This window comes from Panthera onca, chromosome F2 (genome assembly GCF_046562875.1).
Source record: "Panthera onca isolate mPanOnc1 chromosome F2, mPanOnc1 haplotype 2, whole genome shotgun sequence".
In the NCBI taxonomy this organism is placed as follows: Eukaryota; Metazoa; Chordata; class Mammalia; order Carnivora; family Felidae; genus Panthera; species Panthera onca.
The window spans coordinates 2,637,740-2,709,828 of record NC_138356.1 but is presented as its reverse complement, the minus strand read 5'-3'; the positions used below and the strand labels follow the sequence as shown (position 1 = coordinate 2,709,828).

Here is a 72,089-nt window from a genome sequence, read left to right as displayed (position 1 = left end):
AATTAAATTCAGTCTAACATCTGATGCTACAAATGAATACAGGAAGTACAACAAAACCAGGGACAGATACACTGGGAACGATCAAACAAATGTTTTCTTTCTTTATCTTTTTTTAATGTTTATTTATTTTTGAGATACACAGAAGCTGAGTGGGGAAGGCGCAGAGAGAGGGAAGGAGACACAGGATCTGAAGCAGGCTCCAGGCTCTGAGCTGCTAGCACAGAGCCTGACGCCGGGCTTGAACTCCTGAGCTGTGAGGTCATGACCTGAGCCCAAGTCGGAAGTTTAACCAACTGAGCCACCCTGGCGCCCCCAATCAAAGAAATGTTTTAAGAAATGTCATCCTTGTAGCAGATTAAAAAAAAAAAAATTAATCTAAATTTGTATTGTTTTGTTACTATTTTTAAAATGTAAACATAATAAAATGTGAATGTGAAACATCAAAACAGTACAGTATATGAAGCATCACATTCACAAGACAATGTTAATACCCTAGAATGGTTACTTGAATCCTAAGCCAGGTCACTCAATTTCTGTGTTTACAGACTGGGATACAATCCCCACCCAGCCCAGCCCTCACAGCATAGAAATCTTAGAAAATACTACTTTGTGAAACATTTTGGAAACAATTGGAAGTCCTTTGAAGGGGGAGTTTGAAATGCAAAGCAAAACTTTCATGCAATGCGATCCAGAGTAACGATCACTGTATACAAAACTTTGACCTTTGGTATAACTTACACAAGCCTCTGATTTTGAGCCACCTTGACACCATATATAAAATGGTGATAATTCCTGCAAACTGCATTGAATTGTCATAATCAAAAATAAAAGCAATGTGTGTAAAATCTTAATATCTTTGTATGTTTCTATAAAAAGTAGGTGATATTATCTACGGAATAACCCTTGATCACTGTTTCTACATTTCAATTTCAAGACTGGATAGATAACTTGAGGATTCTGGTTTGGTTTTGTTTTTATTAGCATATTTTTCTCGTTTCTGTGTTTCACTTATGTCTCCTGTTTCCAATACCCACATCTGATTCTTTTAATCAAAGGCTTCAGCATCTCTAGCATCATTTTGAGCTGATATTTTCTTTGTTTAAATACAACTAGGTGTTACCTACCTATGGCCAATGATTTCTAATCTGAAAAATGATCCTATTTAAAATTGTTCTTTTTATTTTTTTTTAATGAAATGTTGAGTTTGTGGGAAAAAAATCCCAAAATGTAGAAAGCATTGCTGAAAAGAGTCACTCCAAGTAGAGTCAAGGAGGACCTTGAGAGAGCAGGGCTATGCAGGCCTTCTGTTTCATTCTTGGAATACCATGAACTTTTGTCAATTGCTCTGGATCGCCTCCAGCTAAGGCGTTGTAATTTGCTTTGCTGAGTTATCATCAGGTGAACCTAGAGGACTTTGTGTTTGCTTTTGTATTAGTTAAGCTCAATTGACTTCAGTTACAGGAGTAAGGTGGATGGGATTTCAGAACTCCACTGGCTTCAAAGTAGCTGAAGCACAAAAATCCATCAGTTACCTTTGTTTGATTTTTCTGTTGGGGAAGGTGACTTGTAGAGGTCAGAGAAACTTAGCAAATTGGGCCATGTAAACCACCTGCCCATGTGTAAGTGGTTTCATTGTAGACAATGGCTCCCTGACCACCTACTTATTTATTTATTTTCTTCTTAAAAAAAGACGTTGAGTATGACTTGCTTAAAAAAAAAAAAACGAAGTGTGACATTTGTTACTTGGAGAAGCTACATAACCTTTTTGAGTCTGTGTCTAATGTTTACTTATTTTAAGAGACAGAGACAGAGTGTGAGCAGGGAAGGGGCAGAGAGAGAGGGAGACACAGGATGGAAGCAGGCTCCAGGCTCTGAGCTGTCAGCACAGAACCCGACGCGGGGCTCGAACTCAAAAACCGGGAGATCATGACGTGAGCCAAAGTCTGATGCTTCGTCCACTGAGCGACCCAGGCGCCCCTGCTGCTTCAGTTTAAAATAGAAGGAATGTAACCTGGTTAGTAGGGTTAATGTACAGCACATGGCTCAGGGCCTTGCTCAATATATGACAGACTGATCTGTTTCTAGGACATATCTTCATGCCTGTCTGGCAGAGACAGTGTCTTGGAGAATTTTTCTTGTTCATTAACATCAAGCAGGGAATATTGCTTTATTCAAAACACATCCGTGTGAGTAGCGTTTATATACAAGTAGGTGGAAATTCCACTGCAGGCTTTCAGTACTATGGACATCCTTTCACAGGTCATCAAGTCCTGCCATGGTAGCAAGTTGTTAACCGTTGACAAAAAAGGAAACTATCCTGAAAAGATATACTGCCACTTTAACCTGTATATCATATTAAATGTTTTTCAACTGCCTAGTAATATGCATTTTTTAAATAAGCATCTAGGTACGCTTCACTTACCTCCTTTTAAATATATGTGTATCTGTGTGTGCACATGCATGGGAATGTGCGTGGGTATGTGTTCACATGTTTCTATACACATATAAATAAAATAAAATAAATACTACATTGAAACCTCCAGCCATTACCCAATTATTTATAGAAACGTTTCTTGGAAGTATTTTCTAAAATGGTCTCATGGGTTATTTTATTTTTCTCACCTCTTATTATACTATTTTCTTTCTAGACCCTTTTAATTGGTCGTCTTTGTCAAGGTCACCAATGAGTTTTCTATTTCTGAATCCACTGGCCATTATTCTGGCCTTACATTTGTGAAAATTAATAAAGGAAAACCTTAATTACTAGAGTCTGGAGGCAAGAATGAGGAGTGGTCCACTCCTTGTCAATTACAGGAAGAATTGTTAATTACCTGGCTTCACTAGGGGGGAAATGTACTCTGCATCTCCCATAAGAAATTGTGACTTCCCCTGAAACTCAGCCAGCGAAAGACTGTCCTCACCCTGAACTCCTGCTTGCCTCCAGTGGCCTTTCATTCAAAACAATACCTCCCAAGTTCCTTCTTCTTCTCCATGAAATAACTCCTCTCCTTTGTTTCCTGAACTGGCCTATGGCTTTGCCATAGCTTGCACATCCTAAACTGCAATTCTCTGCTATTCTAAAATAAACCCATTTTTGTGGTAACATAACTTATTTTTTAAAGTTAACACTATATTCAAGATCTTACCTGACTCAAGAGCAGTCTTTGACCCCTTTGATGACTCCCTCTTCCTTCTTGTGGAGTTATTCACATAAATGGCTATTTTTCCTCAGCTTTTCCTGCTGATACAGAACCTGCTCAAGCCCCTTCATGTTGCAATTCCACAGGACTTAACATCTTGGAACCTCTTCTCTTCTTTTTCTGCATTATCTGCTTACGTGATCTCATCTAATCCCAAATCCCATTGCTTTGAATATATCCTTTATATGATATTGATACTTCAGTCCAAAAAAGACTCCATTGTGTCCCAAATAAATGTAGATTCAAGTTGTATATTTGACGTATCTACGTGAATGCTTACTAAACATCTCAACTTAACACGTCTGAAACAACACTCTGGATCATCACCCCAGGGAAACTGTTCCTCTGACCACAGTCTTCATCAAGTAAATTCACCACTACCCACCCAGTTAAAGCTCAAAGCCAAGGAGGCATGTTGGTGTTTATCTTTCCTTACACACCGTGTGCAAATAATCAGCAAGGGAAAACTCTTGCTTTTGGTCGTAAAATATTGCCCATTCTCCCACTTCCTCCAGGATAAGTTTTTCACTCTAGTACGATTGATATATTGGTAGTATGCCAATAATTAATCTCACTGTAGCCAGTTTTTTCCTTGGAATATTTCCTGTGCACAGCAGTAGAAACCAATTCTTTACATCACAAATCATTCCATATCATGCTTGTTCTTAAAACCTGCCAGGGTTTCCTAATGCATCAAGCATAACATCTGGCTTTGCCAGTGTGATATTTATCTCATCGCTCTCTCCTCCCTGATCACCTATATCCCAAGTCTTCCTTTTGGCCGAACTTAGTCCTGCCATAGGGACTTTGCACAGGCCATCCCTCAAACCTGGAGAACCACTCATGCTGCCCATATCTGTACCTGTGTGGTCCCACTGTTCCTTCAAGTCTCAGCTGGAATGTCACATTTGCAAATGTCACATTTCCCTGACCTGCCAATTGAAGTAATCCTTGTGGTCTTTGTGTGTATCCATCAATTTTTTTAAATGTCTTTATAAGAATTATCACCAGGGGAAATTATTAACCGGTGGTTTTCCTTATTGATTGTTCTCTCCCTCTATACTCCAGGCTGTAGGAAAGCAGGGACCCTGTGTGCCTTGTGAACCCCCTTCCTTAGAACAGCGTGCAGCACACAGTGAGTGTTCAGGAAGGGTGGGCATTTGAAGAATTAAAGACAGAAGCACTGAAAAATGCTGAGAGTACACTATTACACAAAGTACTGTCTTTGCTTTTCAAGCCGGGGAAGCATTTGTTATTTACAGGCATAAGAAATAGCTCGAATACTGTGGTACTTCCTACAACAATTGCTTTTTGAAAATACACGCATCGGGCGCGTGGGTGGCTCAGTTGGTTGAGCATCCGACTTCGGCTCACGTCATAATCTTGTGGTGTTATGCCCAGAATTCGTGATCCCCAAAGACCACCAGGGAGCTGAGTCCGATGCAGAAGCAAAAGAGCCTTTATTCGAGCTATGGAGCTCAATCCCCTAACTGCACTGACACAGCAGTAAGATACCAGAGAGAGAGCGAGTTTCAAAAGCACAAAGGTTTTATTGGGGTCTAGGGGCAGTTGGTGAGGTAATGGCTGTGGCCTCGGCCGATTGGCTGGGGAAGGGTCGGAGTCCTGTTACGCAGGTCCAGGTCGCTGGGCGTGTTTTGATCGGGAAGTTTGAATGGGTGAGCTGGAGGTTACTCAAGGGGAGGAGGCTTGGTCTGAGGTTTCTGCGATTTTCCCGGAAAGGGGGCATGTCGGGGACGAAGCCACTCAAGGTGGAGGACACAGAACAAGATGGAGTCGGCCAGCGAAGGTCAGCCCTTTCAGTGGTTCGTGGGTTCGAGCCCCGTGTCAGGTGCTGTGCTGACAGCTCAGAGCCTGGAGCCCGCTTCGGATTCTGTGTGTCCCTCTCTCTCTGCCCCTCCCCCGCTCACGCTCTCACTCTCTCAAAAAAATAAATGTAAAAATATACCCAACCATTCTGAAACCACCAAATGTATACTTTCCATGTTGCAATGAGCATTTCTTTTTAGAGAGTTTCACCTTGTAGGCTTCTATAATTATAGTATTTTAGTATAATTAACTGGATGATATTCATGTTTAAAATTACTAAAATTATTCATAGTCCGGCAAAAACAAAAGCAAGGGCCCTGGCCCAGATTATTTAATCCTATACGGTTCCCTTTATTCTCTTTGATCTGAGTTCATCGCACTTGCCTTATCATCACTTCTGTAGGAAGAAAAGGTATGCGATTGTTTTTATCTATAGATTCATCTTCTGTGACAAAAACCAATACAGTGACTGTAGAAAAATTGGAAAAGAATGAAGAAAATTGTATGGCACATCCTGATGACTTAGTGTATTTTCTCCTAAACATTTTTCAATACCTTGCCCCCCCCCCATTAATTATCACACTATACTTATAATTTTTCCTAATACTTTTAATTGAAAAGAATATGTAAGATTTTTCTGTGTTGTTATAGAGCCTTTATAATGACTTTCAAAAACTGCATATAACTATTATGTGGAGGTAACATAATTGGTCCTGTCTTTAAGACATATAGCATATTTTCTAATTTTTATATTATTTGCATGAGTAGTTTCATGGATATATTGTTTCTATTGTTTGCAATATTTTGGGGTAAGAGTCAAAGAAATGGAAATGCTAGTTAAAGTAGATGTTTTTTCTATGGTTCATAACGTATGGTCCATGTGTGTATGAAAGACAGACAGAAAGAGAGAAAATAGCCTGGTTGACCTTGCTCACTAACCATGAACCACACATACATGATAAATGGATGCTGTTATGGTGTTATTCTCTCCAGGACTTACTATATAGAGTTTCCCATGTTAAAAGGCAGCCTGATTACACATTAATATGTGTAACTTGCCCTTGTGACTCTTTTTGTGGACTTCTATCTGAAATCATTGTTTGTTTCCTCTTTTCACATCTTAATGTGTGTGTGTGTGTGCGTGTGTGTGTATGTGTGTGTATGTGTGTGTGTGTGTGCGTGAATATTACACACCTCTGGTAATACTACATTTTCGGTCTCTCAAGAGGATAACTATGTGCCTTTTAGAGGTATACTACCCAGGTCCCCAAGATTAAAGTCTGTAAATGCCACAAAATTTACATTTTTGTCAAAGCACCTCAAAAATGCCATTTAGCTGTGGTGAAAATACATTCTTAGCCAAGCTTGTCTGGGCGATAACTACTTAATATCTTTGAATTTCTCTACAGGGTCCTCCCTTGAAAATTTCATATAGAATATCTTTTTTTTTTAAATTTTTACATTTATTTATTTTTGAGAGGCGTAAAGAGACAGAGCACAACAGGGGAGGGGCAGAGAGAGAAGGAGACACAGAATCTGAAGCAGGCTCCAGGCTCCGAGCTGACAGCACAGAGCCCGACTCAGGGCTCGAGCTCACAAACCGTGAGATCATAAAATGAGCCGAAGTCAGATGCTCAACCGACTGAGCCACCCAGGTGCCCCTAGAATATCTTCTTTATTTTAAAAAAGATCATGCCTAACATAAACTCATTCAGATTTTTATAAGAGAAAACATTTTTTAAGACAAATAGAAACTTTATTTCTTTACTTTTTAAATTTTATTTATTTATTTATTTCTCAAAAATATTAGAAACAAGTATAATGCCAAAGTTTATACATAAAAGTATAAATTTATGATGGATTCTGATAATTGTGGATTGCATGCAACATAAATGTTGCTTTCTTTTTACACTGTTGTTACCTTGTCATAAACTCCTGAGGTGAAAGAAAAAAGAAAAAGAAAAATAGCGTCTGGCAAAAATGCAACTATGTACTATGTTACACCGTATGTACACATTAGACCCTATAACCGTTTTTGTTCAGATACATACATATGTGTGTAAAGCCCATCTAGCTCTCTAGCTATCTATCATCTATCTATCTAGTGGATTGATTGGATTAACATATTGAATTAATGACCTCATTGTATCCCTACTTTACAATAGACTTCACAGTTTTATAAAGAATCGGGGTCTGTTTCTCCGGTGAATGAAGAGAGTTTTGAAATTTGCTTTTACTAATAGAAGGAACCAGGAGTAATCCTAGATGTGGGCTTCAAGAGCCCTGGAGTTCTCTGGGTCTCTTCTGGACCTTTCCCACCACCACGGTAACCAGAAGAAGCCAGGCAGAAACGATGTGCTGCAGAGCTGAGTGCCCTTGGCTGACATTATCCTAACCTGACCACATCCCATCCTTACCCCCGCCCCCCTCACCACAGATAACATCTGCAAACCCACCTGAGATTAGATGACCGCAGACTCATGACACTAAGTTTGGGGGTAGTTTGTTTCCCAATGTTACATTTGCCATGAATCCTTCTCCAAACAACCCAGTTGAGTTGATTGTATACTCCTCTCTGCTTCGTATTTCATTACTTCTTTTTTTTTAATTTTATTTATTTATTTTGGGGGTGGGGGAGAGACAGGGGAGGGGAAGAGAGGGAGGGAGAGAGAGGGAGAATCCCAAGCAGGCTCCACACCACCAGCATGGAGCCTGACGAGGGGGCGGGACTCGAACTCACAAACTGTGAGATCATGACCTGAGCTCAAACCACGAGTCTGGAGCCCTACTTCATTACTTAACTTTTTTTCTTCTGTACTGAAATCAGTTGTAGCAAGAAAATTTAAAAGCCCAGTATATCATTCTATGCCACTTTTCATATCGAATCATAATTCCTTTGGTTGTTGTTTAGGAGATTTTTTTAAAGCCAAATAGGGGAATATATGGACTCCGACAAATGGGAGGCCCAGAGAAGATCAGGCACGTTCGGGTCCTAGAACTTAAACCTGTGGGGCAGGTGTTGCCGCTTCTCTGTCCAATCCTTTTTCCGCGTGACCAAGTGTTCAAACACTTGATGGAAAAGCTGAACACGGAGAGCTCCGGGTTCCTGTTATCTCGCAAGCCCATTAGGAAAACATTACTTACGTATCTGTGTCACCAGGAAATGAACAACAGAAGGCCATGGGTAACCTCTCAAGTGGTGAACACAGACACCGGTGGCCCAATAGAGGTCTGCGGAGTTCATACACATGACAGTGTGCTGTCAGCCTCCCTGGAAAATTCCCGCGCCTGGTAGCTTTCCACTACCTCAACTAAATCAAAGAAGTGATGGACTTTCAGCCACAGAGACTTCAATGTTGTTCCTGGCTAATCTTGGAATTCTCTCCCCACTGTCCCCCCATTCGGACATGTGAAAACAGCCCATACACTCTGAACACCAAATAAACCCTTCATCCTAGGAGAAAATCGAGCAACTCCCTGAAACAGGCAGTTTCTTGCATTGCAGAACCTCATAAATGAAGCTCAAACTTATGTTTTAATCTTGGAATAAAGTTCATTTAGCAGCGCCTGAGTGGCTCAGTTGGTAAAGCATCCGGATCTTGATTTTGGCTCAGGTCATCATCTCACAGTTCATGGGCTCGAGCCCTGAGTTGGGCTCTGTGCTGACAGTGTGGAGCCTGCTTGGGATCCTCTCTTCTCCCTCTCTCTCTCCCTTCCCTCTCTCTCTCTGTCAAAATAAATAAACTTAAAAAAATTATTTAACAGTGTGTATGTGTGTAATTTAAATATTACTATATATTTATAAGCTATATATATGTCTATATATGTGTATATAGATGTACATGTATATATATATATATATATATATATATATATATATATATACACACACACACACACACACACACACATAACATGGATATACAGTCATGGAGAACTATTTTCATGCAAAATAATTATGCTTCATTTTTTTATTTTTTTTAATTTATTTTTTTTCAAAATAATTATGCGCTCCTTAAATTTTTGTTTTTGTTTTTTGTTTTATTTTTTTTCAACGTTTTTTATTTATTTTTGGGACAGAGAGAGACAGAGCATGAACAGGGGAGGGTCAGAGAGAGAGGGAGACACAGAATCGGAAACAGGCTCCAGGCTCCGAGCCATCAACCCAGAGCCCGACGCGGGGCTCGAACTCACGGACCGCGAGATCGTGACCTGGCTGAAGTCGGACGCTTAACCGACTGCGCCACCCAGGCGCCCCAAATTTTTGTATTTCTATCTTTTTATTAACACTCTCAGCTGAAAACTTTGTACATTTATCACAGTCAAAAGGAAACCAAGTTTCCAATGCTGGCTGAGAACTCTGACAATGTTTACTGACAATCTGTTACATCCAAAGGTTTATTCTTTCATTGGACTCATCTTTTTTCTTTCCTCCTTCACTTCTGCTCCCACTGGCTTCTCCTCCTCTTTCCCTCATTCTTCTGTTATAGGCTTTTTCCTCATTCTTTCTCTCCTCTTCCTGCTCTCCTCACTTTCTCCTCCTTTCCCAATTTATCTTCCATTTAGAAAAATGCAGGAATTATGCAAGACAGATTTCAAAACCAATGAAAATATACAGGTGCAAAGCAACCTTGTTCTGTCTTCTGATGTTCTGATGTTCTCTGATGTGGAAATAGCATGTTCAGATCTCAGACTTTCAGAGATCCTAATAACCAAGTTTTGTCTGTGTGAGGAGTATTCCTCTTGGGTGTGAATGGCCCCGGCGTCTTGCGAGCTTCTAATTGTCTGGAGCACCTCCTTGTGATGTCCGCGCTTCTCGTTCCCTCATGACTTTCTCCAACAACCTGTTAGCCAGTGTGTGGGGGTAACTGCCATCTGGAGAGCGCCCTCCTAGCTACGCACTTCGTTAGGAACTCTAGCAGACCATGGAAAAGACATTGTCCCAAGTTCAGAGAGTTTGTGATCTAGTCACGGCAGGAGCAGAGCTGATCCTGGGGCTTCTGAGCGGCTCAGGCGGCTTGAGTGGCAGAACGATACCACTATAATGAGTCCACGCTGGTGTCAGTTGACCTGGAATACACATAGGAGGGTGAGAGTGGAAATGAATTTGGGGATAAATAGATCAATACGAATTATCTTAGTTCTAGGGGGAGGAAATCAGTCATGTGATAGTTTATGAGATTTCCTCCCAACAAAGAACACGGCCAGTACAAACAACTTAGAAAACCAACTCGGCGTAGCTACGCAGCAGAGTGAGCCTGGTCTCCGCTTCCCCCGGAAGGATGCTGAGAACTCGCCGCCGGCACCAGGGCTCTCCCTTGCCAGAAACGACCTGCAGGTGGGCAAGCCAGGACCCGGAACCTCAAGTGCCCACAGCAGAGCGTCAGGACCCTGTGCCAGAGGGATGCTAGGGACGTACAGACGTCCGGCACAGAGTGGGGCTATTCTCCTCGCTGGTGCGGCTCCTCGGAATGTCGATCTCCACGCAGAAGCTGAAACTTCCAAGGGTCAAGATCACCCTCCCCGGGGTCAGAGTATGTCTGCGCTGGGCTGCAAGACCCTTCTCAGTCCAGACAGAGGCGCAGACCCCGGCCCAGGCGAGTCGGCATCTGACGCTCGAAGCGGATGGCAGCTTTGGCAGTCCCTGGAGGAAAGCTAAGGCCGCTGGTGAGATCAGAGACGCACAGGATTGGGACACGAGTGAAGTGAAGCCTGTGTCGCTTTCCCTAGCAGCGCGGACCTATCCCTCAAGAGACAACCGCATCCAGCCTCCTGAACACGCAAAATGGGCCAGGCGCTGGGATGGGGAGGCCACTTTAGACAACAGGCTTGACCAGTGGAAACCTGATCACAGCCAAAGGGCCCAGAGCAACCACCGGTCTGGATAGAGACGGGACCCTCAGGGGACCCACGTCAAAATATCCATTGACCCTAAGTAACCAATGGGTTACTGATAGCCAGGCACAGTTACCAAAAAAGGCGAAATTCCACGCATCACCACACCTCCGCACCTTCCGCCTTTACAACAGCCTCCGCCCACTGCCTCCTGATAGACAGTCGCTCCTTTGCCCGCTGTCCTGCCCGCCACCCCTTTGTGGTGTATTCAGGCGACGTCCAGCTGCTTTGTTCCGTCTCACGTGAATGCTTTCACCGCCCGGGCCACGGACTGCCACCTGATCATTACCCTGCATTTGGGGGCCCCAATTCGATGTGACACCACATTGGAAAATAAGACTATAGCATAAGTAGTTGAAGTTGGATGTGAGATTACACCCGAAACTTCTTGTTTCTAATAATAAGCAATTGGGCCCTCAGATTACGTTTAAAAAGTGGACAAACAAAATAAAGAAACAGTTCACTTACATCTGAAATGTTTTCAAAAGCGTCTCTCTGCCCCAAATAAGAATTAGGATAGAGATATTTCTCAATGTCTGGAAAATGCAGTAAGAAAATGGTATCTCATTAAAACCTATTAAAATCATCATGTCTGCCATAGCTTTCTATCTCTAATCATACAACTATCAAAGTTTTAGAGAACATTTTGGGACGACTTAGTGGTCTAGTGAAATTTTTAGGACATTAAAAAAAAAAATCTACTTTTAATGAACATGACATGTATCAGCTAATATACTCCTAATAACAAATAAAACCAAAACATTTTACAAGGACGCTGTGCAAGTGCTGAGGGTTTTAACTTTATATACATTTTTTATATTGGAAATATTTAATATATTACATAAGTTATATAAACGTTTGTTCAATGTATTAAATATTTACTTTTTTGCTGGCGTATGTTCTACTTAGAGTAAAATTTTCAAAAGAAATCTTATTGGTGTCTTTAACATCTCCATAAATGTATTTGAAGAATCAAGTGAAAAACCTTAGAATTCATTCACAGAATATGGAATACCCTATTTGATATACACAACTTTAGTTGTTATTTTACATCTAAAGCGTAATTAGTGCTACCTCATTTTTGGAGACAAATATATGCATACGCTTTGTTTCTGAATTTTTCTGAAATAAATAAGTAATGGTAGAGAATGGAAAAGATGGGGCGTGAGCATTTCACTTACTGTAGTGCATCATATTAATTCCCAAACTCTTTTTTCATGCTCATTCCTTTAGATCAGAAGTGATATAGAAATATTCATGAGTATGAGTTTCTGTGTTTACAAATTATAACACAGTATAACATATTGTTGTTATACCATCAGCATTTTATAAGGATTGCTTTGATTCTTTTTTCCTTATCCTCACCCACCTTTGGCTTAAAATAGCATCCAAAGGAAAATATCTTTCATTCTGATAAATGATGGGAGGAATCAGATGTTGAGATGAGGAATTCCTTATGAAGTGTCTACATGTTCTGTGACAGTTTCCATCTTGCCTTAGCCGTTCAAGGATATCTATATAGCACACTGCCTTGGAAGACGGAGATGTTAGAGTGCCCTCTTCCAGGATGAGGGAAGACATTTTTCTGACTAGGAGAATAAAGACAACGTCTCCCTATGGGGCCAAAACTGGAGACGTCCTCAACTCCGTGTTCCTCCACTGTGATGCACACCCACGTTGTGTACAGCATGCACTTTGGCATCATCCCTCGGGGGCTTGATGGACAAGAGAAATCGAAATGAACATGAAGCTCATTCTACTTGCTGTTTCATGTGGGATGAAGTCTTCTGTCTCTGCCTCTTGGGTCTTGTGTCTTTTGCCAGCACACGTCACGCTGTGGCGGGCTAACATGTCAGCTTCTAAGTAGGGTAAAAGCTCAGACCCTTCGTAGTTCTTCATACCACAGAACAGAGAAGTTGGCTGAAGAAGCCCCATAGTGTTACCGGGGGAAATGGGATTTTCCAGATAATTAAGCTAAATCAGCAAGACAGTTAATCTAGTCCTTTAGGTTAACCCCAATGTGTGTGTCGGGGCAGGGGGGCGGGGGAGTAGAGAAGGAATAAAAACATCTAAAGTGCCTTAGAACCCGTACTTGAGAAATGAATTTAGAACTTTAAATTTTAATTCATTATTTTACTCAAATTATTACCGTAAATCTAGAGGCAGTCAGCTGGTAATATTAATTGACGCTAACTTATAGAGTTTTCAAATGTATATACTATATATACTGACCTTAGTACAGTTTCATCTGAAAAATCATTAAAATCTTGACTGAAGTAACTATTGCTAAAGGTTTCTTAAATGTAACAGTGTAATCTTTTTTTTAATTTTTTTTTATTTTTTAAGTTTATTTATGTATTTTGAGAGAGAGAACATGCATGCACACACAAGCAAGGGAAAGGCAGAAAGAGAGGGAGAGAGAGAATCCCAAGCAGGCTCCAAGCTGAGCACAGAGCCCAATGTGGAGCTCAATCTCATGACCATGAGCCTGACATGAGGCTTAATCCCATGACCATGAGATCATGACCTGAGCTGAAATCAAGAGTTGACCACTTAACCAACAAAGCTACCCAGGTGTCCTATATAACAGTGTAGTCTTTAAACATGAGGACAGCAAGAAGGATTAAAATAACATAACTTCTATGAATTGACTAGATTAATGGATTTGGAGTTATAATATTGGCATATGTATCTACATATATTTATCTAAATTAAACTTATTCTACCTGTGTGGAAAGGAAGAAATTATATATATATATATAGTCATCTCAGCATTCTGACTTTTGCAAAAATATTTATATCATGTTTATATACCTTGAAGGGATTCAGAAAAGTCACCCCAAACTGTGCCACTTTGGCACATGGACTGTTTTGAGCTGAAGGCAATTGAGACCCTGCAGATAGAGAAGATTTGGGTGCTCCTTTAAATACCTAGAAAAATCTAAATTGGGGTTCTTTCCTAGAATGAGTTTTTACCAGAGATAACTTTTTTCGGAGTGACGCATCTGTCTGGGACAGCAAATATCTAGTTACCAAACATCTGCCCTTTTCTTATTTCCCTGTGAATTGCCCTCCCCCGCCCTTGAAGCCCAGCCCCCATCACATTCCTTAGCTCAGGATGACATATATATTTTATTTTACCTTTTGGTCTTTGAACCTCTCATAAATGTGGGGTTCCCATAGGTACAAAATTACGTTTATTTTTCTCCTGTTAATCTGTCTCCTGTCAATTCAATGTTCAGACCAGCCAGAAGCATCTTTAAGCAGTAGAGGAAAAGTTTTCCTCCCCATCAACTTCATACCAAAACCTTTTTGATAACATATTTATTCATCTCCTGACCTTGTCTTACAGTTATTTAAATAAAATTTTAAAAAGAATTCCTAATTAATTTTACATATAAACCTGAGCCTTTTCTCTCAAAATATGGAATTATATAAATCAGAGTGCGTATTTTACTTTGGAATACAATATATATATAAACATCTTATTTCACCTGGATAAACACCAGAGACGGTAGCGTAAGCCTCAATGTAACTAGAGCCAAGAATGCAATTGAACATAATTATAAATGTATACTTACATAAACATCTCATTCTCTTAAATATAAGTAATCAGTAACGTGACAATACCTACAGTTGGCATTTTGCCATATTGCTCAGATTAGGGAAAGCAATGAAGAGAAAAGGGACCATTGTCACACTTGATCTATATATTTATCGCCTCATTTCCTTGTTGCTCTGGTTTCATTTGTTTTCATTCCTCTGCAAAGCAGTAGATTCACAAGGTTGCTGTGGGTTTGCAACTTTCTGGATGTTTCTTCCAAATTGATCACTCTTCCCTCCTAGATGTTACCCCGGAAAAGCCCTGAGGCTTGCCTGCATGACTGCTGGCAACAGCATCCTGTGTGGCCGCTGGTTTTTTTCTCGGTTCTTGTCCACGATTTCCACTGAATCCCTTTTGCAAGAGATGGTTGAAATACAGAAGGCAGGTAGAAAATTTCCATTAAAGCATGCTAGCAATGGCTTCACTGAGAAGCTACGAAACTTACGTCAGCAATGCAAGAAAGCCATCACAGCTTCTATGAAACTTCAGCCTTTGAAAATTCTCCATGTAGAACTGGGGAATCCTCTTTCCTTGCAACAGTGTAGAACCAGTTTTGCTGTAATTATTTGGCTTTTGTTTTTCTTTTTCCATTTTTAATGGCCATTAGCTGGGTATAGCCAATATTTTTCATTCTCCTTTTAACATAAACCCCCCCTTCTTTCCTGTTTGGTACGGTCCCCAGGCAAATAGGAAATCTTATTCAGGAAAATATATTCCTAAAATGGTAACAATAAAACCTTATTGATTATATGAGGTCCCTGCATTAGTCACATTCCCAGGGGCAGAAAGTAGAATGGTTGTTGCCAGGGTTGTGGGAGGAGGAGTGGGAGACAGTGTCTAATGGGGTACAAAGTTTCAATGGAGAAACTGATGGCTGCACAATGTGAGTGGGGCTTATGCCACTGAATTATACATTTAAAAATGGTCAAAATGGTAAATTGTATCCTCTGTCTATTTTACCACAATAGGATAAACAAAACAAAACAACTTATGTAATTCCTAAAAAAAAAAGATACCCCCCTTTTTTCTATTTGACTTAGTTCTGTAAAATACTGCCTTATTTTCATAAGCATTTGCATTTTAATTTTTTTTTTATAACGTTTATTTATTTTTGAGACAGAGAGACAGAGCATGAACGGGGGAGGGGCAGAGAGAGAGCGAGACACACAGAATCGGAAGCAGTCTCCAGGCTCTGAGCCATCAGCCCAGAGCCTGACACGGGGCTCGAACTCACAGACCGAGAGATCGTGACCTGAGCGGAAGTCAGACGCTCAACCGACTGAGCCACCCAGGCGCCCCAGCATTTGCATTTTCTGTTGGCACCAACCTTGTATAATGCACTTATTCTATTGTGGTTTTACATAAACTTGGGAGAAAAAGGAAAACTACTCTTAATCACTTTCGGTTTTTCATTTTCATGAGTCCCAGCCCAAGTTATCTTTTTCTATTTGAAATGTATGCTCATATCAGTATATTTATTAAAAATGCTTTCTTTTCTTTCTTTTTTTTTTTTTTTTTTTTTTTGTTATCTCACACTAACTTTAGCCACAGTTACAACTTTTATAACTGTGATCTTTTAAGGGGAAAGACACAAGGAGAAAGAATTGTAAAGGAGAGAATACAGACAGAAGGGAAACATGTAGAATTGTAATTGTTTGACGCTTTTAAGGAGGCTTTATCTAACTACTGCAGAGGAGGGAAAAGCTTTTGTGAGGACTAGACAAAGGAAGAGAGGTTTGGGCATTTAGGGCTGGTAAATTGTAGGAAGGTAAATATTGGGGGGAACTAATGAAAGATAAGCCTTACTTAGTAAGGTTTCTTTATGGAAATAAGTCAGGGAAGTCTCCAGTGATAGGAGCATTTTTTTGATCAATACTTGTTCTCTTCCTGATTCTGGAGAGTTCCCTTTACAAATGGAAATGTATGCCCTGCTTTCATGCAGAAAGGGGGAGAGCAGAGAGTTCCTTCTATATCCACTGTTTCTCAATTGCCTTCAGCTCCAAATAATCATTCTGCCAAAATGGTATATTTTGGGGTGGCATATTCTGATCCCTTTCCCTATTAAAATGCAGTATGAAACTATATCCTTGTATAAGCTCAGAATATGCTTATCATGCTTAATCTGACAGTGATGCCCATTAATATCTGATTTGGACATCAAACAAAACGAGTGGTCAAAGGCTGATTATTGGGCACCCTGAAGTCACTTTTAACCTACTCTTTCTATGCTATTAGAATAGTAATTGCCTTTAATATAGAGTGCTATACAAGTTTCAACATTATTCCTAATTTGGGTGGCTTTTATCACATTTAAGTATATGTACATTTATACTGCATGGTGCTGATATGGAGAACAGAGGCAAAGACTGCGGAGTATCACACCTGCTCCAGGAACTCCCTGTTGTCTTAATGGCAGTGCATTGTTAGGGGGGGAAAGCAAACAAACAAAAACAGCCTGAGCTTGACAATAGCTAGGCCTCCAGGATCCTGTGTGTTTTCTTTAAATATGAAAACTCTTTTGGAAACTTCCCTTGTCTCTACTTTCACAATGTAAATGTATATAACCAATGGTTCCTCATAATCCCAGAGCAGCTCTTTTCTGCCCACGGGTCCTGACCCCATGCGTTAATAAAACCACCTTTTCTTTTTGTTTTTGCACCAAAAACATCTCAAGTATTCTTTCTTGACCGTTTGCCCCTGAACCTCACTTCAAATCACATCAGTGCTATGCATATTATATATAGTATGCATTTTTCTGGGTATAAGTCTTATCAGCATCTCTAAACTATCCATGCCCACGAAAGGTATGAAAATAAGTTATTCAGTTTGGAGAGAAAGAAAGCCTGTGTTCTAAAAAGTGGCCATCACATCTGTCCAGTAATTTATTTAGAATATGGGAAGTCGGCAGCTTTTCCAAGTAGAAACACGTAGGCACGTAATGCGAACACATCACTTCGGCTTCTTTTTGGTCCCTTTTAGACCAATAACTTCTAGAGAGAAAAAAAAATGAAAAGAGCCATTATGATCACCCCCCAAAATTGAAGCTCTTTTCCAAACAGCTTTCAAGGAAACAGATTTTTGTCTTTCACTTTATTTCCATCATCCACGTAACAACCTCCATTAGAAAAAGCATTTCTGGGAACAATGGTGGTGCACTTTAAAGGTTGAGTAGCTTCAGTGCTGTTCTCCGAAGGTGTTTCACATAGCTCGGGTAACAGCTTGCCAGAGCTATAGCTTGTGATCCCCAGCAGCAGGCTGTGGAGGGAGGCTCACTAGTCCTGGGAGTTATGTGTGGATTTGATAAGCTGATATCGGTTTACTCTAAACATAATGCCTACTAGAGAACACATTACCTGGAAGGAAAGAGGGAGACAGGGAGGGAGGAGAGCAGGAAGGGAAAAAAAACCTGAAGGTTTAAACTCCTGCAGGATTTCAGACTTTCATAGTACGGGAGCAAACCATGTTTGTCTTTACGTTACTTCTGATATGCAAGTTATTATATTGTTATTACTTAGCGAAGGAGAAACTACTTCATTCACATTTAAAGACTTTTAATTATCTTTTAGGCAGAATGTCTTTTTGTAAAACGTACACTGTGTAGTAATTTAGCTCGCATTTAAATTCGGTGAACTGAAAACGTTTATTGCTTTTCAGATGTGTGTTTATTCTCCTTAGCATTATGCTCAGTACCTTTATTGGATTGGCGTACCTGAATTTATTTAACTTAGAAAGAAGCCATCTACTTCCCTGATGCATAAGAATCTTTTTTCGAGGCATCTATTACCTGACGTCCCTGTAACTTTTCCTGACGTGAAACATTCTCCATTGCCGCTTGCCCACAAGAATGACAGTAATAGTGACTGTGGTCATAATAAGAGCCAATGTCAGTTGGTATTTCTGATCCCTTTTTCGCTGATGCCCAAACTGAGGTTCAGAGGGGTAAAGATGAAGTCACTTGCCCAAGATCTTGGAACTAGCAACTGAAGAGTCCTTACTTAACAAACCCGGGCAGTAGAAACTCAAGGCTGAGGCTCTCAGCAGGGCAAAAAGGTAAAAGCGAACATATTTTCCTTCTTATACTTCTTTTCCTATTATGCCCTCCAGAGAATCACATTTTCTCAAGGGTTCCTACTATATTAATGGCAATATCAAATTACAGATTTTAGCTTGCTCTACTTTTATTTTGAAGGTTGCTGGTTTGTTATTTGGCTAATATATCTGATAGGCCATCTCCTGAATTGGAATCCTACCCTGTAAGTCAATCACACGTTTACGAAACAGTGTAAAAATAATAATTTTCTGGCAAGATAATGAAATCCGTAATTGCTAAAATTATATACAATCTGCACATAAACCATGCTTTTCTTGTGTCTGCATATTTGAAGATAATTGAATGACAGTATTTGAGCAGATATTAGATACAGTTGTTAATAAATTCACCAGACATCAAAATAAAAGTAATCTGAGCCAAAAAAAATAACTTGATTCTAATAACCCAATACTATTCCATCAAAAGGAAAGAAAATATGGGGTGCCCGGGGGGCTCAGTCGGTTGAGCGTCTGACTTCGGCTCAGGTCGTGATCTTGTAGTTCGTGAGTTCGAGCTCCGTGTTGGGCTCTGTACTGACAGCTCAGAGCCTGGGGCCTGCTTCAGATTCTGTGTCTCCTTCTCTCTGCCCCTTCTCCGCTCATGCTCTGTCTCTAAAAAATGAATAAACATTAAAAATTTTTTTAAAGGAAATAAAATGTAAGAGTTAAGTTTCTGCCTTAAAAGATTAAGAACTCAGATGAATTTATTAATATTTTAAATATCTCATAAGGTTTTGATTGAATATACTGTAATTCATTTATTTCAAGATCTTTCTTGGATGCTTAGTCTACATTAGTCACTGTGTATAATACTGAAGATATAAGCAAATTAACTTCCTGGGCACGAATTAAATGGGAATATCGATAGAGTATGAAAGTACTGTAACAGACACAGGCTCGCTGAACAACGAAACGGGAATGCATTTGAAAATGATTCCTGTACCTTGCGATCTTTGAGATTTCAGGGATGACAAGTTGATCAGTCAAGGAAGGTAGATACAATTGATCAGGTACAGATTCATAAATTAATTAATTAACAGATAAAGGCAAGAAGTTGAGAGACCTCAAGGCATTTTTGGATGAAACAAATAGTTTAGCAAATATTCACTTAATATGGTGGTATTTTAACAACAATTGCATGCAACATCTTGCAGATTTCTGTGAAAAAAGAATGAAAATTGGTTTTTCACTCACAATAGTTTCCAGTCTAGTTGCAGAAAAATCACAGACATAAAGATAACAAGGTTTTATCATACAAACAACAATTTTCAGACATTTACAAAGCAGATATTTAATGCAAGACGCTAAGCTTCACTATGGAGGCAAAGAAATAAAGAAGATACGGTTCCTGCCCTCAAGGAGCTTATAGTTAGTGTTGGACAAAAGTATGTCAATGGGATCTTTTAATATAAATGATTAAAGGCTGAATAAAGCAACCCATAAGATCCCATGGAAACAGTAAGGAAAGGCATCTCTCCTTGGTTACATAGGTGTCAAGGAAGCAACTCAGAGAACATGTCACTGAAGGAAAAATAGAAATTAACCAGACTGGAGGAGAGGGGAAGGGCGGAAGGCACTTCTGACCCTAATGGAGTAAAGAGGTAGGAAATCATTCCCCAGCAAAACAGAAACTATAGCACTAAACAAAACTGTCAAAAACTCCCCTATATCATCAGGGCTCTAGAAATTGACCAAAGATAAACAACAATTGAAAAAAAAACAAAAACCCAAACATTTACTCATAAGAAACTGCTGAAGTTTGATGTGAGTCTATTGTGTGTTTGTCTGGGACTTTCCCACCATCCTGCAGCTCAGTTCCCTCAGAAATGTTACCAGGAGATGCTGACTGTGAAACCAATAGCTTTGCTGGCAGAAGGGACTAATTTGCTTTGGAGCAGAGAAGAGGAACTAATGACCATTGTCATTGTCATTAATAATAACAATCTTGATAGGAAATACTTTTGAAAAACACACACTGATAGAAAACCATAGAAGGAGTAGTTATGCTCTCCACAAACCCTTCACTGGTCTGGAGGTTAAGGTTGGAAGGACAGACCTGAAGGAGGCAAGCACTCCACACTCCTGGCTCTTTGAGAGGCTGTAATCAACTCAAGGAAGTTCTGAAAGGATTTGGTAGAAAGGAAAACCTGGGACAGACACGAAACCTTCCAGAACACTGAATGTGCTTCCAAACTCGCACATAGATCTATCAACAGCAATTAGAAACCTTGTGGGCTTCACCTGTTTTGATTGTAACTACTGACTAATCACTGACTTACCACTCATCTGAGCCCTACAAAATCAGGATAAAAAATAAAATAATTAACAGAGACGTCAGGGACTGCATACCACTGGACAGAGAGAATTCTCAGATTAAGTACAAGTAAGATAGTAAAAAGCCCAAGATCCCATTCTTTTTTATAGCTGAGTAATATTCCATTATGTATATTTATCTACTCACCTATCGATGGACACTTGCTTCCTTATTTTGGTTATTGAAAACAATGCTGCAAAAAACATGGGGTGCATGTTCCTTTTTGAATTTGTGTTTTCATTTTCTTTAGGCAGATACCCAGTAGTGGAGTTACTGGATCGTGTGGTAATTCTATTTTTAATTTTTTGGTAAACCTCCATACTGTTCTCCTCAGTGGTTGCACCAATTTGCATTCCGAGCAACAGTGCACAAAGATAGTCAAAGCAATCTTGAGAAAGAACGAAACTGGGGTATTACAACCCCAGATTTTAAAATATACTACAAAACTAGAGTAATCAAAACAGTATGGTACTGGCACAAAAATAGATACGTATATTTAAAATACACTGTTTCCAAACCCCCAAAATGAGACATGCAAAGAACAACAAAGCTCATACACAGTAAAAAGGAAACAAAAATGGATAGAAATTTTCTGTGAGAAAGTCTCAAATGTTAGGCTTCCTAGACAAAGACTTTAGTTCACTATTTGAAAATTGTTCAAAGAGGGGCACCTGGGGTGGCTCAGTAGATTAGGCATCTGACTTCAGCTCAGGTCATGATCTCACAGTTCGTGAGTTCGAGCCCTGCATGTGGCTCTGTGCTGACAGCTCGGAGCCTGGAGCCTGCTCTGAATTCTGTGTCCCTCTCTCTCTCTGCCCCTCCCCCACTCCCACTCTGTCTCTCTTTCTCAAAAATAAATAAACATTAAAAAAAATTTAAAAAGAAAGTTTTTCAAAGGGTAAAAAGAAAGAATTAAAGGAAAACACTACAACAATGTCATGCAGAACAGAAGACATCAATAAAGACGGAATTATAAGAAACAGCCATATATAAATTCTGAGGTTGAAAGTATAATCATTGAACTAAAAAATTCACTGGAAGCCTCCAAAAAGTATGTGAGTGTGCATCGATGAATATAAAGATAGGTTAATTAATATCTAGTCTGAGAGAAAAAGTGGAGTAAAACAAGCAGAGCCTCATAGACCTTGAGAGTGAGACACTATCAAGCATTCCAACATACATATAACGTGGTGTTCCGAAAGGAGAGGAGAGAGAGTAGGTGGAAGAAATAACATTGGAGGAAATGATGGCCCAAAACTTCCCAAAATTTGATTAGGGGAAAAAAAAAACCTGCACATCCAAGGACCTCAACAAACTCTAGTTAGTATAATTCAAAGAGAAGCCTACATCTAAACACATCATAATCAAATAGTTGAAATTCAAAGGCAAAGAGAATCTTGGAAGTAGCAAGATAGAAGCATGTATAAGAATTTCTGAGTAATATTCATAGCTGGTTTCTCATCAGGAACCATGACAGGGAGAGGACGGTGGGATGATGTATTCAAAATACTAAACAAACAAATAAACACATAAACAAAAGCACATGGGGCACTCAGGTGGCTCAGTTGGTTAAGCATCTGACTTCAGCTCAGGTCATGATCTCATGGTTCATGAGTTCAGCCCCACTCCCATCTCCACACTCTCCCTCTCTCTGCACCTCGTGGGATTCTCTCTCTCTCTCTCTCTCTCTCTCTCTCTTTCTGCCCCTTGCTCACTTGCATTCTCTCTCTCTCTCAAAATAGAAGAAGAAAAGAAAAGAAAAGAAAAGAAAAGAAAAGAAAAGAAAAGAAAACAAAACAAAACAAAACAAAAGATAAAAGAAAAACAACAGCCAACTTAGAGCCATCAGAATTGCCCTTCGAAAATTAAGAAGAAATTTAGATATTCCTGGGTAAATAAAAACAGAGAATTTGTTTTTAGGACACCTGTCCTAGTTTTTCAGGATCCTAGACAATAACTCAAACTCAACCAAGACATGAACAATAGTAGTAAAGGTAATTACAAAGGTAAATATAAAAGACAAGATAACTATATTTTCTATTTGTAACTATTTTTGTTTTATGCGATTTAAAATACTACTGCACAAAAATAATTCTAAATTTGTTTTGATGGGCATGCATTTATAAAGATGTAAATTTGTATGAAAATAGCACACAGAAGAAGGAAGGGAAAGAGAAAGAAAGGAGAAAATTTTGTATATATTACTGAAATTAAGTTGGTATTATTGAGAAGTAGATTATTATAACTTAAGGTATTCATTGAATTGCTCAGAGAAACCAAGAAAAAAATAATTCAAAGAATATGTAGTAAGATAAATGCCAAGGGAATTAAGAAGGTACAGTAGAAAATCTCTTTACCTCTTTATTTTTCCCTATGGTTTCATTCTCTTGTGTTTCTCTTTTTTTAATCGAGATTTAGTTCACCCACCATATCAACCATTTAAAAGTGTAGGATTCAGTGGTTTTTAGTGCATTCACAAAGTTGTGCAACAATTACACTAATTCCAGAACATTTTAATCATTCTCCAAAGAAATTCCACACTCATTAGTCACATCCCATTTCTTGCCACCCACTGGCCCCTAGAAACCACCCATTTATTTTCCGTCCCTATGGATTTGTCCATTCTGGATATTTCATGTAAACGGAGTCATACAATATATGGTATTTTGTGATTTGCTTCTTTTTCTTAGAGTGATACCTATGAAGTTAATTAATGTTATAGAATTAATTCCTTTTTATGGCTGAGTAAATAATACCTATCTTATGATATCATAATATCTATTTTACGGATATACTACTTTTTACATATTTATTGATCTGTTGATGGATGTTTGAGTTGTTTCCACTGTAAAGTTACTATGAACAATGCTTCTTTGTGTACATGTTTCCATTATTGTTGGTCACTCCTTGCACCTTTTTCCTGGTTGTATTCTTTGTCCAGTTGGCATAGCGTTCCTTTTAAAGCGTATATCAGATTGTTATTTCCCTTGCTTAAAATATTCTTTCATTGCTGTCCATTGCATTTACAATCGAATAGGCACCTGTAACTTGGCCTTAACATCCTTCATGACCTCATCCTTGGCCCCATCTCCAACTTAGCCTCTACCACTGTTTGCATCATTATCCCCTTCCATTCTCATTGTCCTTTTTGCCCCTGAACACACCAGCATAGTCTCCATCATTGCCCTCTACTCACTTTTTAAGAAGTTGTTTTTTTTATTATTTTAAAATATATGTAAACAAAAAAAGTTGCCATTTTAACAATATTTAAGTGTGTAATTTTGTGGCACTACTGACATTCACAACGTTGTACAACCATCGCCACTATCAAGTTCCAGAAGTTTTCAACAACCCAAACAGAAATTCTATACGCATTTACCAATAACGTACCACCCCTCCTTCCTTACCCCTGGAAACCTCTATTTTCTCTCTCTACGAATATGCTTGTTATAGATATTTCATGTATCAGATGTATGATTTGCAAGTTTTCTCTCATTACATTGGTTGTCTTTCACATTCTTGATAGTGTCCTTTGATGCACAGTTTTAATTTTGATGACGCTATTTTTTACTTTTTACTGATTTCTATATATATCTAAGAATCCATTGACAAATCAAAGATCGTGAAGGTCTAGTCTATGTTTTATTCCATGAATTTGAAGGCTTTAAATCATAAAATAGAGGTCCAACTTCATTCTTCTGCTTATGGAAACCCACTTGTCTTAGTTTACCTATTCAAGAGACCATTTTTTCCCATTTGGATGGACTTGAAAACAGTATCAAATGTCAGTTGGCCATAGATGTGTGAGTTAATTTCTGCATTCTCAATTTTATTCCACTGGTTGATGTGTTCATTCTCAGACAGGCACCATAATATTTTAATTATTGCAGTTTTGTGTTAAGTTTTGAAAGTGGAAAATGTGAGTTCTCCCACTTTGCTCTTTTTCAAGGTTGATTTGGGTATTTGGAGCCCTTTGCAATTATATATAAATTTGAGGATAGACTTTGTGATTTCTGAATAAAAAGTCTATTGGAATTTTGGAAATATTTTTTCTCTAAATTTTTACTTATTAATGTTTTCTTTTATAGCTTATTCCTTGTATAAAAGGAAAGAATCTGAAGAACAAGTCAGTTACACTTTTTTTTTTAACAGCAATTAATCCTCATTACAGAGAATAACTAACAAAAGATCTGTGGCATGTTATCTTTGAAAAAAATTTTTGGAATTTTGGGAATTTTTTTCTTCTAAAAAAAAGAAAACCAATAATTTTCAGAGATCATTTATGGTTCTTTCAAAGGATTATACAGGCAGCTGAATATCTAGGTTGTGTTGGGTAGTATTGACATCTTATTATTAAATCTTCCTATCTATGGACCCAGTTGGAGTTACATTTATTTATGTCTTATTTAATTTGTCTCAGCAATGTTTTGTAGTTTTCAGTGTACAAGTCTTTTGTTTCTTTGATTAAATTCATTCCTTGCTATTTTATTCTTCTGAATGATGTTATAAATTGAAACGTTTTCTTCATTTACTTTCCTGGTCTCTCTTTTTTACTCTATAGAAACACATTGAATTTTAATACCTTGATCTTCCACATATGTCTTTACTGAATGTATTAGCTCTGGTAGCTTTCTTGTGTTTTTAAAAATGTACAAATATATATTTTCATGTCAACTTCGAAGTTTTTTCCAAATTGTAAAATTTTATTTTATTTTTCTTCTTTAAAAATATGTTGACTAGGTGCGCCTAGGTGGCTCAGTTGGTTAAGCGTCCGACTTTGCTCATGTCATGATCTCACGGTCTGTGAGTTCAAGCCCTGCGTCGGCTCTGTGTTGACAGCTCAGAGCCTGGAGCTGCTTCGGATTCTGTGTCTCCCTCTCTCTCTGCCCCTCACCCACTCACACTCTGTTTCTCTCTGCCTCTCAAAAATAAATAAACATTAAAAAGATTTTTAAAAAATACGCTGACTAAAACATTAAGTATAATACTGAAAAGTAATGGGGGAAATCAGGCAACCTTGTCTTCTTCCTGGCCTTGAGGAGAAAGCTTTCAATCTCTCAACGTTGAGTATGATATGATGTCAGGTTTGGGGGTGGGATGGGGTTGGTAAGTGCCCTTGATCATGTTAAGGAAGTTCCCTTTTATTCTTATTTTTGTGAGGATATTTGCCATGAAAAGGTGTTGGATTTTTGTCAAATGGCTTTAACTGAGTCGAATGCGATGATCATGTGTTTCCCCCCCAAGTTCTATCAACATGGTACGTTTCATTGATCGTGTGTGTGTGCTTTTATGTTGAATCACTTTTGCATTCATGGTATAAATCTTATTTAATCATTTATATAGTTTTTTTTTAATATTCTGATAGATTTGGTTTACTAGTATGCTGTCCAAGAGTTTTGAATTTATATTCACCAAAGATACTGGCCTGTAATTTTTCTTATCATTTGGTATTCATGTGATGCTAGCCTCATAGAATGAGTTGGGAAGTAAACCCTATGCTTCTATTTTTTTGGAAAAATTTGAGGAAGGTTAGTGTTAATTCTTTAAATGCTTGATAAATTCACCAGTGAAGCCATCTGGGCCTGGACTTCTCTAATGATCCAAATACTTTGCTCATTATAGTTCTCTTAAGAATCTCTATCTTTCCTCAAGTCAGTTCGGATAATTTGTGTGTTTCTATGAATATATCTATTTCACCTAAGGTGTCTTGTTTGTTGTATACAATTGTTCATAATATTCCTTTACAATCCTTTTCATCTCTGCATCATCTGTAGCAATGTCCCACATTCATTTCTGATTGTTACTTATATCTTCTCTTTGCCTTTGTCTTTATTTCTCCCTAATTTTGTAAGGTAATTTCACTGGATACAGAATTCTAGTTTAATTTTTTTTCTTCAGCACTTTAACTTTTTTTTAAATGTTTTTTTTTTAATTTATTTTTGAGACCGAGAGAGACAGAGCATGAGCAGGGGAGAGGCAGAGAGAGAGGGAGACACAGAATCCGAAGCAGGCTCCAGGCTCTGAGCTGCCAGCACAGAGCCCGACATGGGGCTCGAACTCACAGACCGTGAGATCATGACCTGAGCCAAAGTCAGACGCTTAACCTACTGAGCCACCCAGGTGCCCCAGCACTTTAATTTTTTTTTTTTAATATTTATTTATTGAGACAGGGAAAGAGAGAGAGAGACAGAACGCAAGCTGGGGATATAGAGAGGGAGACACAGAATGCGAAGCAGGTTTCAGGCTCCAAGCTGTCAGCTCAATGCAGGGCTCGAACCCATGAACTGTGAGATCATGACCTGAGCTGATGTCAGATGCTTAACTGGCTGAGCCACTCAAGTGCCCCCCTTCAGCACTTTAAATGTTTCTGTCCACTGTCCTCTTATTTGCATGGTTTCTGAAGAGAAGTCTGATCTAACTTTTATCTTTGCTCCTCTATAGGTTAAGGTGCTCCCTCTTACCCAAGATCTTTTCTCTTCGTCTTTTCCGCAGTTTGAATATATTATGCTTAGATGTAGTATGTGTGTGTGTGCGTGTGTGTGTGCACGTGTGTGCATGTTAACGCTTGAGGTTCTCTGAGCTTCCTGGTACTTTGGCTTGGTATCTATAATTAATTTCAGAAATTCTCAATTATTACTGCTTCAAACATCATTTCTTCTTTTCCTTTCTCTTTCTCTTCTTCTGATTTATGGTGATGTAGATGCTATGCCTTTTGTAATGCCGTCACAGTTCTTACATGTTCTATTTTGTCTTTTTCATTCTGTTTTTCTCTGTGCCTTTTCGTTTTGGAAGTTCGTGGCTGATTCTTTCTTCAGCTGTGTTCAGCGTATTGACAAGCCCATCAAAGGTACTCTTCATTTCTGTTACAGTGTTTTCCATTTTTAGCATGTCCTGTTATAGTGCACATCTGCTGACACCACCCGTGTTGGCCATTTTTTCCATTAGAGACTGTGGCATATGAATCATAGATGCCGGAAAGTGCCACTCTGGTAACTCCGATATCTCTGACATATCTGAGTCTGGTTCTGATGATTGCTCTGTCTCATCAAACTGTTTTTTGTTTGTTTATTTTGCCCTTATTGTCTTTTATTATGCCTTGTAATTGTTTTCAAACCAGACAGAAAGTACTAGATAAAAAAAAAAAAAAAAAAACCAGAGGTAAATAGGCCCTCAATGTGCGGTTTTGTTGATCTGGATAGGAGTTAGGCTTTCCTTATGGTTTGACGTATCTGATGATGGGCTAATACTCAAAGTACAAAAAGAACTCTGAAAATCCCAAAACCGAAAACACAAACAATCCAATTTAAAAATCCACTAATATTTTAAGTAGACATTTCTCCAAATAAGGCATACTAATTGCCAATATATATATTTCCTATATATATATATAATAATGCCTATATATATATATATTATAATATATATATTATAATTATATTATATATATTATATATATAAATAATATTTCACCGATATATATATATATATATATATCGGTGAAATATTATATGACCTCAATAGGAAGAAAATTCTGACACATTCCACAACATGGATGACCTTGAAGACATTATGCTGAGTGAACTAAGTCAGTCATAAAGAGACAAATACTGTATGATTTACTTACATGAAATATATAGACCAGTCAAATTTGTAGAGACAGGAAGTAGAATAAAGCTGGGAGGATAGTTAATGCAGCGTTATTGTTTAATGGGTACAGAGTTTCAGCGTTGCAAGATGAAAGACGGTTCTGGAGGTGGCTGGTAAGAACGGTTGTAAAGAGTGTCAATGTACTGAATTCCACTGAATTTTACACTGGAAGATTGTTAAGAAGCGGGGCACTTGGCCGGCCCAGTCAGAGAGCGTGCGACTCTTGATCTTGGGTTGTGAGTTTGAGCCCCACATTGGGTGTGGAGATTACTTGAAAACAAAATCTTAAAAAAAAATAGTGAAGATGGTAAATTCCACGTCATGTTTATGAGCACCAAGGATAAAAAAAAAAAAAAAAAAGAGGGAATATTTTTCTCTTGTTTCAGTTTTGTTTTATCAGCTTTGAGCTACATTGCAAATTGAATTGCAAATTCAAATGCAAATTCATTGCAAATTCAAAGTGTCCTGAATAAATTACCTCCACCCCTTCTTGGGTCCCTTGTCTCCATTCACAAGCTTCCAACTCCACTGGCCTTGCCTATTCCGTTTACCACCAGATATCAGGTCTCATCTTAAGCATTACTTCCTTGGAAAAGTTTTTCCTGACTTCTAGACTGTATTAGCTTCCCTATCATGTGATTCTGAAGAACCTTGGATTAACTCAAAGACTTTAGTTCCTGGCTAATGCTTGCCTTTCTGTTATTCTGTAAGTTTTAGGAGGGACAAATAGTGTTCATCTTTTTGCAGTTTATAAAAGTAATCATCATGCAATTGCTTTTTTTTTATGTTTATTTTACTTTTGAGAGACAGAGAGAGGGAGAGGGAGCAGGGAGGGGTAGAGACAGAGGGAGAGAGAGAATCTCAAGCAGGTTCTGCACTGTTAGCAGAGAGCCCCATGTGGGGCTGGAACCCATGAACCATGAGCCGAAATCAAGTCAGATGCTTGACTGACTGAGCCACCCAGGCACCATATCAATCTCTTTAGATACATATTTTGCCTCCAGATTTTCACCATCAGTAATAATTCACTGGTGTATAGATTTTTCCTTGGTCTTATTTCACTCTTTTGTAATGATGTATTTATGGAAATTGGAGTGTTCAGTCCAATGCTATGCCTATCTATAAGCCTTTGGACAAATTTGCACAATAAACTAGGTGAATTCAAAAATTGGAGAATGAACTGAGCTTATCAGGTTATTACTTGAATGAAATGCCTTAGATGGAAATTATCCACCATTTTTAAAGGTACATTCTTAATTTAGGCATGCTCAACTTCATAAACAGTATGTACTTAAAAACCCTACGATGTTAAAAATGGCTTCTTCCCTTTAAGGAACCCCCTGCCTCATCCTCAGGAGCTCCATGAACAGTTGGAAAGTTCACAATTGTTCCCATATTGACAATTTTCAGTGGTTCAAAGGACAAAAGCAGTTCCACACTGGACACTGTGACAGGGTACATCTCACGATTCAACAGCAGGGGCGCCTGGGTGGCTCAGTCACTTGTGTCAGACTCTTGATTTCAGCTCAGATCATGATCTCACAGTTGGTGAGATCCAGCCCGGGTCAGGCTCTCTGCTGACAGCGTGGAGCTTGCTTGGGATTCTCTCTCTCCCTCTCTCCCTGCACGTCCCCTGCCCACCGCCCCCCCCCCCCGCCCCCGCTTGCACCCTCTCGCTCTCAAAGTAAACTTTAATAAATGAATAAATAAGGATTCAATGCTAGAACAACACCATACCTTTCTCACCTACCTATCCAGTATGGATTCAGTTTTGCAGAATTATGGGAGCTCTGAGAAACGAAACCAATCTAGAGGAACTGCCTAGAGACAGAATCGAAAATCATGTTACAGTAACCACCAGGGAGTATAAAATGTAAAAATCAAAGTGACGGCCTGTAAAAAGAGAAATGTGAAACACCCACATACCAAACTGAGGTGACCCAGTGATAAGAAGAGGAACAGAGAAACAGTGCCAGTGTCCAACATCCATAAGGGCAGCGTGGCCACCTGTGCAACTCCAGGCAGATGCTGTGCAGGCTGAGCCTGCGGTGTCTGGGCAAGCACCTTCCAGCACCAGGTAAGCTGGGGGCCTGAACGGGGCTGCTTCGCATGGTCTCCTGCTGCCTTGTCCCCGCCCCGGGAGGCCATCGGGAGCTCAGAGTGGCTAGAGCTGCAGAACCAGAGCGTGCCTCACTGCACTCTGCCTCTGCGGGGAGTGCGGGGATGGGGCATCTGGAATTCTCAGACGGCTGCCCCCTTTCCTTTCCCTGGTGCAAGGCCATTCGGTGTGTGGTATAGGATCATGGGACGCTGGCGCTTCCGGTCCATTCTCCTTTTCTCTAAGTCTACCAGTGACTGTTTGTACTTTCACCAGCCCAGTGGGTCGGGCCTCAGACATGCCCCTGAGAACTGCGGACACCCTGAGCGGGAACCATCTGTCCAACCTCTCTCACTAGGAGACCTGACGAAGCTTGGCATGGCTTCTAGTAGTTTAAGGCCATGTCCCTGGGATGACCCTGCCCTCTTTAAGTCCCTGCCTGGGAAAGCTCATGGCTACCAAAGAATTTACTTCTGGTTTCAGCCAGAAACCTGACACGGGCCCGTAGCTTCTCTTTTCTTAGAACATTTACTTTTGAAAACTTGGCATACTAAATCCTTTCTCTGCCCTTGTGAGATGTACAAGCATCTTCCACACCCCAAGAGTGTCTTTCTCTATGACTTGAGAGCCATTCTTCTCAAATGTAGTCATCAGGGCCCCTGTCTCCCTGTCTCTGTAGAGCCTAACTTCCATAAGCACTAGTTAGCTGTCACAGAATCCTCCTAAAATCCTCCTAAAGAGACACGTACGTTAGCACATCCCAGTGTTGCAAAGCCCTCTCCCCTCACCTTCCCTTTCCCCGGGATAGAGATCCGATTACACTGGTATTATCTCCCCTACTGCAGTTTTGTGCCCCTTCGGTATATCTTGCCCTGCGTGTGAACTGCACTCCGCCATGTGCTAAAAGGCACGTAACCTCCCGCTGGCCTGAACTCCCTCCACTGCTCAAAAAAACAAATCACTGAGATTTTGATGCTGGATTTCGAATGTCATCTAAGAAGCTAATATTCCGTGAGGTGGCCAAGGGGTACCAACTTAAAAACCCAAGCTAACAGCCACATTCTACCTGAGCCCTCTGCTGTATGGTTCGGCTTGCCCACGTCATTCCCTCCCTCCCACCAGGAAGGCTGCCATGATATTTACTCCCCAGGAGAGTCTGTCCGGCCACGAGTTGTTCTTGGTTTCAGTAGTGGGAAGAGGCAAGACTTTTAGGCTTATCCTTCAGGTACGTGCTGGCCCCGATGGAGCAGACTCCGTCTAGCTCGACTGCCTGAGTCTGTATTCTCTTTTTTTCTACTGCTCATATACCTTGTTGCTTACCTTTAGATCCCATTTTAACACTGCAATACTCCCCAAAAGCTGAGCAACAAGGAGCATTTTGCTCTTTTCTAGTGGGTAAACGTGTATGCAGATCTGATGCATCTTGAAATTCCCACAGTCTTTTAGGACTTCACTAGTTCACTCTGGATCTAATTTTATTGTCCAAAATACAGCAGAGTTGACAGTGACTTTGACCAAAACGCAATAATTACGTGAAGGATCCGTGCAGGTCATAATTTCCAGGAAAGTTTAAGGTTATCTTTATTATATTTAAATATAGTGTGCTGAATAATGACACTGTGTCATCTGTATTTTAGTGAGTGTATAATTTTCCCATGAATCAAATGTCTTATGGACACCACAGCCCTCAGCTGCACCTACCTGCTGCGAGATCTGTATAAAAAGGTGAAGTTTCAATTACGCTACACATGTTGTTCCTCTAATGCTCTGAGGTGTGAAATTAATAGCCGGAAAACAGAGTATTTTGTTAAGATTCCTTTATGATATCTGTCAGTGTAAGACTGGACAATAGCCTCTACCCTGTGTCATATGAAGTCCTGTTAAGCAGGAGTTACATATTCCAATAAAAATGACACAAACTGGGAAAAATGGATGATATGAAAATCTGTTACAAAATACATGTGTACATTTCTCATCCATCAGGTTGGTGAGGACACTGGGAGTTTTGACTAGTTATTTAGAAGACAGGAATACTTGTGGAGGTGTGGGACCAAGAGAGAGGGCATAGGAAGTGTATACTGACATTTTTCAGAAGGCTAGAGACTTAGTTATGAAGGTATAAAGAGCAGTATATTTTTTGTTGCATTTATAATAGACAGTTTTTCTTTTATGCTCAGGTTAGAATTGCAGGGGAAAAAAAAAAAGAAATTGATGCAAAAACTAATTTCAAATGCCACAGAGAGCTGGTATGCCAGCACATAAATTACCAAAACACTGACGTTACAGAATATTATTCTCCTTCAAAAAAGTTTGTTTGGGAAAACAGATCAGCAGTCCACACAGAAAGCCAAAGAAAGTGCCTTATTTTGTTTTAGCTACCACATCATTGAGATTATTACTTAAGCTTTATATCTAATAATACAATAATATATATTTCTTTTAAAGCGGTGTTTGTATGATTGTATTTTATGCTGCGTATTTATTAGTTGGTTATGTTTAAAATACTATAGGGGCGCCTGGGTGGCTCAGTCGGTTAGGTGGCTGACTTCAGCTCAGGTTATGATCTTGCTGTCCGTGAGTTCTAGCCCCGTGTCGGGCTCTGTGCTGACAGCTCAGAGCCTGGAGCCTGCTTCATATTCTGTGTCTCCCTCTCTCTGACCCTCCACTGTTCATGCTCTGTCTCTCCCTGTCTCAAAAATAAATAAAGGTTAAAAAAAAATTAAAAACATATACTATACAGGGGCGCCTGGGTGGCTCAGTCAGTTAAGCCTCTGACTTCAGCTCAGGTCATGATCTCACGGTTTGTGGATTCAAGCCCCGCGTCTCTTTCTGTGCTGACAGTTGGGAGCCTGGAACCTGCTTCGGATGCTCTGCCTCCCTCTCTCTCTGCCCCTCCCCCGCTCTTGCTCTGTCTCTCTCTCAAAATAAATAAGCATTAAAAAATTAAATAAATAAAACACTATACATACCTACAATATTTTTGTATACCTACTCATAAAGGACAAAGACCATGACAAAGACCATGAAGAAGTCTGCCCCATCTAGAAGTGTGGGAAGGGGAAGAGACAAAGCAAGGTCTTTTGCAATAAGGAGCCGTGGGATGATGGTATGACATGCCATTTACAGCATTGGGATCATAGTTTTTTAAATCTTTTTTTTAATTTATGTTTTTGATGTTTATTTATTTTTGAGAGAGAGAGAGAGAGCTAGCGCGAGTGGGGAAGGAACAGAGAGAGAGGGAGACGGAATCTGAAACATGCTCCAGGCTCCGAACCGTCAGCACAGAGCCCGACGTGGGGCTCGAACCCACGGACAGCGAGATCGCGACCTGAGCCGATGTCGGACGCTCAACCGACTGGGCCACCCAGGCGCCCCTGATAGTGTTTTAAATCTTAACTGTTATGTGTTTAATTTAAATACATGTGGCCATTCTAAACACTATCGACGTGACGGAAAAGAGAACCATTCCAAAGTGTTTTCCAGGAAGCTCGGGGGTTGGTGCTCAGATTCCGAAGCTGCACAGTGAGCATCAGAGCCGAGGAGTCAATTCAGGAGAGCAATGCAGGAGGGTAGCTCTGGGAAATCCCTGACCTACACTTCACCCCGGCTGAGAAAATACGGCGCGCACCTTTGAACTCAGAAGCATTAGTGGGCGCAGTTGTTGATTTCTGCCCTTTGAAGTGTCCGTGAACTAACACTATCTGTAATTGCAGGGTAGGGCTAAGCCATACACCAGAAATGTTAATAAAATGTTTAAGTGATAACCTTAGTTTTCTGGAATTGTTATGACAGGGTTTTCAAATGACTTGGAATTTATTAACTCCCAGTATATTACTAAAGAGATTGGATCGTAATAAAAACTAATGTTTGGAAAGAAACTTATAACTTACCAAGCTCTTTCCTGTTTTCTCATGTCTTTCCTTAATAGAGAACATAGAAATCGATAGTCTGTCTCACAGCTAATAACTAATTTAGCCCAATTAATTCAACCCATATATAGGCATAAATTATGTATCTTTGGAAAACTTCAGTCACATTTTAAGTAACCAACATTGATTGAACCAGCAAGGTGATTCCTGAATCTCTTTGTCCTCGTAGACAAAGCCTCTGTTGTCTCATTGTCTCTCTTTTTCCCTCCCGTTATCTTGGATGCTGCCCCTTCCTCTCCATTCTTTCCCTGTTTTTCTTCGGCTCTTGCCTCTTCTCTTTGTTCTAATGTTTTCTGAATATCAACATTATTCGTGACAACTCTGAGACCTCTGTGTGACATTTCAGAAATATTTGACTCTGCCCTTGACCGTAAGAAACATTGGAATGGAACAGGAGCAGTCCACATTAAGTTTGACCATGAGACATTTGGTTTCTCTAGGAATGTTCACATTTACTTCCCCTTATATTTAAGGTGTTTGCTTATAAACAATCATTAGGTCTAAGAATGTGGCAGTGCATATGGGATGGGTTTCACTTAAGAAGCGAACTCAACTTTTATGTTACATTTAGATAAGTCAACGTGACTGACACACACATGATAAAAACGTAAAAATAGAAATCTATTCAGAATATAAGGAATACTTACATAGAAAAACTATACCCATTACTCAGATTAATAAATCGATATTACTGGTGATTCTTTTCTAAACCCTCCTGTGTTCTTTTCCAAGCACATTCTCCTTCAGTCCGCTAGTTATAACCCTCTCTCGACTGATGTTGCAATCAACTTGTTTTTCTTCATACTTTTACCTCCAATGCATACATTCATAAAAATCTAGTTAGTTTTTCCGGTTTGGGAACTTAGGTCATTGCAATCGAATTGCAATAATCCCATTTTGCCTTATTCCTTTGGTTCCATATTGTATCTACAAGAGTTATCTTAAAAAAACAAAAACAAAAACAAAAAACAAGGGTTATCTTTATATTGTTGCTGTAGTTCATTTATCCTCACTGCTGTATAATATTCCAGTCTGAGACTATACCAAAGATGCTTTATCTTTCCTGGCATTACTGACCATTTGGATTCCTCCCAGTTGGGACCTAAAATAAGCAATGTGACTAAGGAAGATCGTATATGTGCTGCCAGGGGCTCATTGCATTGTCTGCGGCGACCCCTGCCTCTCCGTCCTCACACTCTGTGCGCGCTCTAGTTCATTCTCAGTCTCTGTCACGGCTGGTCTGTGTGGCTGGTGGGAATGGCCCGAGCGAACGGATGGATGACACTTGACACTTGAGAGACTGGATTGGATAAAAGTCTGTAGTTCCTTCTTGAGTGCTCACTGGCTCCCTCTGTCTCTGGCGGTCTGTCTGTCTCTGCATGTTTATGTGTGCGTGCGCCTCTCTCTATCTCCCTCTTCCTCAGATTTCTTGCTCTGGAGGAAGACAGCTACTGTGTTGTGAGTGACCTTGTAAGGAGGCCCACGTGGTAGGAAACTGAGAATGCTAGTCAGTAGCTCCTGAGGACCTGAGCTTCCTCAATAAACGTGGGAGTGGGTTTGGAGACAGGTCTTCTATTTGAGCCTTGAGATGACTTCATCCCTGGCGTCTAGGTGGGCCATACCCTCATGGAACATCCGAAGCCAGGGCCACGCAGCTCAATGTCTCCCAGATTTCGGACAGTGTGAGAATGTGAGATAATAAATGTGCGGAGTTTAAAGCTTCTACTTTTAAGGATAAATTTTATAGAATATATAACTAATGTAGCATTAGTTTCTTTCTGACACGTACCCAAGACTGAAATTACTGGGCCATAGGTCTTGTGTATATTCAGCTTATTAGATAATGAAAAAAAATAGTTTTCAGTGTAGTATACTATATCTTTCAATATTTTTCAGTATACTATACTACATATTTCAATAGTTTTCGGTATAGTATACTATATCTTTCAATATTTTTCAGTATACTATACTATATATATGGAAGCCCCTTTACTCCAAACCATCACCCTTACCAAGCACTAGCGTTTCCGGGCTTTATAAGTTTAAACAACGTAGTGCCAATGCAATTGTATTTCAGTGTGGATTTAATGTACGTTTCCCCGGTTACCAATGGGGGGTGCACTTTATCGTATCACCATTTGCCATCTGTTGCCCCTTTGTTGTTAAGTAATTCTTCACATCCCAGGGTCATTTACCTACTGGGCTATAAAGATATTCTCCAATATTAATTTCAACTTTTTGACTGACATATTTGGATCTTTGATCTATACGCAAGTGCTTTGATGCATATGATATAAGGTCTGAGTTGTCTTTTTCATCCATATGGACACCTATTTACTAAAAAGCTTCAGCCGTCTCTTTTGGGTCAGCAAATGTCCTCAGGCAAAAGCAGTGACTGAGTGCTGGTCTTCAATCTCAGGATCTCTCTTTCCCATAGATTTTGGCCTTATAATTTTATCAACATGTTAGTTTTTGAAAAGCTTTGAGAAGCGTTTAATGAGTTTTTGTCTGTCAATTTCCTGTAGCGTTTCCATTATCTTATTGAAAAATTGGTCTCAATTGTTCAGCCTACTATTACTAGAATAAATTTCTACTCAGCTATTTTAAGATTTACAGTGCCTTTTCATACAGATAATGGATAGTCTGTCTAATTTTAGGGTATATTAGCTTCAATGCCCTGTCTCATATTAATTGAATAATAAAAATATCACATAAAAGTCAACTGGTTGAAAATCAATAAATACATGTTATGCACATAAATTCGATTGTCTATCACACTCAAAATTATTAGGTGTCTTTTATGGTATGTTTTAACTATCGGCACAGTAATGTCGGCTAACAAACCAGCTCATAACTTAATGTCTTAAAGCCGTATTTATTTATTCTGGTCCACGCGTCTGGAGATGAGCCCCGCTAGGCCTGGCTCCAAGCGGCCGGATTGGTCTGGGATGCTCCTGCGTATTTGTCCTCCACGGACCTGCCGGACCAGTGAGCCAGTGAAGCATGTTGTTCTCACAGTGGACGTAGAACCCTTCAGGTACATTTGAAGCTTGTACTTGCGTTATTTTTGCCAAAATCTTTCTTGTCCAAAGAAAGTCCCGTGGAGTGAAAAGAATACTCCTCCTCCGGTGGGAAGAACTTTAAAAAGCAAACGATGTGAACTCAGCGTGGTGAGGAACCAGGCCAATAATTCAATCTACCACTCTTCTCTATCCGACATGCAGACACTCATTTGAGAAATGGTGTTGTCCTGGAATGCAAGCATGGTTTAGGCAACATATAACCCTTTTCAAAGGTTGTTAAATCGGTATAATTTGTTTCACTTGCATTGAGCATATCTGCTTTTTGTGTGGAGAACATTTGAAGCCGGAGAAGCTTGATTCTTAAGCCTGTCTATGTCTAGTAATATGAAAATGTCGCATAAATTGCGTATACCGAAGATCATGAAAAACCATTCAACAACCAAATTATTAGACACATTGGACCCATATCACTGGCATACCAAGTGTTATGTGTATTATAGTGTTGTAGTACTTTCGTGTATGATATATAGAGACATTAATTTTATATTTTGATCTATATTAATCTTTGGACAGCCAGTGCATTTTATTTATTTATTTAAAGATTATTTTTTAATGCTTATTTATTTTGGAGAGAGAGAGAGAGAGAAAGAGAGAGAGAGAGAGACAGCACACGAGTGGGGGAGGGGCAGAGAGAGAGGCACAGAATCTGAAGCAGGCTCCAGGGTCTGAGCTGTCAGCACAGAGCCCGATGCGGGGCTTGAAATCACCAACTGTGAGATCATGATCTGAGTGGAAATCCGACGCTTAACCAACAGAGCCACCCAGGCGCCCTGCCAGTGCATTTTAAAAACCGAATATATCTAAGTGCATAATGTTATAATTATGTGTTTCTTCTTTCCTTTGTCTCTTTTTCTCTCTTCCACTTGGCCACACATTGTAGCATTGTTTCCACATTAGAGCACAAATGCACAGACTCAAAACCTTGCTCCTTTAACAGTTTAACTCTTAGAGCCACACCTCCAAAGAGCCAAAGTTATTTAGCCGAGCAGATCTTGCTTTTGTGTTTTATTGTTCTCTCCTTCCTTTCTTCCTTCCTTCCTTCCTTCCTTCCTTCCTTCCTTCCTTCTTTTCTCTTTCTTTCTTTCTTTCTTCCTTCCTTCCTTTCTTTCTCTTTCTTCCTTCCTTCCTCTTTCTTTCTTTCTTTCTTTCTTTCTTTCTTTCAGTGTGAGAGAGAATGTGAGCCGGGGAAGGGCAGAGAGAGAAAGAGGGACAGGGGATCTGAACCACGGTCTGTGCTGACAGCAATGAGACTAATACGGAGCTCAAATTCATGAGCCCTGAGATCCCGACCTGAGCTGAAGTCTGCCCCTCGAGTTCAACACGCTGAGCCCCCCAGGTGCCCCCATTGTTTGTTTTGCTTTTTAAGGCAATGAAAAAGCTCAGGCCAAATCAGTGACAGAGGAATTAATGATACTGAAGTTTTTCTGCCCAAACTTTAACTTCAGTTAGCAAGACACTCATGAAATGCAGCAAAGTTAACTGTATGAAGTGCGGCTAGTGTAGAGTGTATAGGATGACAACTTTAACGTTCTCAAGCAGATAGTTAACCAGAATTAGATTACAATGTATTTGTAATATTTTCTTCATTGATAAAAGTTAAATGGAGAGTCACAACCCTGGTAAGTAGCAGGAAAGCCTGTCCACAAACACATCCAAACACTTGAAAACATGTATGATATAGCACACAAGAAAAAAAGGGGCAATCCTCGAAAGCCAGGAACAAAGAAGGAGCTGAGGGCAGGAGTGATGAGCTCGTGACCTGGTGCTCTTACAACCCAGGACAGTGGTGGTGTTGCTATCTGACCTGTGTTTCATCGTGAATTGGGTTTTAGTACCTCAGTACAAGCCTAATTAGATGGAAGGTCAACGGCTCCAGAAAAGTAGAGAATTAGAATTAAAACTCTTGCACTAACGGGGCACCTGGGTGTCTCCATCGGGTAAGCATCCGACTTCAGCTCAGGTCATGATCTCACGGTTCACGAGTTCGAGCCCCACATTAGGCTCTGTGCTGACGGCTCAGAGCCTGGAGCTGCTTCGGATTCTGTGTCTCCCTCTCTCTCTGCCCCTTCTCTGTTCATGCTCTGTCTGTCTCTCTCTCTCTCTCTCTCTCTCAAAAAATAAACATTAAAAAACAACCTCTTGCATTAAGCTATCATTCCAATGAAAAGGGGACTAAAAATCTTCAGCCACTGGCCTTGGAAGACAAAACAAAGACGCTCGTTTTTCTCTCCTGGAAAACGTGTGTGAAAAAATGCTCACAAGCAATCTAAGCCTGGGGCTTACTGTTGGCTGGAATGCAAATTTTCAAAGACAACAGTATATGAGAAGCTCCAGTTTAAGAAGCTAACAGATAACCTGGTGCTGTGTCAGTGATACCTCTGGGATCCTTGCAGAAGTAAGTGAAGAGAAACTATCACTCTGCAGGGACAAATCCTAACGCTCCCATCTACACCCTTACCACCAATTTAAGATGAGTTTACATTTAAACATTACAAACATATGGTGGAAACAATCCACCTCAGTCAGCAAACAGGACAAGTGGAAGGATTCACATTCCAGGGACCTAAGCTGTTGAAATCACAATATGAAGGAGGACATGAAGCAGATGGTTAAGTGGTCACAAGGATGAAGGTAATCCTTAAAGAAAGGAAAAGATCCAGTATTAGAATATAATTTTTTTAATGTTTATTTATTTTTGACAGAGGGTGGGGAGGGGCAGAGAGAGAGGGAGACACGGAATCTGAAGCAGGCTCCAGGCTCGGAGCCGGCAGCACAGAGCCCGACGTGGGGCTCAAACTCATGAACAGCAAGTTCATGACCTTGGATGCTTCACCAACTGAACCACCCAGGCACCCCTCTATTTTCTATGTTTTGTCACTGCCCTTTAATGCTTTGTATGTCTGTATTTCTTTGTTGCATCCTGGGTAACCGCCTCATGTTTGTGTTGCAATACTCCAATTTGTTTCCTTAACTATAATCAGTCCAGATTTTTGCCTTACTTTAAAAATTCCCATGACCGTATTTTTAATTTCAAAGATTTCCAGTTGTTTCTAGACCTTTTCAGGTTGTTTCATTTCTACCCATTTTTACGGGTCATAATTCCTTGTTTTGTTTCGATAGATATAATTCTTCAATTAACCTTTATGAAATGTTAAATATGCTTAAATCTTTCTCAGACTAGCCCACTAAAAAGTTTTATTTAGAATGTTTTCATGTACCTAACACTGATTTTGTTAACTGCCTTTTTGACCATGGTTTTTATTTTCCTGGTTTTTGGAACGGGTGATTTTAGACTCATACCGAGTGGAATTTTTTCCTTTGGCTGACAGACTCTATCCATAAGTTTATATATACCTGTCTACTAGCTTCCTGTGTGACTCTTAAACTGGTTCAGACTCAGTTCTTATAATGACTGTTTCAGTCTTCTGTCCCCTAGTGATAATAACAATAATTACCATTTACTGAGTACTTGCAACGGACCAAGCATTCTTCTTGGTGATTTGTTGGTATTAACTCATTACCTTCAGCTCTCTGACATAGCCACAATTTTATTCCCATCTTATACATGAGAAAAACAAGACACTCAAAATTTAAGTAACCAGCCAAACGTCACAGGATGGTAAGTACTGGAGTCAGGATTTGAACACTTTCTCAGGAGCGCAGCTTCTGAAACACTTCAATAGTACCTTGAGTTTCTGGAATGTAGGATCTGGAATCAGGACCCTGGGGAGGCGCATTCCGCGTTTCTGGCTCCTAGTGAGTATTAGTCTTTTTTTTTTTTTTTTAATGTTTATTTATTTTTTAGAGAGACAGAGACAGAGCGAGAGCGGGGGAGGGGCAGAGAGAAAGGGAGACCCAGAATCCAAAGCAGGCTCCACGCTCCCAGCTGTCAGCACAGAGCCTGATGTGGGGTTCGAACTCATGTACTGCAGGATCACCTGAGTCGAAGTCGGAGGCTTAACCGACCGAGTCACCCAGGCGCCCCAGTAAGTGTTAGTCTTATGCAACAGTTGATGTTGAGAGTTTAGCGAGGCTGCTCCATGATAGCGTTCGCTTGGTATCCATTTTGTTTGGCCAGGTGGCCTACAGGGACCGCTGACACTAGCCCCTCATGCAAACATGGGCCCTGGGTTGCAGCTCAGAGTGACCGGCAAATGTAACTTCCTAGTACGACTTTCCCAAGACCTAGTGCAAACAACAATCCCCTTTGCCCCCCAACACCTTCCCCTTCTGGACCCCTTAAATAACACTCTCGTGGGGCTTCCCAAAACCCCAATCTCATTTTAGCCTGGGAACCCCAAAGCCCTCCACCCAGGGACCCTCATAAAGGCCTGTGTCTCCATCTGCACTCTGCCTTGACTTTCCGTATGACCCCTGGAGGCATATCGCGTACTTTCTCCAGGACCTGTGAGTAATAAACTCCATTTCCTTTTCTCCTGTGGTCTGTTGTTGAACAGCGGCTCACCATCTGGTACCTCGTGCTCTGCTTAACAAGTGTTAATTTGACAAATTCCTAACAGTTGTGTTCTTGGTTCAGGAACCGGGAATCTCCGTGGGATAACTCGGCTTCAAATAGGATTGAGGGATTCTTTCTACCTTTTGTGTTCTCAATATCCTCGCTTCCTACCTCCAGCTCCCTGGCGGGACTTCCCACAACCACGATCCTACTTGGATTTGGCATTTTAATTTAAATTTCTGCTGAATGGAGCTGATTTTAAAACCTTGCTGCTCTTGTTGAAGCATGAGCACCATTTGGACTGAGAGTCTTCAATTTCTCTCTCTCTCCTGGGCTTTTTGTTTCCCACCAGGAAATCACTATGTGGAGAACTTACGGTCTCTTCCAGTACGGATTGGCTAGTTACACAATTACGGTGCTAGTTTTAAAGGCAGAAAACAACAGCAACAAAAATCCCTCCATACTTCCAACAGTTTGGTGGGCTGACATTTGTCCCTGGGAAGGACATCTCCAGAGGTTCTACGCTTGCTGCACTCTCATGTTTTTGTTGTTTTCTCGCCTTATTTTTATTTGAGGATATCTCTGGGGATTCTCCTGCAGTTTCCTCTTTATCCACTGGGTGTAAGGCGATCTGATTAAAAGTCTCTCAAGGCAGCTTGCAGCTCGGCAGGCCTGGAATGTCCTTCCTCGTTTTGCCCTCACCTCTGTGTCACATTATCTGGCAAATCATTTAAATTCAGTTTACCATGGAAATGTCCCATATATGTGCACCCCTATAGGGAGGGGTCCAAGTGGCAGTTGAAGCCACATACTGGATTGAACATGTCTGATTGCATGTCACTCTGATGGTGATTAGGCCCTCCATCTCCCCATAACTTCTTCCGTTTTCCCATTCCAAGGTGAAAACCTAAGACTATAAATGCAGGTGATGTGAGTTCTATTATTCTGCCTTATTTTGCTTGGGCTGTTGCTCACTTAAAATTTGTTTTAATGTTTATTTTTGAGAGACAGAAGGGGGGAGAGAAAGAGAGAGAGAGAGAGACAGAGAGAGAGAGAGAGAGAGAGAGAGAGACAGAGAGAGAGAGAGGAGGTGGGGGAGGGGCAGAGACAGGAGGACAGAGGATCTGAAGTGGGTTGTCTGCACTGACAGCAGACAGCCCAATGCGGGCTTGAACTCACGAACTGTGAGATCATGACCTGAGCCAAAGTGGGACACTTAATCGACTGAGTCACCCGGGTGGCCCGCTTATTTTTTTTAATTAATTTTTTAATGTTTATTTATTTTTGAGAGTGTTGTTTTTTGACTTAGCACCAGCTTCCGTATTTCGTAAGAAATAACCATCTAATAATCCTTCACACCCTTCCAATTGCCTTCCTATCCTTCATTTGCCCCACTAACCTTATAAGACTCTAATGTCTGTTGCCAAACATCTTTCTTTCCCTTCCCTATGAGTAGCTCCTTCTCTACCAATGGGGATGGTGTTCTAGAACAGTCCTCAGGAACTAAATAGTATTTACTCCTGCTAATATGTCTACCCACCAATTTCTTAACCCCGCCCTAAAATTCAGTATATATAGAACTGAATAGAATTGAGGCTTCAAAGTCACCTTATGGCATGTTCCAGGCCATCCTCAGAGACTGTGCGTTTCCTTCCACATCAGCTGAACAAACAGCACGCTCTTTCCAGCTGTGGATTGTCTCCAAGTCTCACCTGTGCCGAGTAGTAAGAGTTGCTACACCGGAGAGGCCTGCTATTTGACTTGGGGTGGGAAGTGTTTGTCAGCCTTTGAAATTCAAACAAATGAACCCAGAAGTCTTGTAGCTCTGGAAAACATCTGATGTCCCTTTGATTCTTAGACTGTAAAGGCCTTTCCTGGCAGCCTCCAGACTTGTAAACTCTCCAAACGCCTATTCAGAAAGCATGTTACATACCTTGCTTGAATTAGCCTGCATTATTATATCCTGTTCAGTTTTTTGAGCCAAGAGTGGTTCTGTGGGCATCTGGCCAGAACAGTAAATAGTTTTTTATAAAAAAATCATGTTTTCTTGCTTCCCATCCTTAAGATCACATGATATTAAGAATAGACCACAAATCTTACCACTTCTACCTTAAAACCGGAGGAAAGTTTGAGATATGGGCAATGGGAACTATGGGGACCTGAGACATCAGGTTTAAAGGTGAAAGTGTTCACCCTCATGTTGTATCTGTTTAACCCCCCAAAAGTACTTGGAAACCTTTCCTCACCTCCTCAACTTCTTATCTTAAGAGAGTTATCTAGACACATCTTCTAGATTATACATGTTAACAGTGACTTCAAAATAAAATTGATTATCCTTATAATCAATCAGTATTCTCCTGCTTTATGGAAAGTCCTGATAATCGGTTTATAATAAATACTGTCATCAAAATAGCATGGTGTATTCAAGAAGATGTAAGCATATCTAAAATTTGCTGATACTAATTGCATCGTTTTTAAAGCTTATTTAATAATCTCATAAAATTAACTATAATAGCTTTGAATAAATACGCATTTATTTTAAAAATAGAGTCTTCATTGTGGTATATGAAGTACACAGTCAGTACCCAGGGGAATGGTTACTTTTCCAAAAGGACTTCCAGAGAGGGTGTAAACAAGATGTCTGTGTGAAACTGTCCCTTGAGTTATTTCACGTTGTGTGCTGCGTCTGGCGGTCTGCAACTCTCACCCTTGGAGGGATGTGGGAAGGCAGTGGTAGGGTTAAGACTCCCCGTAATGACTCAGCAAACCTGCTCGAGAGCCAGAAGAATTAGGGAATTGAGCTGAAAAGTAGCCAAGCCATTCGACTGAGGAGCAAGGAAGCCAAGGACCACATGCACATTTCCCCCAGATGATTCCAAAAATGAGGATACCACTGCAAGCCAGAGTAGGGCTACGTATAACTAAAGATTGAAGTCCGTGTCATAAAATTCAGTCTGAGCTGCATTGAGGATCTCGGGGAAGATCATGGATTTGAGGTATTTTGAGTAGCAATTGGCCAAACAGAATAGTTTAGAGGCACAAGAAAGAAAAACTTTGAAAGAAATTATACGATGTACCTTGTAAGCTCATCTGTTTCAGCCTTTCCTTTGCTTTGCTTACCTTCAATATATTCCCCCAATTTTTTGCAAAAATATTTGGATAAAGATTTAAAATTCATGCTATCTACCAAGATTTAAAACAAAATCAAGACATGACACTAAAGATAAAATAAAATCAGAAAAAAATTAGGACTCATGGATGAAAATAATGTCCAAAATAGGTCATGTATTTTTGGAAGTTGGAACTGTGCTTAGCACATAGTTAGCTCTCAAAAATATTATTTTCATTATTATTATTATCATTATCATTACTATCCACTGAAAGGTGTTGAGCCTTAGAATTACTCTGACCTGTCTTTCAAACTGCAGAGAAAATCTTATGCATCTCCCTTTATCTTTTTTAGCCACAGATATCTGATATATTCTCTATTTAAATGTATCGTTGAGATCAAATTCAGGGCACCTTGAATTTGAATCATGACAAAATGTGGCCCTTAACCTAATTGTATTCTGTATGGGAACCAACACGCATCCTAATTTTCCATCCATCAATTGCATCATCAGGGTAAATAAGGATTCTGATGTAGGATGGAGAGCCAGTAATTGAACTCCTCAGGCAAAGTCCTTCAATCCCTGATTCCAGGAAAGGTAACTGTCCTGCAAACTTCCCACATGGGTGGGAAACTTAGGACTCTATTTGGTGCCCATCCCTTTTCATACAAGGGCACCTCTCCATTCCTAGAGAGAGAATACCTGTGCCACGTGTGGTGCCCTTTTTGAATTTCTTCTTATTCCTTGTACCATAACAGGTATGATTCCAGGTCCTCTTGGGGTGGCTCCCACTCCTTTTCCTCAGTGACTCTCATGCAGACATTGGCAGCTGATGGCTGGGATAAAACTCTTTTCTTGTTTCGTACCACCTGACCACAGAACCCAACACATACAGTGTGAATAAAAAGGGAAAGAATGTTTCTTATCTTGTCAATAATACATCCAAAGTAGGATGAGCTATTTTCACTCACAGTGTAACCCAAAACTGGGTTCACCTCTTGGTGGGCATTGGGCCAAAAGACAACCAAACCAAAGATGGGAAAAGGAAGGATTTCACTTGCAACAAGTCGGGAGAACACCTAAAACAGTGTTCCATCCCCACAAAACCCCCAAATTGGGGAAGTTTTAAGCTAAGGGTGCATGCATATTCATGGAGGAACTTGGCAAGGGAGAGTTCATTGGAGAACTGGAACAAAAGTCACCCCAAATTGACAGCGTCCAGGATGTACTTGATGGAAGTCACAGGGCCAGCAAGGGTTGACATCATCAGTTCTTTGGGTGCAGTTAGTCTTGTGTTTGAGTGCCCGAAGTGGTTTAAATCCTGCAAAAATGACTCAAGAATGTGCAGTAGGTCAATCTTTATTTTGGAAACAACACTGGGGGTTTCACCATTGACTTATTATCTTTGATTTGGTCGGGTTATTTTTTGGCCCGGAGATATTGTTAGATTTTGCATTCCCTTTGTTTCCTTAACTACTGATGCTTTTGCATTCTTTTCTAATTCTATCACCTTCTAGGAAGTTCTGCAAGAAAAGTGTGCTTGGGCAAATAGAGCCCACTGGGCATAGATCACTAAAATAGCTGGGGACCTATGATGATTTCTCTTGTGTCTGGAAAGCTAGGTCTTATCTGTCCTTTTCTGGGGACTGCTAATGCTTCCTGCTTATTTTGGGATTGTTTCCCACATGTCATTCAAGGCTCTAACTCTCTGGATACCAACCAAGTGTCCTGCAATTCAATTTGATTCTGATACTGACTGCCCAAGTTACACAAAACTGTCCTCACTTCAGACCCCAGCTGCAAGTCCTAAATTGCCAGCTATAGTTCCGACCCATCAGTTTAAATCGGGCGTTTCCATGGCTCCCTCTTTAGGCTTGTTGGTTCTCTAGGATGACTCACAGAACTCAGGACTACACTCCACTATCACCGTTTTATTATAAAGGATGCAAATGAACAGCCAAAGGACAGAGGTCCCGAAGGTCCTGTAGGACCTTAAGCACAGAAGCTCTTGTTCCCAGGGAGCTGGGGTGAACCATCTTCCCGGCGTGTGGATGGTTTCACCAACTCAGAACTCTCTGAACTCCATTGGTAAGGGGTTCTGATGAAGGTTTCATTGTTGTAGGCATGATCGATTAAAACCTTGGTAACTCGTGATTAATTCAATCTCCAGGTCCTCTCCCCTGCCTTAAGGTCAGGGTTGGGGCTGAAAGTCCCACTCTTCTAATCATGCCTGAGTCTTTCTGGTGACCAGCCCCTGCCCTGAAGCTTGTAGGGCCCCCCAGCTCCCAGCCACCTCACTGCATAAAAAAGACACTCTACTCTGAAGATTCCAAGGGTTTTAGAAGCTGTGTGACGGGAACTAGGCACAAAGACCCAACGTTTATTTTTTATTACGTCTCAGTGTGTCAGATTGGATTTGCCTTGGAGAGAGGCCCAGTTTAGGGGCCCACCCCGGTAGAGCCTTTGCTCCTGTGTGCTGATTGGCTGCGAACCGCATGCCAGCCTGGCGTTTCTCTTCCTTCCACACTGGGTGCATAAACTGCATTACCTCCTGCCCAGCCTTCTGCTAAGAAGGCCTCCATCGGCTCTCTGCGCGCTCCCCAGTAAACGCCCTCTGTGACCACGGCTCCAGCCGTCTAGGAAAGCATTCAGCCTCTTTGTGCCGCTGCCTCCACAGGCCTCCTCTCAGCCAAGGCTATTCCAGACACAGGAGCAAAACTTTTTTGATTTAAACAGACTGATTTAAACAAACTGATTTAAACAGACAAGAAACTTTTAAAGGATATTAGGCAGTTCAGACAACCTTCGGAAAAGCAAGAGGATCCAATTTAGGAGATGCGCTGTTGGCACGGCAGCCCCAAACCACGCTGCCGGTTATCCGATGGGTTCCGCTGGCCTGCGGGCGCCTGGCCAAGAATGAGAAACATCCAGAAACTGACAACTGAGCTCGGATCCAAGACACTCCTGTCGCTCATTTTCTTCGCGGCCTGGGATCCTTGCTCTTCTGCGGGACTGACCCCATCAACCGGGAAGCATTCGGAAGGCCGTCGGTGACGAGCTCAGGATGTTCGGTTCCTTCTTGGCACGCGGTGCCCATGAACTTCTTCCCTGCTTCGCCTCTGTAATGATTTCTTATCCGATCGCCACACGAACACTACTCATCAGGGTGAACTTACTTTAAGCTTTCTCAGCATTTCTCAACATTTCCTCCACAATGGTCTGTAAGTTAACCACCCTGTGCTGTAACCCATGTTACAAGTCCGCAAAGTTATTACAGCGCCCGGTGCCCTCACTCCTGGTGACCTAGAGAGCTTTCGGGGATGCCGCTGCTGTTGTTGCCATTTATGGGGAGGTAGGGGAAAGCACAGCGACTGCACACATTTTGCGAGGTTTACCTCCAGTAGTTGTTTCGGAGATGCCATCTGGAACCACGCTGATTTATCAGGTATTAGGTACCTGTGGTAAGTATTCGATAGTAAATGTCAGGAAGAGAGTTTTCAAGGGAAAGTAGTCCTTTGAGATATGTTTCAAACGATGATGCTTGCCAATGAAATATAGACGTGCAAATTGACTGGAGACAGGAAGATGGCATTTTTAACAAATCACAGAGACGGGAATGTGGCATTTTTCACAGATCATAGAAAAAGTTATGACATTTGATGAAAATTGAAGTTCATCTAAATCACTTTATTTTCCATAAAATTGAGTAATGCCTCTTTAGTTAGTTTATAATCATATGATGACGTAAGTACTTCATTATGATTTCATAAATTATGTTATGGAAATGTAGCTGCAACCACGTCTTGTAGATACATTTTTGGTAGACATTATTGTGTTTGTGAAGGCTTACTCTACTCTCTTAAAATTTATGCTTCCGGGGCTTTATTCGTGTACTTGATTTATTAGTTTCGATGCCAGAAGACAAGACAAGGTTGCATACATTACATTTATAATTATTTTCCAAAATCCTTTAATTTAGGGGGAATCCCAGACGGTATGCGAATACATAGTTCCTGACATTTCTCCAACATTAAACTGAAAATCCATTGAGTAAAATTTTCCAGCGTTTTAGAAAAATTATTCTCTCCATGAAAGTGAACTAACGAATCAGTTAACTTTATCTTTGCCGCCTCTGTCCCATAAATCCTGGAAAGAGAAAATAATTTTACCACATTGTGGCCTATGATGATTTACTTGTTCTCTATTGCCCTATTTTTAATGGTATCATTTATTATTTACTGTCAAAATATGTGCAATGCGTAGACATATTGGCAAAGAAAGTCTGAAACGTCCAATGGTAGGTGGTGGTAACTTTATAGATGAGATTAAGATTTCCTCCTCCTACTTCAGAGCGTTGGAGATGAGTATCTGAAGAAGAGAGCGCCAGGCCAAGGACGGGCTGCCCCAGAATGCGCTGCTTTGGCATATTGATTATTTGAAATGAAAGTTACTTAAAGAGCTGGTGCAATAACCCTCAGACTCTCCTCTGCCCCCTGAAAGCAGAAAACAAACTTCCTTATGAAAAATACCCATCCTGTCCTAAGAAGTAAGACATCCTTGGGGCACCTGGGTGGCTCAGTCGGGTGAGCGTCCGACTTCAGCTCAGGTCATGATCTCATGGTTCATGAGTTCCAGCCCCGCGTCGGGCTCTGTGCTGGCAGTTCAGAACCTGGAGCCTGCTTTGGGTTCTGTGACTCCCTCTCTCTCTGCCCCTCCCCTGCTCACCCTCTCTCAAAAATAAATAAACGTTAAAACAAAAAGTAAGACATCTTTGTATCACCAGAGAAAGGATTATGGCTGAGGAAACTGTAAAAACACAACTTGTCACTTTTTTCCTCATCTACTACCCCAGTCCAAATTCTGCTTATAATTCTTTACAAATTAAAGCTCCCAAATATCTGTTTTCTTTGTCCTGTCAGCTCTTCAGAAATTTGTTGTGTCCTTGTCTAAAATGGAGAACGACTGCCAGCTTGGTCATTTCTTCAGGTCTCCATTTCACTGTTGGGCTTGTCTGCCTGTGACAAAACGGGTATCTTTCTCCTCTTAATCTGCCTCGTGTCATTTTAAAATCTTAGTCTATCTAAAAGACCTTGAGGCTAGAGGAAGAATTCTCCCTCCTAGAGAGAACCTAAGTACAACTTTCCATCGTAAGGTCTTCGTTTATTCATTCGTGCTTTAATTCGGCAAGGTATTAATTCCACATTTCTGGTTTCACAGATAAGGAGACTGAGATAGAAAAGGTGATTTGCTTGAGGTCGTGTGACAAATTCTTGGCCAGTCATTTTGGGACTTTTCCTGAGGTGAGCAGGAACCACTCAACAACCTAGAGGTGTTCAGGGTGGGTGTGAGCCCAGACAAATGTCAAGTCTGGCCAGACTCAGAGCCCACCCGTCAGGTAAAAAAGTCCGGGTGGGTGAAACTATGTCCTGCTGTCATTGGGACCATATGACAATACCCCTCCCCCATGCATTTCTGAGAGCTGTATCAATAAAATGTTTCCTGAACGCTGATTTTGTGTTTTTCCATCTTACAAACTGGTACTGGTACTGTAAACTTGTACTACTGTGCCAGTATATTTTGCTAATAACCAAATGTTTACAGATTAGGTAGGAGGAATATACGTCTATTTCCCGTAACCAATAATCACTTCGTATATCCCTGGGGTGTGAAGCCCGGGTTTGCAAACCGTTGCCACATGACATAATGCAGTCTGGATCTAGAATTTATGGGCCCAATTTATAGTAGAGTGTATTAAGCAAAAAATAAATATTTTTTTTCTTGATTGGGTACATTTTTCTCAATTCTGCGCTCATCTCTTGCAGAGTGGATGTGCCCAATTATCTTCAAACGATAAGTGTTACTATTGAAAGGGTTTACAAATATCATCAGAGTCTCAAAAGAATTCAATCTCGAGAGTCATTATGCTCTGCTCTTATTATTCTGATTTTGAAATGATGAGCCCAGACCTATGTAAACAAATTACAAAGGGATAGAGTAGCGTAAGGGAAACAATTTGACATATTTGATGCTAACATTTGATGCTACCATCAGGTTTTTTTTTTTTTTTTGTTTTGTTTTGTTTTTTTTTTTAACAAAACCTCTAATGAAATAAATTGGTTCACTGATTTTTTTTTCCCCCAGCAAATTTGGGATATAACATTATGAAGTGTAGCCTACTTGTTATGGAAATTATTGAACAAAATTATAGCAAAACTCCACATGGTACTTTGAGGGGCATTTTAACTTGTAACTCCTTAGATTCCAGTGATTAGAAAAACAAATTCAGTTTGTTTTTTTTTTTTTTTTTTTTTAAGATTTAACATCTAATAGGGACCAGCTGACTTTCTCTCCCAAATTTGTTCTGCTACAGGTTTTGCTATTTTTCCCAATAAGCACACCACTTCTGCATTGTCCCTGACGCCAAAACCTCAGTCCCAGTCTTGGTGACGCTTCTTCCTTAAATCTGGGCTAAATAGATGTCCTGATTTATTCAGGACAGTCTCGGTTTACATCTCTTGTCCTGGCTTACTACTAATCACTTCCTTTTACTTTCAAAAGCATTATGGTTTGGGTAGTAAATTGTACAATTACTCCGTCTCCCGAATTCCTTTCTCCAACAAGCCCTGTTAGAGCAACCTAGAAAATATATCTCTAATTGTCCACCCTTTATCTCTTTGTCATTACCATGGCCCAAGCCTCTGTCCTCTTGAACACCTACTGTTCACTCCAGTCTCAAACGGCATCCAAAGCGATCTTCTCACATGGAAAAGGCCAAACCCTTGCGATGGTTGCTTGTGCCTTTATTCTCCTTGTTCTTGTCCAGTACATTCAGAAACACATTCTCCATCTCTGCACTGCTCTCTTAATACCCAGAAGCCTCTGCATCTTCCAGGGTCTGAGCCTGGAGCTCTTCCTTGTGATTAGTCCCTTCTCAGCATTCGTGTCCTGGAACAAATGTCAGTTCCTCAGACAGCCTCCCCCCACTGCCCAACGACCGGAACCCACTCACCACTCACCAAGGTCTGTCCTATGCTCCCATCCTCTGCCTTCCCAGGACTTACTGTTAGCTAAAGGTGGTGATTATTCAGCTACCGTCCTCCCGTTAGACTATGAACTCAAACTACCCCTTGTCCATGGCTGGGATTTTGTCGCCTCAAACAATGTCCAGTATGTTCTATAGCACACACAATTATGTGTTAATGAAGGATTAAAGTCGATACTCATAAAATCATGGTCAAAGTTTATTTATTTATTTTGAGAGAGAGCGAGCAAGTGTGAGTGAGCAGTGGAAGGACAGAGAGAGAGGGAGGGAGAGAATCCCAACCACCCCTGCACTCAGCGCAGAGCCCAACGTGGGGCTCGAACCCATGAGCCGTGAGATCTGACCTGAGCAGAAATCAAGAGGCGGACCCTTAATCGGCTGAGCCACCTCATAAAATCATGTTTAAAGGTCATTATGATTACCTATAAAATGCCTCGTCTGCCATGAACTTATCTCCAAAACTTATCTTCCAAATCAGAGTACAGATTTCAAAACCTATAAAAATTAAGCTTCAACATTCTTCCCAAATGTCAGGACTTGAAATAATATTTACTATACTCACAAAATAATAATAATAATAATAATAATAATAATAAATGTTAATGTTATTAGAAAGTAAGTATAATAATAATGCAATCAATGTGGTCGATTCTTTACAAACTTGAATGTAGATAAAATATCTGTTCATTTTTCTTAAGATCAAAATAAACTGATTCCAGGCCAGCATTTTGCTGCAATGGCAGTAAATCCAATTACAATCCTTTATAAACTGCAAGTCTTTCCTCAAGGTTGCGCAGTTATCTGAGTGGGTGTTGGGGTTTTTGTTTTGTTTTGTTTCGGTTTGGTTTTTTTAGTTGCACAGAAAACAAGGGTATGGGCTCTAATCCACCCAGGTCACCACTGACAGTGCTTCTGGCCAGGTCCACACATTCCTTTGAAGTTAGGGGCTGCACTCTCCCATGTCAAGAGGGATTAGTCATCTTTATGTATCCTGGGTACAAGTTTTCTGGATAAACCTCATCTTGAGCCAGAGCTGTCAGGGGACCTGCCAGCCCCCCGCAGGACATCATCTAGCAAAGCATGGTCCTTGCTGTCGTAGAGCCTCTTTTCCCCATCCTATCTCCACCCTTACTATTTTTCCTCTAGGATTATCTCCTAAGGGGTCTCAAGGTTTCAGGAAACTGAAGTGGGAAAAGGTGCTTTCAACAGCCTCTAGTTTCTACCCTGCGACTGAAAACCGTCACGATAAAAGTTCTTCTACTCTGCCCTATTCTTCTTTGGCAAAATGTACGTATATAATAGAAGTAGATAAAAGGAAATACGTGCAATCGCAAAGAAAACATATTATATCGAAATGTAACTATGAATTATATTGATCACATTAAGTTCTAACAGTGGGACTAATAAATTCCACGACTTCATAAAGGCCACTTAAATTCAATAAATACCATGATTACAGTGATGAGCAAAACAATATTTTGGGTAACCTGCAACAATTGTATACAAATATTACAACATTTAAAATGGCTTTGGGGAGGTTAGAGTGGAAGAGAGCCAAAGCATAAGAGACTCTTAAAAACTGAGAAGAAACTGAGGGTTGATGGGGGGGTGGGAGGGAGGGGAGGGTGGGCGATGGGTATTGAGGAGGGCACCTTTTGGGATGAGCACTGGGTGTTGCACGGAAACCAATTTGACAATAAACTTCATATATTGAAAAAAAATTAAAAAAAATAAACAACATTACCTACATGATAAAAAAAAAAATGGCTTTGGGTTCTATTGGTATGTCCAACGCTACTTGGGTTTTTTACCTACATTCGTAATTGAAGAAGCTGAGAAATATCAACTGGAAATCAGTGAAACTGAAGACGTATTTTTTTTTTTTTCTTATCCACAAGTTCACAAACTGTCTTATTAAGAAACTAATGTACTATATGCTAATCATAACATGTGCACTGTGGTAAATAGGATGTCCTCACTAAAAAAAACCCTGATTTGTTTTTGAAGACCCTGTTTTGGCAAAAACAGAGGAGAACCGCTATTTCCAGGTATGCCTTCGGGTCCCATGCCTGCCATCAGAGTCCTACCTTCTGCACTACCAGCCAAGAAAATTGGTCTCCACCACCAGTCATGGCAAACCCCCCATTTCTTCTCATTTGATGGTGGGAATGTACCTAAGGACAGGTGCGGTTTAACATTTTTAAATGTTTATTTTTTTTCGAGAGAGACAGACAGTGTGTGTAGGGGAGGAGTAGAGAGAAGGAGACCCAGAATCGGAAACAGGCTCCAGTCTCTGAGCTGTCAGCACAGAGCCCTTCGCGGGGCTGAACTTGTGAACCAGGAGATCATGATCTGAGGCGAAGTCGGCCACTTAACCGACTGAGCCACCCAGGAGCCTCAGGACAGGCTCAGTTTATACACAGGAATGTGACCCAATGTGACCAATTCCGTGTTGACCCAATTTTTAAAGCCTGGGATACAGTAAACACATATGAATACAATGAGGCCCAAATCGCTTCGGTCCTGTGAGCTGAGTAGAAACTGGGTATTGAGGGGGTAAAAAACCAAGTGCAGTGACACTGAGTTACCAAAAGTCCCATAGTCAAGGAAGTCAAAGCCAGACAGTAATTTGCATATCACTTCCTCTGTAAGTTACCAGAAATGCTACATAGCATATGTTTTTAAAACAGAAACCAAACTTAGGGAATATATATATTTTTTTTCTGTTCAGTGTGAGACTAATACTCATTTCTCTTTGGTATTTTGCCTTCTCCTTTGGTATTCTGTACACTAAATTGCATTAGACCCAGCAAGTTTGCTTGACTTAAAATCCCCGTTTAGAGGAGAATCAGAATTTTAGATTTCATTTTTCTGAACATTTGGTTACCTTTCATGCCATTCTATATACCATATTACCATTTAATATGTTAATTTAAGTGCTGATTCTGGTGTACCTTCAGAATTTTGGAATCAGTAAGGAGGTTGAATTGTTGCAGACAAATTCTGTAACTGAAAAAATCGAATGAACTATCATGAAAAGTCATCATAAGAAAAGCAAGCAGCTACCTAACTACATTCTGAACTGTAAAGTAGCCAGTACATATAAACTGGTTTTCCACTCTAATATTTGAACAATGCGGTCATTGCAGCACACACGTTTTGAACCGAAGGTGTCATTTTTAATGCAAAAAACTTTGTTAGCTTTTCCTACACAGAGGAGTCTGATGTTTGCTCTTAAATGTGTAACTCATATACATTCCATTGGGTTTCCGGCTTGCATTAGTAATTCTCTCTCCTGTTGCTATATATACACATACATATTCTTTTAACTCTGAAAGGGTATAAACATGCAAATTACAGAGAAGGGAACTGCATTTAATCACGCATAATTAAAAATCTCAAGCTTAGCACGGGTAATCTATCTTGTCAACAAAGGCACCATCAACTTTCCCCAGTACTCTGAGGGTGCGTCGCTTGTACCGGCTGATAAATAATGTGCGTGCTGTCAGTGAAACATGCCAGCGAATTAGCAGCCTCAGCTCTGGGGTGTCACAGGGTGACAGCTTGCGCTAAGTGGCCTTAGTGGTTGTCAAGGCACTGCGGTAAAAGGCAGTCAACATATTTCACGGTGAAGGTGAAGTAAACACAACACTTCTATACCAGGTGAGAATGCAATCTTTAAATAGCTGATCATTTGATCTAACCATTACTGTCCCTCCATAAACGGTTTAGGAGACGCACAGTTTCCACGGCCGGCCTAAAGACAAAATATAAATTTTACACGTCGTCTCCAAAGTTGCAATAATTGCTTCAGGATACATAGCGTTTTTAGGGACAGGTGGCTTAAAATTCTATTTGTAAACATTTGAAGAATGAAGTTTCTGGGTTCCTTGGGAATGTCAATAATATGCACGCAGTTGAGGATACGGAGGACACAGCTCCCGGTGCCGTCTTTGTCCTGCAGGAGGCACGCTTGATGTGCAGATTTTCTAGGATGGGGAAGGGAATATTGACCATTTCGGGGTCCTGCTTTCCCATTCTTCCTGGTCCTCAGTTGGGTTAAGGTCACAGCTGGCCTGGCTGCACCCTCCATACTTTCTCCGCCTCCCCACACCGGATGTCCCCCCTCCACCCCATAACAGCCAGAAAGGGAAGGAAAGAAATGGATCCTGAAAGTGGGGGACATATCACAATTTTCACTCTCTACTCAATGGATTATTTTATATTTCTCCTTTAAAGTTTAAATAATATTTTATCATAGTTATCTTACATTTAAAGTTTAAAACACTTTGGAAAGACGCTTCCAATTTCAGAGTTTGATGATACTAACAACTCTTTGGTTAAAAGTCCTTTTCCCACAGATAAAAAAAAAAAAAAAAAAAAAAAACCATGAATTTTAAAGAAGCCAACGCATTTGTGAAACAGCTTTCCTTATGTACCACTTCTCAGGAAGACACAATCCATTGGAAACGGGGGGGGGGGGGGGGGTAATTCTCCAAAACCTTGCCTTTTCCAGAACATTATGGAGAGGTAAAAAGTGAAGGACAAAATTCCTACATTCTGCTGTCAATGTAAGACAATTTCTATCTTCAAGAATTATGTTATTGTCCTGTTTACCTTTACTTCAGTTCAACATTCGTTAGTCGACTTCTCAAACTCCTTTCGCGGGTTTGGAGAAACCCAAAGTGCCATCCCAAAGTCATTTTGCTCGGAGGTTGCAGCGCATGATTTTCGGGCCCCTCGGAAAACTCTGCTTCTCTGGTTTTGCAAAAGTCTCACTTTTCTAGGAAACAGGCAGAGGAGCACTTAAAGGTAACATTTGGTACCCATGTCGGCACTAAACGGAGTGTGGGTTTCCTGCTATTAAACACCCAACAGCCCAAGAGTTGGTCGGTCGAGGAGGCGGGAAGCCCGGTGCCTGCTTGGCCTACAGACGTGCTGTTAAAGCCTATTTTTAGGTGTAGATTTGCAGCTAGCACCTTCGGAACTGTGTGAAAATTGCAAATGTTGCTGCAGCATATTCATGCAGGAGGGTATTGATTCGCCCCAAGGTAGAACACTCCAGAATACACTTCTGTCACCGCTGATAAGCTTAAAAATAAAACTGTCAGTTATTTTCCCAGAAAAAAAATGGACTTACTCGAGAATGAAGGAGAATTGCAATTCAGGACACACAAGCTATGGCAAAACCTTAGTCAAGTCCAACAAACAAAGGAGAGGAACGTTATTTTATGGAGAAGGAGGAAGTTGGGTGGAGTGTTTGGAATCAAAGTCTAGCGGACAAAAGCGGAAGTTCAGGTGACGCCTGTTTCTCATTGGCTGAGACTGTAGGGTTGGTGGATTTCCTGAAGGAGATGCCGTGTACATCTTTTCCAGTTGGAACCTACAGTTGGTGACTCTTTCCTGTTGATGAGTCTTCTGTTGGGGTCTGCAACTGCCATTGAATGGCACGGCTCCCCCTCCAGCCTCCCCTTTTAGCCTCCTAAGTCCACTTCAGCGGTGTGTCCCCTTATTAATTTTCATACCACAATACTTTTCTCATAAGGCGTTGTCAGTGATCTGGAACCTTGGTAATGGGGAAATGCAAGAGAGGTGGTGAACATCTTTTGTGCTTCTCAGACCTATCAGAGGTGGGGGAGAGGCCACAATTCAGAAAAGTTTCTAGAGCTGTGGCTGTCAGGGTTATTTTCGTTTTCAGAAAAGTCCCCAACTCCCAAGAGTTCTTCATGGTCTGCTTTGTGACATTACTCTCTGTTGAAGGGAATATATAAGATGAGCCTGAAGCATCTCTTAGCGCCACAGAGAATGTGTTCACACACACACACACACACACACACACACTGAGGAGGTATATGAAAGAGACACAGGAGTCAACTGAAAGATTTCCCAATGGATAAATGTGGGATGATTTGAGTGAACAACATACATAAAATAGCTTAGATATAACAAAAACTATGAAATAAATATCCATGTGTCCATATTTATATAATGATTGAATAAATAAATGCATGGGGGGGAGAAAAGACAAATTTCCAGTGCAGTATAATTCCAAATATTTTTTTTTTTATTTTTTGTTTTTGCATTTATTTATTCTTGATAGAGAGAGACAGAGCACAAGTGGGGGAGGGGCAGAGAGAGGAGGAGACACAGAATCCGAAGCAGGCCCCAGGCTCTGACCTGTCAGCACAGAGCCCGACGCGGGGCTCGAACTCACAAACTCTGAGATCATGACCTGAGCGGAAGTCGGAAGCCTAACCGACTGAGCCATCCAGGCGCCCCGTGTAATTCCAAATAATTTATGTAGATATTCTGTCCCCAAGAAAGTTGAGTATAACTCACCATCCTTTTTTTTTTTTTTTTAAGTTTATTTGAGAGGGGGAGTGAGGGGCAGAGACAGAGAGAGAGAGAGAAAGTGTGTGTGTGTGAATCCCAAGCGGCCTCTGTGCTGTCAGGGCAGACCCTGACGCAGGGCTCTATCTCACAAATCATGAGGTCGTGACCTGAGCCGCAATCAAGAGTCTAATACTTAACTGACTGAGCTATCCAGGTGCCCCATAGCTCCCCATCCTTTTTATTAATTTTTATTTTCTAATGTTTATTTGTTTTGAAGGGGGGGGGGGCATGTGCATGAGCGGGGGAGAGGCAGAGAGAGAGGGAGAGAGAATCTCAAGCAGGTTCCACTCTGTCAGCACAGAGACCAGTGTGGGGCTTGATCTCATGAACCGTGAGATCGTTACTTCAGCTGAAATCAAGAGTCGGACGCTTAACCGCCTGAGCCGCCTAGGTGCCCCGTGTACAGTATGGAAAGGAGAAAAATAGAAAAACTTGACGGTGGAGAAACCTGGCAAACACTACCTCAGCCAGCGAATAGGGTCAACATCAACAGGGAGAAGTCGTGTTGACGGCATGTTGTCTGGAAGGATGTGATAAGAATGCTCTTCAGCCCCGAAATGTGTAACCTCAGTCTGATAATAGGAAAAGCAGATAAATCTCAACCGAGGAGCATTCTAGGAAAGACCTGGCCAACTCTCCTCAAAACTGCCAGAAGCAGGTAACGTGTTAGTATCAGAGGCAACACAAAGAGCTACTAACTGTAATGCAGTATCTTAGATGGGATCCTCGGCCAAAAAAAGAAATCCTGTGCAAACCAACCAAATCGAATAAAGTGTAGACCGTAACGTTTCGATGTCGGCACACTGATGGTGACAGATGTAACTTGTTAATGTAAGATTTGCATAATGAGGGAAACTGGATGTGGAATGTGTGAAAACTCTCTGGAGTGTCCTCTTGACTTTTCTGCAAACCAAAACCTATTAGAAAACTTAGAGTCTACTTTAAGGATACTCACTGAATTCATTATTTATAAGGAGAACAGGAATCTTCTAATGTACAAAAACAAGAATCGTATCCAGCATAGGATGTGGGAATTTAAGAAAAAATTTTTTTAAATTTTTATTTATTTTTGAGAGAAAGAGACAGACAGAGCACGAGCATGGGAGGGGCAGAGAGAAAGGGAGACACAGAATCCGAAGCAGGCTCCAGGCTCTGAGCTGTCAGCACAGAGCCCGACGCGGGGCTTGAACTCATGAACAGTGAGATCATGACCTGAGCTGAAGTTGGACACTTAACTGACTGAGCCACCCAGGTGCCCCGGATATGGGAATTTTAAATTATATTTCAGTTTATCTATTTAGTTGAATATCATGCAGTCATCATGAATAGTTTTTAAATGTTTATATAAAAATGGGAAATGCTTATGTTAAAATGTTAAACGGAAAGAGTAAACAAATTTGATATCAAGTATGATGCATTCATATAAAATATCTACCAGAATCTCAGTTCCTCCCTAAATTAAGGAGTGAGGGGGACAGAGAGAGATGTCTAATGAGATGTACATAAAATATTCAACTGAATATTTTTAGGTTGTGAGCGTAAAGGTGCCTTTTTATGTCAATTTTCTTTTATGTTTTTACTCAAATTTTGTACAGATTACTATGGATTTATCTTATAAGGAAAAAGTTCTTTAAGAAAGAACAATATATCTAATTTTTAGAGTATACAGACTCCAAGATTAAGAATCTTTAAAAAGGAATCCATACAGGTGTTTTAAGCTTAGTTGTAAAATCAGACAGACCTGGGTTTGCATATTATTTCCAACCCTTAATATTTGTATGAACTTTGAAAAAGTATTCAATTTCTAAGTCTTGGTTTCCTCATCTGGAAAATAGGGAACAATCATACCTATCATAGCATTTATCACAGTGCTGGAGTCATAGTTAATGCCAAATAAATACTTAGGTATTTTGCTAGAAGAAAATTAAAAACATTTTACTCTGAATTCTTTCATAGGAAGATGGGAGCAGGTGGAGAGATTCTGAGAAATTAATGGGAAGCATTAACTTCTACCAATTTCCCCCTGAATTGAAGTCACTGGAGAAAGATCACAGGTAGACAGGAACATTATTCATAATAATGGGGGAAAGTGTGGTAATAGAAGTCCAAAGTTGAAAGATTAAATTCCAAGGAAACCCTAAAGGGAATCAATACAAACCTTGGGCCAGCTCAGCAAAAAGCAGAGCATGTGATACTGAATTGCAAGCAAAAATAAGAAGCAATGTCTGGTTGTAAAAGGGGAAAAAAAAGCCTTGAGATGATATTAGAAAAAGTAAAGTTTGATATAGAAGTGAAAATATTACGGGGAAAGAGATTCGTTTGGGGTATTTTACACTGGCCTGGGGAGATTTATGCCCGTAAAATGTGCTTTAAAGGCTACGACGTGAATTTCTAGGATATTGATTGAATGATTTAATTTGGGAAAATTTCGAAGGCAAAACTAAGATATGAAAATACGAATGTTCAAATTTATGTGACAGGCTCTGTAACATTTGTGTTGTTAACTGGTCATCAACGGATCTCAAGTAGAGCCACAAATAAACAGAGCAAATAGTCCATTTGCAGTAAGATGGCCCCAGGACACTTAAGGAGCAAGTAAAGTGGAATCGTATCTGGGACCTCTGCAAATCTGAGCTGCAAGGCTGGGCCCTGTTTAGCCACCGAGAGACTATATTATGTGCTAGGATCCCCATAATAAAGTACCACAGACTGGGTGGCTTAAGCAACAGAAATTTATTTCCTCATGGTTCTGAAGGTCAGAAGTCCAAGATCAAGGGGCGCCTGGGTGGCTCAGTCCATTGAGCCGCTGACTCTTGATTTTGGCTTAGCTCAGGATCTCACGGTTTGTGAGTTTGAGCCCCACTGTCAGTGTGGAGCCTGCTTGGGATTTTCCTTCTCCCTCTCTCTCTCTGTACCTCCCCACCCTCAAAATAAATAAGTAAACTTAAAAAAAAAACAAGTCCAAGATCAAGGTGTTAGTAGGGTTTATTTTCTGAGGCCCCTCTCTTTGGCTTTAGATGGTCATTTCTACCTGTGTCCTCAGATGTTTTTCCTTCTGCACGAATCTGTGTCCTCATTTCTCTTCTCAGAAGGACACCGGTCATAGCAGATCATGGCCCCCTCTAATGACCTCATTTTAAATTCATTACCTTTTCAAAGACCCCGTCTCCAAATATGGTCACATTCTCAGGTACTGAGGGTTAAGGCTTCAACATCGGAATTCTGTGGGGACACAAATCATCCAAGAACAGATGTGTTTAATTTCAGTTCGGGAGCAAGCTGGGGACAGTAACCGGGCATGTAGCACCAAGATGATTCTAGATACAAAAGCAGCCGTTGTCACTGCTGCTCGTGACTTATAGCCCTCCTGAGATCGGAGTATATGGACTGACGGTGTGATTGTTGGTGGCCTGGAATGGGTGCATCCACGTGACTCCTGTCTTCCAGACGTCCACAGCAATGTGCACTTAGGGTTTTTTTTTTTTAAATAAGAATGTAAATTTCTGAAACATTTGTTTTAAAAAGGCATGGAAAGTAGACATCTATTACCTCAGAAAAGGGAGTTCCGGAAGGGATGGCGATTGCCAAGAGAACGCAAGAGCCTCAGGGCTGCTCAGTTTCAGCTGTGGCTGAGAAGACAGATGAGAAGAAAGGTGTCATGTCAGCGAGAGAGCTACAAGCGAGTCAGGTGAGAACCTGGGCCCGCAAGGAGGTTGGGGATGGAGATCACATCATGATGGGAAAAGCCGAATTCAAAGCCAATGTGGTGAGAGGGATGCCAATGAAAAATCTCACTAGGAAAGCAAGAGGCTCCCTAAAGTTTCACTGGGAGGGCCTCAGAAAAAGGACCATATGTACTTTAATATTGTTTTTTATTCACTTGCCTTTGGAAATCAAAATCTTGGGGTGCCTGGGTGGCTCAGTCGGTTGAGCGTCGACTTCGGCTCAGGTCATGACCTCATGGTTCGTGAGTTCGAGCCCCATGTTGGGCTCTCTGCTGTCATCACAGAGCCCGCTTCTGATCCTCTGTCTTCCTTTCTCTGCCCCATCTTCAAAAATAAATAAATATTAAAAAAAAAGAAGAAAATCAAAATCTTTAGAATCTAATAGCATCAAATGTACTGACTGGAACTTTTAGGCTGCAGTTGACAAAAATCATCAAGATATGTTTGTAAGGACACAATAAGCCAGAATTTAGGCACAAAGATTAATTTTTAAAACTAGAGTGGATTAGAATAAATACTTTTGGGAGGTTTTGGATCACGTAGGGAGTATTTGATGTCACATAAGGTAATAAAGGTGGATACAGTCTAACAGCTTCAGACACTCTTTAGTCAAGCAAATTTTATAACAGTCCAATAATTAATTTGTGTTTTGATCAGTGTTTTAAGTACATTTAGTTTATCTGTACTTGCTCCCATTTATATTTGCTTTCAGCTAAAATTGTCACTTTAAGTATGTGCTTTTGAGAAAGCTTGAAGATGTGATTGACCCCGAGTGTAAACCCACCTTGTTCTCAGTGAATTATTATGGACATCAGGCTATGGAGAGAGGAAGAAATGATTCCAACTTTCTTTGTCCTCACACACACATGTGCACCAAGCATGAAATAAAGTCTAATGGAGAAAAAAATCAATTGTTTAGAAAATAACAGATTAAAATCTGACCACTAAATTCCCACTCTATGAAAACACAGGCAAAAGCAAAACCGATGCTGCACATCGGTTATGAGAGTAGGTGAAGCATGACGGATTTCATTGACATTTTCAGAGGACGCCAAGGAATGGACACCAGGTGAAATAAACAACACAAGGGTATGGAAGAAGTAAAGGGAATGGAGTGATTAGGATATTCGTATTACGCTTCTAAGAGCGTGAAGAGACGAGAAGCCCGTTAGACAGGTAGAGGGAGGGATGACGAGTGAGCTGCCCCTCGCTGCACTCTGGAAATACCACCACTGTCAGTTGTAAGGGGCTACTTAGGCTCCTAAGTTATAAATTAGATAGTCTTCTGCAGCTCATTTGGACAGGTGAGTTTTCTGTGACTATTTTCTTACAGTATCTCAGAATAATCTATTTCCGCTGAGCTCACCAAACTGTAGGAAATGTCAAACAGAGCAGTCAACATAGATAAAGGAAGAGGAAATACTTGTGACCTGCACGGGAGGACAAAAACCTGCAACTCTCTGTTCTTTGTACTGATCCCAGGGGCTTGATGAGTCAAGACTTGTGCAACCGACATCCATATAGTGTGCTCCATGGGTTGTTTATTCGGTGCATGTTATATCGCAGCTATTGTGTAAGCGCAGCATGCACAACAGTGCATACGGCAGGCAAGGTCTCTGTTCTCACAAGGAATATCCTGCAGTTAGAGCGACACACTGAACAAGGCAGTAGGAGACAGTGATCCACGCTTCAAAGAGAAAAACAGGGTCATGTGGCAAAAGGATGTGCATCGTGTCAATGATGTGTGGCGGATAATTTCAGTTCGGGGATTGGGGCAATTCTCAGAGAAGGTAAGAATTTGAACCGAGATCTGAAGGTGAAAATGGAGACAATCTTGTGAAAATCTGGTGTCGAAGCCTCACAAACCTTCTATTTGGGGGCTGGGGAGACAGGACGGGGAGGGTTGGATTTTATTTCACACGAAAGGAGACATCTTCAGAGATTTTAAATAGGGAGATGACTCCATCTTAATTATATTTCAAAAAGGCCTATTTGGTTTTGGAGGTAGTACCTAGAGGACTTGTAGGTGGATTTGACGTGGAGTCCCCAGAGCAACTCTGTTGGCCGCCCCCTGCTTCCTGGTAGCCTTTGGCTTCCTGGAAAGCTCTGCTTTGTTCTCAGATTCTCAGATGCTTCCTATAGAACTGGCCATGTGCTGGGAAAAAGGGATGCCAATCATCATTTCTCTGTGTTTTCTTTTTTTTTTTAATTAAAAAATTTATTTTTAATGTTTATTCATTTTAGAGAGAGAGGGAGAGAGAGAGAGGGAGATGTGAGCAGGGTGGGGCAGAGAGAGGCTGAGACACAGAATCTGAAGCAGGCTCCGGGCTCTGAACTGTCAGTACAGAAGCCTAATGTGGGGCTCGAACTCACGAACCATGAGATCATGACCTGACCCAAAGTCAGATGCTCAACCGACTGAGCCACCCAGGTGCCCCCTCTGTGTTTTCTTCCTTGGATCTTAAACTTGCAAGAGTTCATTTCCTTGTAGTTTTCTAACGTTTTCCAATTTATTATGTTTTAATGTTTTTTTTTTCCAGTTTTATAGCTATTCTCAGCAGAATCATTGGTTCCAATTACTTAATTTGACTATTTACCATGCTCACAATCCTACCAAAAAAAATGCAAAGAACAAATCTGCAAAAAATAAACTATGAATATAGGTCAGTGACATAGTAAGTAGTTATGTTGTCCAACTTGGCCGGATTCTGCCTTCATGACTTCAGGTTAGGTAATGCATTATCAGTGACACACAAACTTTGCAAATAATAAAGGAAATATTTGAAAAATTAGACAGCATTAATCAGTACTGTACTTAGACCATGAAGAAAGTGAAAAAAAAAGATAAGCCACAAATGTGGAGATATTTGGAAATTATAAAACTGACCCAAGATTAGGATCCATTGCATACTGAGAACATTAAAAAATAGGAGTAATAACAACCTAATAGAAAAATGACCAAAGGAAACAAGCAGACATGTCACAGAAGATCAAACACAAATGGCTCCAAATTCTAGGGAGATACACACACCATTAGTAATCACAAAAATGCAAATCAAGAAAAAAAGGAGATACCATTATATACACACTAACTGGAAAAAAGTTGTCAGATAGCTTTAAAAAACAAAAGTTAGAAGTCATTAGGATGCGAGGCAACAGCAAGCATGGCCAATAAAAGTATAAGTTGCAACAAGCACTTTGGAAAAAAACGGGACTTCATTTACGAAAATGAGAATGCACAAAATTTTATGATCTAGCTACCTGGCTCTTAACTATATCTACCTTAGGGAACTTTTGCATATATGACGGTTTAAGGCACATTATAGGATTTGTCATAGAAACATTAAAGGAAAAAGAAAAGAAACCGCCTAAAGATGAGTATCTATCGGGAGTAAAATATGTATGTATATGCGAGTGCATCCATACAGCCTCACATATGAATGAACTACGACTACATGCACAAAGTGGGAAAAGTTCAACAACTTTACATTAAGAGAAAGTAGAAAGTCAAAAAAGAAGCTTACAGTATGCAAAATTGTTAATAAAAAATGACATATTGCTTAATGACATGCAATACAGAAATGTTTTGCATTTCTATATACCAATGATGAAGTAGCAGAAGGAGAAATCAAGGAATTGGTCCCATTTATAATTGCACCAAAAACCATATGATACTAGGAATGAGCCTGACCAAAGAGGTAAGAGATCTGTGCTCTCAAAACCATAGAACATTTATGAAAGAAAATGAAGAAGACACAGAGAAGTGGCAAAACATTCCTCGCTCATAGGTTGGAAGAACAAACATTGTTAAAATGTCTATACTACCCAAAGCAGTTTAATGTGATTCCTATTAAAATACCACCAGCATCTTTCACAGAACTAGAGCAATCCTAAAATATGCATGGAACCACAAGAGATTCCAAATAGCCAAGCAATCATGAAGAAGAAAACCAAAGTTGGAGGCATTACAATTCCGGACTTCAAGTTATACTACAAAGCTGTAGTGATCAAGGCAGTGCGGTACTGGCACAAAAACAGACACATAGATCAATGAAAGACGACAGAAAATCCAGAAATGGATCCACAACTGTATGATCGACTAATCTTTGACAAGCAGGAAAGAATATCCAATGGGAAACAGAGAGTGTTTTCAACGAATGGTGCTGGGAAATCTTACTCGTTTTTTAAAAATGTTCATTCTTCAGAAGACTGGTAACTCTTTGTCATACAATATTCAAATACTTTTATAGGTTTTTGTTTAGATTTGTTTTACTTGTGATCTATTTGTAATATATAGATTTCTAAAGTGTAATGTATTTAATTCTGTTGATCCTTTCCCCCCACATTCTTCACCTTAAGTATCGTATAGAAAAAAGTGCCTTCCTACTTAAATATGTTCTCTTGTATTTTATAGTTTAACTCTATATGTAAATTTTTACTCCAGTTGGAATCCATTTTCGTGACGTGAGGTAAAAATTTAACTTTATTTTCCCAAATACTTAGCCACATGCTGAACAATTTCTTTTCTCTAGTTAATAAATAGAGCACTAAATAGAGCACTCTTATCATATAGTAATAATAGGAAAATGTTATGTGAAGTGAATTTTAATCAGATTAATACTTGCACATGGTTGAAAGTCAAATAGTACAGAAAATATTAAAATATTTATAAGATATTATATAACATATACATTAAAATGATAATCAAATTACATAGAATATCATATATTATTACATTATATATAATTTATTAAATACATAAAACTACACAGAAAATATAATGTAAAAACCATAATATAAAAATATAAAATATTCATTTATAATATTTACATAATATATAATACAATAATATTATATTGTTAAAATATTACAATGCCTGTAACAGTTCTCCATATATCCCTATGTATGTATGTATGTATGTATGTATGTATGTATCTATCTATCTATCTATCTATCCTGCCCTGTTTCTCACAAAGGACAACTATGGCACCTTTGAATGTAATTCTTGGTCAAAAAAAGGGAAAAAGAATACATCAGAATAAACAAATCATCTCTCCTGGGGGAAATTAAATTTTTGTGACCAAAAAGTAGTAAATCATATGTTTGAAAACAAAATTCTATTTTTCTATTAAAAAGTGAATTGACAATACTATCTTTACCAGAATGGTCCAGAATATGCATTTCTTCCATGACTTCAAAATCCTGCCACCATAATTTTGTAGGGTCCTTGTTCATTGTAGGATAACTTCCCTTGAGCAGGAAGGGTTGCTTCATCACAGAGCAGGACTCTTTATATTCATAAGTCAAATGTATCTTCTGGCCACATTCTAATCCATTCCACACACGCCACTTTATTATTGACAGTAAAAGCATCTCATGTTATACTGATTTATGTACAAAAAACCCTGGGTTTGATGAATTTGGACATGGAAAAGATTAGAGGGGATATGGAGATTGTTTTATTTCTCTAACGAACACGGTTCACTTGTAGAAGATGTGAAAAGCTAAGAGCATGAAGTTTAAAATAGTTTCATATATATTCTATTGCATGAAAGAGTCGAGCCTTTTTTTTTAGATATCAAGGGAACTAAGAAAACACACTATATCAAAACACCGTTCAAACAAAGAAATAAGGAAGGAAGAGCCAGACTGCTGAAGAAGTTCCCTTTGGTATGAAGGAGTTTTAACATGAAAAGAAAGGGGAGCTTCTGGAATAATAGCAGGTTTCATAGAATATATAAGTTCTCTGCTTTTATAAGCATGTTTTAGTAGATAAAAATAGATATAGCACATCTTAACTGTCCCTGATTAGATTTCAGAAATGAAACAGAAGTGAAAATTGTCCAGGAATTTTTATTAGGACTCAATATTTTCTTTTAAAATATTTAAAGGGAATTGATGATTGGGGGTTCCGGAAGATGGCGGCGTAGGAGGACGCGGGGCTCACAGCGCGTCCTGCCGATCACTTAGATTCCACCTACACCTGCCTAAAGAACCCAGAAAACCGCCAGAGGATTAGCAGAACGGAGTCTCCGGAATCAAGCGCAGACTAGAGGCCCACGGAAGAGGCACAGGGGAAGTGCACTGCAGGTCCTCACCACGCCAGGGACTCTCCAAAATGACCAAACTGAAGAATTCCCCTCAGAAGAATCTCCAGGAAATAACAACAGCTAATGAACTGATCAAAAAGGATTTAAATAATATAACAGAAAGTGAATTTAGAATAATAGTCATAAAATTAATCGCTGGGCTTGAAAACAGTATACAGGACAGCAGAGAATCTCTTGCCACAAAGATCGAGGGACTAAGGAACAGTCACGAGGAGCTGAAAAACGCTTTAAACGAATTGCAAAACAAAATGGAATCCACGATGGCTCGGCTTGAAGAGGCAGAGGAGAGAATAGGTGAACTAGAAGATAAAGTTATGGAGAAAGAGGAAGCTGAAAGAAAGAGAGATAAAAAAATCCAGGAGTATGAGGGGAAAATTAGAGAACAAAGTGATGCACTAAAGAGAAATAATATACACATAATTGGTATTCCAGAGAAGGAAGAGAGAGGGAAAGGTGCTGAAGGTGTATTTGAAGAAATCATAGCTGAGAACTTCCCTGAACTGGGGAAGGAAAAAGGCATTGAAATCCAAGAGGCACAGAGAACTCCCTTCAGACGTAACTTGAATCGATCTTCTGCACGACATATCATAGTGAAACTGGCAAAATACAAGGATAAAGAGAAAATTCTGAAAGCAGCAAGGGATAAACGTGCCCTCACATATAAAGGGAGACCTATAAGACTCGTGACTGATCTCTCCTTTGAAACTTGGCAGGCCAGAAAGGCTTGGCACGATATCTACAGTGTGCTAAACAGAAAAAATATGCAGCCGAGAATCCTTTATCCAGCAAGTCTGTCATTTAGAATAGAAGGAGAGATAAAGGTCTTCCCAAACAAACAAAAACTGAAGGAATTTGTCACCATGAAACCAGCCCTACAAGAGATCCTAAGGGGGATCCTGTGAGACAAAGTACCAGAGACATCACTACAAGCATAAAACATACAGACATCACAATGACTCTAAACCCATATCTTTCTATAATAACACTGAATGTAAATGGATTAAATGCGCCAACTAAAAGACATAGGGTATCAGAATGGATAAAAAAACAAGACCCATCTATTTGCTGTCTACAAGAGACTCATTTTAGATCTGAGGACACCTTTAGATTGAGAGTGAGGGGATGGAGAACTATTTATTATGCTCCTGGAAGCCAAAAGAAAGCTGGAGTAGCCATACTTATATCAGACAAACTAGACTTTAAATTAAAGGCTGTAACAAGAGATGAAGAAGGGCATTATATAATAATCACAGGGTCTATCCACCAGGAAGAGCTAACTATTATAAATGTCTATGCGCCAAATACCCGAGCCCCCAGATATATAAAACAATTACTCATAAACATAAGCAACCGTATTGATAAGAATGTGGTCATTGCAGGGGACTTTAACACCCCACTTACAGAAATGGATAGATCATCTAGACACACAGTCAATAAAGAAACAAGGGCCCTGAATGATACATTGGATCAGATGGACTTGACAGATATATTTAGAACTCTGCATCCCAAAGCAACAGAATATACTTTCTTCTCGAGTGCACATGGAACATTCTCCAAGATAGATCATATACTGGGTCACAAAACAGCCCTTCATAAGTTTACAAGAATTGAAATTATACCATGCATACTTTCAGACCACAATGCTATGAAGCTTGAAATCAACCACAGGAAAAAGTCTGGAAAACCTCCAAAAGCATGGAGGTTAAAGAACACCCTACTAACGAATGAGTGGGTCAACCAGGCAATTAGAGAAGAAATTAAAACATATATGGAAACAAACGAAAATGAAAATACAACAATCCAAACGCTCTGGGATGCAGCGAAGGCAGTCCTGAGAGGAAAATACATTGCAATCCAGGCCTATCTCAAGAAACAAGAAAAATCCCAAATACAAAATCTAACAGCACACCTAAAGGAAATAGAAGCAGAACAGCAAAGGCAGCCTAAACCCAGCAGAAGAAGAGAAATCATAAAGATCAGAGCAGAAATAAACAATATAGAATCTAAAAAAACTGTAGAGCAGATCAACGAAACCAAGAGTTGGTTTTTTGAAAAAATAAACAAAATTGACAAACCTCTAGCCAGGCTTCTCAAAAAGAAAAGGGAGATGACCCAAATAGATAAAATCATGAATGAAAATGGAATGATTACAACCAATCCCTCAGAGATACGAACAATTATCAGGGAATACTATGAAAAATTATATGCCAGCAAATTGGACAACCTGGAAGAAATGGACAAATTTCTAAACACCCACACTCTTCCAAAACTCAATCAGGAGGAAATAGAAAGCTTGAACAGACCCATAACCAGCGAAGAAATTGAATCGGTTATCAAAAATCTCCCAACAAATAAGAGTCCAGGACCAGATGGCTTCCCAGGGGAGTTCTACCAGACATTTAAAGCAGAGATAATACCTATCCTTCTCAAGCTATTCCAAGAAATAGAAAGGGAAGGAAAACTTCCAGACTCATTCTATGAAGCCAGTATTACTTTGATTCCTAAACCAGACAGAGACCCAGTAAAAAAAGAGAACTACAGGCCAATATCCCTGATGAATATGGATGCAAAAATTCTTAATAAGATACTAGCTAATCGAATTCAACAGCATATAAAAAGAATTATTCACCATGATCAAGTGGGATTCATTCCTGGGATGCAGGGCTGGTTCAACATTCGCAAATCGATCAACGTGATACATCACATTAACAAAAAAAAAGAGAAGAACCATATGATCCTGTCAATCGATGCAGAAAAGGCCTTTGACAAAATCCAGCACCCTTTCTTTTTTTAAATTTTTTTTTTTTCAACGTTTTTTATTTATTTTTGGGACAGAGAGAGACAGAGCATGAACGGGGGAGGGGCAGAGAGAGAGGGAGACACAGAATCGGAAACAGGCTCCAGGCTCCGAGCCATCAGCCCAGAGCCTGACGCGGGGCTCGAACTCACGGACCGCGAGATCGTGACCTGGCTGAAGTCGGACGCTTAACCGACTGCGCCACCCAGGCGCCCCCAGCACCCTTTCTTAATAAAAACCCTTGAGAAAGTCGGGATAGAAGGAACATACTTAAAGATCATAAAGGCCATTTATGAAAAGCCCACAGCTAACATCATCCTCAACGGGGAAAAACTGAGAGCTTTTTCCCTGAGATCAGGAACACGACAGGGATGCCCACTGTCACCGCTGCTGTTTAATATAGTGCTGGAAGTTCTAGCATCAGCAATCAGACAACAAAAGGAAATCAAAGGCATCAAAATTGGCAAAGATGAAGTCAAGCTTTCGCTTTTTGCAGATGACATGATATTATACATGGAAAATCCGATAGACTCCACCAAAAGTCTGCTAGAACTGATACATGAATTCAGCAAAGTTGCAGGATACAAAATCAATGTGCAGAAATCAGTTGCATTCTTATACACTAACAATGAAGCAACAGAAAGACAAATGAAGAAACTGATCCCATTCACAATTGCACCAAGAAGCACAAAATACCTAGGAATAAATCTCACCAAAGATGTAAAAGATCTGTATGCTGAAAACTATAGAAAGCTTATGCAGGTAATTGA

General features: G+C 40.2%; 1 long non-coding RNA gene across 1 annotated transcript; it reads right to left on the bottom strand.

The window, feature by feature from the left end:
- Positions 1–55,432: 55,432 nt before the first annotated feature.
- LOC144615092 (uncharacterized) lies at positions 55,433–57,550 on the bottom strand. Its single transcript, XR_013553499.1, has 3 exons — positions 57,435–57,550; positions 56,912–57,077; positions 55,433–56,283 (listed from the first exon to the last, which is right to left on the bottom strand). It is a non-coding gene; the product is annotated as an uncharacterized LOC144615092 (long non-coding RNA).
- Between the last annotated feature and the right edge of the window lie 14,539 nt (positions 57,551–72,089).